Source organism: Akebia trifoliata, chromosome 2, assembly GCF_017979445.1.
Source record: "Akebia trifoliata isolate Shusen 1 chromosome 2, ASM1797944v1, whole genome shotgun sequence".
Taxonomy (NCBI): Eukaryota; Viridiplantae; Streptophyta; class Magnoliopsida; order Ranunculales; family Lardizabalaceae; genus Akebia; species Akebia trifoliata.
Window position 1 is genome coordinate 32,947,414 of NC_141376.1, and position 72,089 is coordinate 33,019,502.

Consider the following 72,089-nt stretch of genomic DNA (forward strand, 5'->3'; position numbering starts at 1 on the left):
AATAAAACTGAAGAAATGGATTAAAAATGATCAAATTCAAAATAAAAAATGTCGAACGTGACATTAAAATGTTGAACTTGATAATAAAAGGTCGTGAGCTCAACAATAAAAATGTTGAATTCGACATTGTAAACACGATCCAAATTTTTTCATTTTTTTCAATTTCAATGCAAAATAGATCTTCTTGAAATACTCAAAATGCATATATTGTAGTTGTGAAATGGACTGAGGAATCAAAAGTTACCATGAAATCTTTATAAAAAAAAATAGAATCTCAATTTCATTCTTCATCTTTTGGTATAAATGGCCGAAATAAATTGAAAATTTAATTTAATTATTCAAAATTAGGAGTACATCATTCTCTACTTGTCATTCAAGGCAAAAAAATATTGTCAGAAATGATTGCTATTGCAGTTGATAAACCTAAGTGTTTGAAGAAGATGAAAAAATGATAGTTAAGGTATTCCAAAGAAATTATGTTAAGCTACCACTAAGAAATATTTTTTTTATTTATTAAATAGACTATCAAACTACCGCCCAAAAGTTAGGGACTATTTAAAAAGATAAAAACCTCCCACTCTATTAAGTAATTTTCCTTTTTTTTTTGGCATTTGATACCAAATGTAAGATAACTATACATAGACCTAAGTGTCAGGTTTGGCACACCAAAGTTGAGTACGATTGAAGCAACTAGGCCATTGTGAAATTATGTTTCCGAAATGATCTAATGATGTCCTTTCAAGTTTTCATGAATAATGATTCATCCTTATTTTTGTTCAAATTGATGGTATAACCCCCATTGACCTTGGTCTTCGTTTATAGACTAATAAAAATGACCTCAATCTGATCCCCACCACTACCATCATTACCGTACGCATCATCATAATCATAATCATGACCATCTCACCCCCATTTTCGTCGTTGTCAACATCATCATTGTCATATCAAGATATTGAAGATGATTGGTTTTTGGATGGAAAGGCATAGATTTTATTATGTAGTTTTTAATTAGTTGATAAGAAAGACCTAGGTCAAGGGTATATCATTGATTTGAAAACATAAAAGCTTTCCCATTTTTCAATTACATCTTCTTCTCCGTTTGAAATCTTCTATTTTTTTTTTTTTAATCTTTGTTTTCAATCTTCTTCTAAAACCTCTTCTCCATCTAAAAATCTTCTTCTTTTTCATCTGAAATCGTCTTCATCATCTTCTTCAACTATTCCAATGAAAATGACGGAGATGTGAGAGAAATATATTATATTATATTATATAAAAAAAAGTATAATAATTACACCTGCAAAAAATGGCAATGGCAGGTTTAGCATCAGATCAGGATAAATGACATTTTGGATATGAAAATATACTTTTTATTGATATGACAGTTTTTTAGGGTAAAATCCCAATTCAGAGGAGATAAGATCTGAAGTCCTAACTTAGGAATCCGAATTACTAAAAACCCTTTTCTTTTTAAATGATCTCAAAGATTTGGGCAATATATTGATAATCCATTTAGTAAACTTTTATTTCTTAATGATCTCTCAATCTCATGTCACGTTATAATATTTTTGAAAATTTCCAAATTACTATTTTTTCATCTTCTTGACATACACTTATGTTTTTAATTGTGGTTGCAATTATTTTCTATGATTTTTTTATCATGAATAACAAATGGAAATGAAGAACGGAGTTGGGATTCCAAAATTTTTATAATGTCAAGCTCACTGCTTTTTATTTATTGTCGATTTCAACATTTTTATTGTTGACCTCATCACTTTTTATTCATTGTTGATCTCACCACTTTTTATTGTCGAGTTCAACATTTTTTTATTGTTGAATTTGATTTTATTTAAAAAAAAGTATTGAACTCAACAATAAAAAGTGGTGAACTCTACATTGTAAATGTGATTAAGATTTATTTGAATATGATATTGGATAAAAAATGTTGAAATATCTAAAATGCATATGTTATAGTTGTGAAATGGACAATCAGAACAAAAGTTACAATGAAATTTTCAAAAAATTTAGAATTTCAACTTTGTTCTTCATTTTATGTTATAAATCGTTGAAATAACTCAAAAATTATATTTAACTATTTAAGATTAGAAGTACATCATTTTAGACTCGTCATTTATGACAAAAAATCATTGGAATTGATCTCAATCCCCATTGAAAAACCCAAGTATGTTAAGATGATGAGAAAAGTGTAGTTTGAGTATTTCAAGAACATTATAACTCAAAAATCGTTGAAATAACTCAAAAATTACATTTAACTATTCAAGATTAGAAGTACATCATTCTAGACTCGTCATTTACGACGAAAAAATCATTGTAATTGATCTCAATCTCCATTGAAAAATCCAAGTATGTTAAAAAGACGCAAAAAGTGTAGTTTAAATATTTTGTTCGAACTGTAGATGATGATAAAATAAAGAACAAAGAAAAACCTTGGCAAGCAAGGGTCGAACTACAAAAACAATGTTAATCCAAAGTATTTTTACTTATAATCCAATTCAAGTTTATGTAACCAATTAAAAATAGTTTTCGAGAGAGATTTATCTAAAATAAACTACTAAAATAAATACTTAAAAATACGATAAAGAAGTGTAAATCAATTGGATCCACCTTCACAAGTTTTATCAGTGAATTCTGGTTCTCTATTTATCTCGATCCACTAAACAAATCTAATATTTGTGGATCGAAAAATCAAACAGTTATAATATAAACAAGATGAAAAGTATGCAATACATTAAGTCGAGATTATTAGATAAACATTAATTATTTTCTGTAAAGCATAGTTCTTCTTGAACTAATCAAAAAAAGAACCATCAAAACTTTGATAAACATTCAATGTTTAACCTAATAATAAATACATAACACTATCACAATAAAACTATGAAGTTATTACGATAATAGTAAAACACTGACAAATCTTACTCCTACTTCCTCAATCGATCTAACAGAGAAGTTAGTCAATAATCATCACAAGAACAACAAAGTAAAAATAAAATAAAGATAATATATAAGAGAGAAGAGAGTGAAAGAAAGAAAATATCTTTATTGTTTTTTTACTTGAAACCGGCAGTCTCCTTACAAACTTCTGTAAAACTAATAAAAAAATATCTAAAAATCTAAAACTAAAATAATAGAAAAACAAGAAGTTAATCTTCAAGGAGATGAGAGATGATATGCCCTTTAGTCTGGTATCTTATTTATAGAGATCAAATTAGGGTTTATAGGGTAATTAATGTTTCAGAAACATTTCATGTTTACAAAAATATTAAGATCTAGTTTATTACGAATGGTATTCAGCCACCAAGCTCTAATATGATTTTCGAGGCTTGACTTTCTACGTTGACTGCATCGTCGCTATTTTTCATGGCGTCGTAGTATAATTTTGCCTAATTAACTTGAATTTTGTCCCATAGTCTTGTTTTAGATCTTGGATCATAGTGGTAATTTCGAATTTTTCTAAATCGCCTTGAAACTTTGTGAATATTTCCTGTTACACGTAAATAACAATAATTAATTTTGAAATACATAATTAAATTTAAAAATAAGAATTATTATGGACTAACAATGAATTATATGTAATTAGAAGGTTTAGTGTATAATTTACTGATAAAGTCTATGTAATTAGGGCTTTAGAAACCACTTTCTAGACCCTAATTATATTTCAAAAACATTATAACGTGAAATGAAGTTGATGGATCATTAAGAAAAAGAAAAGTTGACTAAATGGATTATCAAACAACCACCCAAAACTTAGGGATTATTTATAAAGAAATCTCTTAGCCAAGGTCTTTTAGATAATTTTCCCAAAAAACTTTAAATCGACCTTATTAAAATGCATGATGCAAGTATATTAGTTTTGTATCGTAGCGTAATTTATTTGTAACACAACGCATTATTCAATGATATTAAACTTTATAGAGGCGTCATGTGTATATCACCGTGTCATGCTGAGTCATCACACATCTTTTCATATTGAAATAACTTCTTTTGCAAGTGTAGTTATTACATGTTTTCATACTATAATATATTTCTCTCATCCCACTGTCATTTTCGCAAAAATTTTCATCAGAATAGTTGAAGAAGAAGATTTCAAACAGAGAATAAGTTTTAAAATAAGATTGAAAACATAGATACGGAGAAGATTTCAAATGGAAAAGGTGAAATTGAAAAATGGAAAAACGCTTTTGTAACATAGTGTATTACCTTTGTATCCTAACATAATTTATTTGTAACGCAACGTATTATCTAATGATATCATATTTTATATAGTGCGTCATATGTATATAGTCGTGCCATACTGATGCGTCATGTGTATTATAATCTTATTTACTTTTTTTTATAAAGAAGAATAGACATGAATGTAAAGTATGGAGGTTGAAGTTAATATCAGAAGCTTCGTTACATAAAAATTGATTTTCTTTACTTAATAATGATGGTTAGTTGTTGTTAATCGTGTAAAAATAAGGGGGCGACCAATATACGAATAGCTCAAAGGTTTAAAAATGTAAAAGAAAATAAAATACTTAAAATCAAATTTTCATAAAAAAGGAAGATATGTGTAAAAATGACGAAGTAGGCTTTAATGAGAAGTTATGTGTACTAGATTTCAGGTCTAGGTAAGAACTCCTTAGACAAACCTAACAAGGTTGAAGGGTATTTCGATCTTTTGGTAAGATGTAAGGGTAAACTCCCTATTCAAAATAAATAAGGTTTAAACTCCTAACTTGAAAGTCAGGAGTCTAGATTACTTAAAACTAGGGGTGCAACTTAATTCAATTCAAACCGAGAACCGAACCAAATCGTGAGATTTGGATTGGTTTGGTTCGGTTTAAATTGATTTCGGTTCGGTTTCAGGTTTAAAAAATAAAGAACCAATGAATTCGGTTCGATTCTCGGTTTAGGTAATATAAAAAAATCGAACCAAACCGAAAACCAAATTAATAGTTTTTAAAATAAAATATTAAATTTATTTTTAATCTTTAATTTTTTTATAAAACTTAACCCGTTTCTCTCTTTCTCTCTCGCTCGCTCGTCTCTCTCGTTTCGCTCTGCGACCCGCTACTAATGCCACCGTCTCTCTCTCTCTCTCTCGCTCTCGCTCGTTTGTCTCTCTCGTCTCGTCTTTGCGATCCGCTACCAGTGCCACCGGCTGCTAGTGCCACCATCTCTTTTTCTCTCTCTCTCTCGTCTTTGTGATTTGCTGCCAGCGACTCGACTCTACAACCTACTGCTAGATCCTATCACTGGCTCGTCTCTATGACCTCTCTCTGCAGCTGCGACTTGCGACAGCGTCCGAGGCTGCGACCGACGACATGTTTCCCTCTATCTCTATCTCTCTCTTGGCTGTGATTTATGACCAACCCATGGAATCGAATCGAACCAAACTGAATTAAGATCGATTTGGGTTGGTTTGGTTCTAAAACAATTCGGTTCGGTTTTGGTTCTTATACAATGGAATCAATCTTGATCGGTTCGATTCTGGTTTTGCTCTAACCCGAACAAAGTTGCAACCCTTAAAAAGAAAAACCCTTCACCCTGGTCCTTTAAGTAATTTCCAAAAAAAAAAAAAAAAAAAAAATCATAAAAGTTGTAATCCTATCGGAATTTGGAAATAAAAGGTCCTCAAGAGGAGACCAAGGTCAAGAGATATGCGATCATTATTGTTTTGAAAGTTACTAAGCCCTTTTAAAGGGATTGATACGTAGATACACTCATACGAACAAAATCGATTCTCTGGTGTCTGGTTTGATTGTGGGTGCGAAGGGAGGGAGAACAGCAAGAAGAAGAATAAGGGGGTGAACCACTTACCTCTGCAAATCCAGATCTCTCTCTCTCTCTCTATGGTTTACAGATAAAACCCTAAATCCTTAAGTGGCCTAATTTCTCTCTCTCTCTCTCTATCTCTGAATGTCAGAAAAAAACGAGTCTTGGATTAAGATCGTACAGTAAGGGTTGGTTTTTTGGATTGCTTTTGGGGGGGTTTCATTCTAGTATCTGTTGATACGGAACGAATTCAAAGATGGACGGTTCCGATCGTACATTTAGGGTTAATTTCAGCGCCGAAGGAGCGGCGAGTTTACGGGATAGAGTGAATGATAAACTGAAGGAGTTCATGGGAGATTATACTGACGAAACTCTTGTGGTATGGTTCTCTCTATTATTATTATTATTATTGTAGTTGTGAACTGTTGTTTTGATTCATTCGTTTGCTTGTTTCTCACATTTGGAAATTTCTGGTTTTTCAATGGGTGATTGGTGTGGGGTACGAAAGATTTAATTTTTCTGGAATTAGAAGTGTTTAAATCGATTTTTCTCAGTATATTTATAATAATAATAATAATAATAATTTTTTTTTTGATTATCGAGTGGGCTTGGGTTTAAATTTAATATATGAAAAACCTTAAACTGGATCTAGTGATATGCTTAATTGGAGAGGTTACTGATCTTCATCTCTTCTCAATACAAGATGATCGAATACATAAGGGTGGTTCTCAATGTATAGTTTTGAAGTTCTTCAAGCTGTGAAGCAGTGATGGATATGTGAGATTGAGTCCACCCACCGGGGTGCGATTACACCCGGTACATTAGTTTGTGGTGGGTACCAATTGCACCAAGTTGAAATTCATCTGTGAAATTATAGATTTAGTGTCATAAAATTGGTACTTTTTTTAGGGTAAAAGCTCAAGAAACTTGGTAAGAGATGATGAGATTTTGGAAAGTTGGAGGGTATATTTTCAGAAGAAAAAAAAACATAATTGTGTTATTTGTTTGAACCAAGCCCCATCTTCACCTCATCCATCATCTTATCAACAATCTTTAGTTCCTCGTTTAGGACCGAAGTGGGAATCTCGTACATGGATGAGGGGTTTTAATCCACAACCATATGCACCAACCGGAGCGTAGCGTGATCACAAAAGATGGGCTGTTGGCTATAGTAAGCAATATCTAAGAAAATACTCAAATGTGTAAACGTACCTGATTCCTATGCTTCTCTTCATGGGGTGCTTGAATTATTTTTTCTTGTGTATTCTCCACCATGCCCATGTCCATTCTCAACTACAAACCTATGCATGGGTCCCTTAATTGGTGAGATGCCTTGTGTGCTCCACCTAAGAAGCTTGGAGTTTTGAGAATATTTTTTTCCTCTTAACTTCTTTGAATTGTTAAGAATCCAGTTGCCTTTCCTTCTCTTCTACTTGAACAAGACGAGATCTTGTAAGCTGTTTCTGCCCTCTCAAATCCTCATGCCTATAAAACCCAAATACCCACTTTCATTAGCCCCTGCCGTAACCCTTTCATACTTCATCCACTGCAATCCATTTAACAACTCATTGTACCTGAATAATCTGTGTCTAGTCCCTCATTTTTTCCTATTCAAATTCCCTTAAATTTCAATTAAAACCTAGTCTGTCATCTTAAAATTCATCTGTCCATCTCTGTCCCTTTTACGAAATCCAGCGCCATAGAACATTCATTACAATCCCATAGGTTCCATTGCAAGATGTCAATCAACGGAGCTATAGGTCCCAGCTCTTATCTCTCCTTTTGTTGGAATCTAGTATCAAAATTTTCTAAGGCATTAGAGGCTTGCATAATGGTCCTTATATTTATAAAATTGTTCCCTTTGTAACATTTAATTTACTTAAAGGTTTTTAACCATACAGATTACATTTTGTTTTCTTTTGGCCCTTATCTCTACAAGTCCTAATTGTTTTACAATCCCAACATTTTTTGGTTCTTCTACTTCTTCCATTATGTTTTTCTTTCCTCCCTATTTCTATTTGTCTCTCTTTCCTGAACCTACTCATTCACTTCTTCTTCTAGCCTTGAAGCAATGCCTAGTTTTTTTCAGTCAGAGTGGTTGTCATGCTACTAGTATTACTTTTGTTTGAAAGATCAAAACTTGGAAAGTCTTCCTACCATGGATCAGCTCATCCAAAGAGGTATGGTGCTGCCTACAAAGTGGATGGGGAATCTGCAAGCCATATTCTTCTTCATTGTAGCTTCGCCAAACAAATATGGAATAATCACTTCATTTCCTTGTTTGCGATATACGAGTGTTTCCCTTGCTTGATTAAATCCTTGTTCGAAATTTGGCTGCATTGGGGCTTGTCTTTTAGCAAGGTTAAGAGGATTTTGTGGGGTATCATGTCGTTTGCTATTTGTTGGGCTTTCTGGAAGGGAACAAAATAGAAGGATCTTTGATGGAAAAGAAACTGATGTTAGTGGTATTGTAATTTTTGTTCTAGCTCTTTTGTTCTACAAGGGTAATGATGCATGGCGGTGAGGGGGGCGAAAAGAAAATAAGGGTGTTTTAGTGAATTTAGTTTAGGATTTTGGGTAAGGATTTGAGCGATAATAGGAAAAGGGTTTCCAAAATCTCAATTGGATGTAAAACACAAAGTTTTCTAAGATTTTGAAATTATGATTAGGGGAAGGTTTAGGGATTAGGGTAAGGTTTATGGTATTTAGTTGGAGGGCAGTTTAGGGATTTAGGTTTCAAGAATCAAGAATCAAGAAAGCGGTTTCAAGAATCAAGAACAAGGAACTAAAATAAAATCAAGAAAAATAAAAGAAAAAATAAATATTAGAAAAAAAAAAAACGAAAGAGATAGAAAGATAGAACCTTGGAATCACACCAGGAATAGTGAAGAACTCACTTCACTCCATGAAAGAAACCCATTCTTTATTCATCAAAATCTTCATTTATAAAAAAAAAAAATCCTAATACAAATTATATAAAGAAAATAAATTAAGAATCCTAGTCAAACTAAAATACCAAATAAATAACCTTATATTCGTAACTTTTTTTCTCTTAATTTTCAAACCCTAATAAACTTAAATATAAGACAAAATAAAGTTATTAAATTGCCTTTAAATATTATACCAAGACAATGGACAAATAAACCATGAAAATAAGCCCAAAAAACATAAATTAAAGCCCTAAAATAGAAAGCTAAATAAATAATTAATCTAAAATAATCTCAAACAATGAATCTAGACCCAAATAAGTGAAAATGTAAATAATTACAAATTTTCCATCAGAACCTTGAATGTTGACTTGATTTGCGTTCCGCATTGGGTAAGCTCTTTAAGGTGTTTAGAGGAGTGCTTTTTGAAGATTACCTTGTAAGATGGGATAGGATTTGTAATCTGGAGGAGAAGTAAACTTTGTTGGGTGGGTGTTTTCTATCAATTTTCTTTTATTCTTGTTTCTGTGATGGGCTGGATATGTCATCCTCCCTTTTGTACATTCTCCTTTTCTTCTAATAAATTTTGTTTGACTATCAAAAAAAAGGGAAAGAAAAGATCAAAACTTGGAAAGTTAGAAGTATGAAGCTATGGGCTTTTTGTTTTTTTTTTTTGGTTTTAAATCTGATTGATTTTGAAAGTTTTATTTGGATATTAAATATTGGAAGTGCTAGTTATTGAGGCGTGACTAAAGGGGGGTAAGGTGACCTTGATTAAAGGCGTTCTTTCAAGTATCCATGTACATTCTTTCGTTGTTTCGAATGCCCAGGTCAGTGGAAATGAGATTAGACAAGATCATTAGAGACTTCCTATGGCATGATAAAGAGGGGAATCGGAAACATCATTTGGTGAGTTGGAAGTGCATGACTAAGTTGAAAATCAAGGGGGGTCTTGGGATTAAGAAATTTGGTTTGATTAACTAGGCTCTTTTGGGTAAGTGGATTTGGCGTTTTGGTGTCAAGGGAGATAGCTTGTGGAGGTGAGTTATTGAGGCGCAGTATGAGTCGATTTTGTTTGGTTGGGAGAGTGGGATGTCGAGGGAAGCCAATGGATGCGGGGTGTGGAAAGATATCATGAAGGTGCTGCCGTTGTTCAAGGTTAGGACCAAGGTTGTTAAAAGTTTGAGTGGGGCCTAAGCGGTGGACCCCCTCGGGGCCTAGGCGTGGCTTAAGCGGCAAAAAAATTTAATGTTACAGTTTTTATATGTAGTAAAGGCTATGCAACTAAGAGCAAAAAATAATGTAAATGTCATTACCAAGAAAATACTAAGTTACCAACTACTAAGCAAACTTGTATGTCAACACAACTAAGATGTAAGAAAAATGAAAATAATGTAACCGCAAATATTGAAGTAATTTGATGCTCCTCATCTTTATTGTTATAATAAGATAAGGCTGAATAGGTGTTTGTTGATGCCAAAATTTGGAAGACAAAAAATGCCCCCAAGTTTACATCTAAGTTGTTATTATCAAGGCCATCTTTGTCAAAATGAGTAAAATTACGATCCCACAACCCTATAACCACATTTGTTAGTTTTAATTTTTTAAAATAATAGAAATATGATTTTATTATGTTACCCTTAAAGTAGCCTTAGTTAATACTTTAAATTACAACAAAGACCTTTACAAATATATTAAATGATAAAAGATGGAAATATAAAATTATCTATTTAAAATTAAAAAAAATGGTTTTTTGAAGAAATTTTAATCATTCATAAATCCTAAAGTTTGCAATTTATTTACTTTTGCACATGCCACTTGTTTTTTTAATGTGTGACACCTCACAAATTAGCTAAACATTGGAGGCACCATTTATATTTAAAATTGCGTAAATACCCTTTAAAACACAATTTATACAAAATTATTTCCTAAAATTATCAATTTAACCCCAGTTTTTTGAAACCCCACTTTAAGCGGGTAAGGCCTAGGTGCTTGTATGCTCTAGACAGGGCATAGGCGCAACTTTTGACAATAGAGGTTAGGACCCATTTCAAGGTGGGGAAGGGTAATAGAGTGAGATTCTGGGAGGATGTTTGATGTGAGCATTGGCCACTCATGGAGGAGTTTCCCACTTTGTATTCCTTATCTTTGACGAAAGGCCTCCCAGTCTCAAGTTTAAGTGTTTGACGGATGGCGTTTGGAATTGGGACTTTGGTTTCTGTAGGGTGTTCAATGATTGGGAAGTAACTGAGATTGGGAGGTTTATCTCTTGCATGAATTCCATTAACCATGATCCGAATAGTGAGGATACCAGAGTGTGGTTAGAGAGCAAGGACGGGATTTTCTCCACCAGATCTTTTTACTGCTCTTTCTAGAGCAGGGATACTTCTATATTTCCGGGGGCTTCTATTTGGGGGCCTCGTGTGCCCTCCAAAGTAGCTTTCTTTTCTTGGACATCCGCATTGGGGAGGATCCAGACTATGGACTTGTTGATGCGAAGAGGGTTTTGTGTGGCCAACGTTTGTGTTTTGTGTATGAGGGATGAAGAATCGGCCGAGCACGTCCTTTTACACAGTAATGTAGCAGCGGAGGTTTGGTCCCACTTTTTTAGCCTCTTTGGTATCTCAACTTGCCTCCCTGGGTCGGTGCAAAATCTGTTCAAGTCATGGCTCACCTTAGGGAATTCTTTTTCAGAGATCAAGAGGCTGCTGTGGAGTATTACTCACTGCGCAATATGTTGGGGTCTTTGGCTGGAACGTAATTGGTGAATCTTCGAAGGAAAATCATCAAACTCTCTAGATCTCATTAACTCTATTTTGGGTCTTGTATTTCTGTGGTCTAAGGTCTTCAAAGAACTAAGAGGTGTAAGGTTTCAGGATTTCGTAGCTAATTGGATGGGTGTTTGTTGTATTTCGGGAGATTGATCATATGTACTTGGCTGCACTTGGTTGGTCGTCTCGACCAATCTCGCTTTCTTTCTTCTAATGAAATTTACTTACAAAATATATATATATATTAAATGTTGGAATGTGGAATAGTGGCCTATCAAAAAATTAAAAAAAATTGTGGAATTGTGAATTGTCCAAGTTTTTTTTTTTTTTTTTCTTGAGGATTTTCCCCGATTTTCTCCTTTATTGGATTTTTACTATTTTTTATTTGTATATTTAGAATTTTCATCTATTTAAAATGCATGCATGTGAGGCTTACGCCTTACTATTGCCTTATGAAAGACCTCACCGATTTTAGTGTTTTAAAACACTGGTTTCAATGTTCAGACCGTTTTGTCTGCTCTATTTGGATGTTGCTTCACCCTACAAACTCTCTTACTATTAGTTCTATTTGCCCTTGACTTCAGATTCTTGTTATTAATTTTTATGCATGAATGTGGCATGCATACCAGTTACTGTTTCTTGCAGTGTCCCCATGGTGAACATTGATGTAATTATGTATCTTAGGCTCATAATTTTACTGTATTAGCAAAGGATGGTAAAGATGTGGCCTTAACATGTAGAGATCTGAAGATTGAGAGGCTTATGAAAAAAATGGTTGAATATTTGTTTATAAATTTTTCAAAATTTCAAATTGCATCTGCAGGAATATGTCATTGTCTTACTCAGAAATGGCAGACAGAAAGAAGAGGCAAAGAATGAGCTCAATGTGTTCTTGGGGGATGACAGTGATTCTTTTGTATCTTGGTATGTCATCTCTTCTTTGGATTTTAATTTTATGGTCCAAATTGAGATCCTACAAAATTAATTACTAGCTATAAGTGTGGTTCTCACCTTTCATAGTGCTATCTTCATTCAGGTTGTGGGATCATCTCTCTTCAAATTTGCATTTGTATGTACAACAACTTGAATCTTATCCAGATGAAGAGACCGGGACAAAACCCATGTTGGTGGAACAAGCAGGAAGAAATGACTCACACCAGTTGGATTCTGAATCTGATAGAGAAAAGACTACCAATGAATCTAAAAGTCGGCGCAATAGAGAATGGAAAGGACTTGTGAGGGATGTGGCTGAACCACCTCCTCTTCGAAGCTCTGAGATTGACAATATTCATTCTGAGAGGAAAAGTCATCACAAACGTGGTCATTTGAAACGATCTCGCTCTCCACGACCAACCTCCCAGAACAAACAGGGTCGTCAAGATGTGCGACACCAAATGAAGGTTTGGCTTTAGACTTTATTTCTATTTGATTAAAAATGGACTGTTTATCTTTATTTGATTTAAATTTGGTTACTTATGCTCATCCTTCTCTACTGTCTCATAATGTACAATATATGCTGCTTTAGTTTTCCCTTCAGAACATGGGAGTCCTTATGTGCTTCAATGAACCCTGAATGTATTTGTTTTGGTATTCCTGTTCTTTATATGTAGCAGTTTTTGGATGATTTGTTGGGAGGAGTTCAAGAGGAATTGGACAAAAAGAAGTTAATAGCATATACAAAAAGTCCCTGTAGATCATATACCGCCTTCACTTATCAAAAAGTAAAATAAATAACAATGTAGTCTTATTTAGGAAATAAACAAAATGCCCATCATATTTCAAAACTGAAAGAGAATTTTGTTTTCCCTCCTTTTCGAACATTTTCTATAAAAGGTCACTGTAAAGATAGGAATTCCTCTTTATTCTCTTGTACCTTGTTAGTGTTTTCTGTCATTTTTTGCTGGTAAGTCTTCTTGATCTCCTTATACATCTTTTATATCTTCTGCGTTTTTATTAGTGGAACTTCTATAACAATAAATAAATAAGGAAAATGCTACCAGATCTCATCCTTTTGTTTTAATTAAACAACTAAGCTACCTTACATTTGAGTAGAACCAGTACACTGCTGGTGAATATCTTGTGTCCTTATACGAAATTAAAAGCATTAGTTGTTTTTTTTATTCGTTCATTTCTGGGAGATACGCATCTCATCGTCCAAAAATTAGAATAGCTTAATAGTTTTTATATCCACTAGCATAGAAATAGTATAATGAAGTGCCTTACAATATTTCATTATAGTGGCTCAGATGTAGTTGCATCCATACCATCTAATTAATCTCCCCCCTCCCCCTCGACCTAATGATCCCAGTCATCCGAGAAATGGAATTTTCTGTACAATCCATAATGATTATGGTTTTTATTCAATGGTTTAAGAACTTAAGATATCCAATTAGAGGTGTTTTTGGGTTTATGATGTATCCTTAATTGGATGGTCTGGACATGCCCGTAGATGTGCCGCATGGGCCGTATATGAGGATCAAGCTTTTTGTCCTGTGTAATGTGCAAGTATATGATATTTTTTCATATCCTGAGATAAACTAGAAAAAATACTAATGAATCTTAAAAAACTAAGTTAGTATCTTGTACAACAGGTGCTGTTCAGATTTTCTTGCAAACTGTAATTGCCTTATATCTGAAGGGTTTTGTTAACATGTGCCCTAAGGGCACACTTGCATCTGATGCACTTGGGAAATTGAATTTTGTACCGAAAATACCCTCAATTTTTTTTTACCAAAATACCCCAAGAAGCTTATTCCCAAGGTGTATTTATTGCACCACACGTTAACAAGACCCATATCTAAATGCCTAGGATTCTGACATTCCTCTTGCTGCTTAAAGTAATCGTGCATCTCCACTGTTCTGTACATTTTTCTGATTCATTTATGAACGTCTGGCAGAGAGAAGTAACCTCCCATCGAGCCATCGATGTTCCATGTCGTCTGCTTCAATCTGCTGTGAGAGAAGCAGTAGGGACTGTGAGGTCACCGAGTTTGAGAATGGAGCCCACATTAAAGCGTCTTCGTTCTGTGGTTTCTACATCTACTGGGGATTCATCATTGGGCGATCAACCTCAGCGGATACGATCGGTTGCAAGATTGCCAAGTGCTGTGGCAACTGCATTCAAAGCTGCAGCTGAAGCTGCTGAGGATGTAACCAAGGCTAGATTTTCTGGAAATGTGTTTGATCGATTAGGTCATGGTCTGGATCTATCAGGGATGACTGACCAATCATCAGAGTTTAAAAAACCAATCCATATGGGAGATGAAGTGTATGAAGATTTTGAAAGAAATGAATACAGTGGAGAAGTTGGTGGGAATACGGCGATATTGGACAAGGACGACACTGGCATCATGGCATATGATTATGCTTCTGATAATGAAGGGTATGATGATTTTAACGTCTTAGAGGACAGAGGGGTTATGATGGATGCTTCTCAGACAGGAACATCTTCTGTAAACAAAGATGAGGATTCACTGATGGTGCGATACAGTGTGGCTAAGAACACAAACGAAGTTGTGAGGAGAACAAGGGTAAAAGATCAGAATCATCCACCTTCTGATGTAGCAAACACTTCCCGGAAGATTGTGAATATTTCTGTGAATGTAAATACATGGAAACCACCACATTACCAGGCACCACCACGGGAGGTAAGGGAAGTGGAGAATCTGGAAGCTGTTCAGGTGAGCGAGGCAGTTGCAAGCAAACCTGGTGCCCGGCTCATTAAGGACAACAGCAACACCGTACTGGCTGTTGATGAAAATGTGAGTGCCTTGTTGTCCTTACAGTGGTTGATTAAATGTATGTAATTCTTGTTCCCCCACTTCATAATGGAAACCTGATTAAAATGTTATTAAATTCATGGTTCAAAGTTTTGTTCCATTTTGGAATGTTTGGTGGAACATTCTGGTTTCAGCCAAGTCCGGAAAAAAACATTAACCTTTAAGCATTGAATATTTTGGAAATGCTTTGTATTGTCTCGGGATGTTTTGGAATGTCTCCGACTGTTTAGGTTGAGACCTCAGTTTGTCTCCTGCTGAAACATTCCCTTGACATGAGATTTTAAACCTTGATTTCCCTTTTTCGGTGATCTTCAATCCATGATTTTATTCTGTCTTGGTTCTTATTTGTACTGAATGTCTGAAGGGCCTTTTTTTGTCCATTTTAACAGGAAAAACCCGATGTGGATACGCAGAAGGATTCTCAAAAGTCCCTGCCGTTTACTCCTGGTAAATGCATATGTTGTCCACTTTGTTGATTGGAAATTGGTTTACATAGGAAAATCCCTTCTTGTTATTGTTGATTTCTTAGTGGTGTAGTCGTCTTCTTCATTTGGATTTTTATTCTCTTCATTTTTGTATCTATATTAATTGGTTGGAGTGTTCTTTCTTCTTATAAATCGCAGGCTCATATTCTGGGGGTCGTCCTTCAGAAGATGCTGATTCTCGGACCATCTTTGTTAGCAATGTAAGTAGATGGATCTGTTCCTTACAACTGGAAAGGAAGGCTATATATCATCTTCAATTCCTGACACGTTTTGGTATTGTTATTGATTTTTACAGGTTCATTTTGCTGCCACCAAGGACACACTTTCTCGGCATTTCAATAAGTTCGGGGAAGTGCTGAAAGTTGTTATAATGACTGATGCAGCAACTGGGCAGCCAATAGGGTGAGTTGTTTCAGACATTTTTGGGTATCTTTCCCTCCTTTCTGAATCTACCTTCTCTTTAAAATTAATCAAAAAAATCCTCTCTTCTTATGCAGGTCAGCATATGTAGAGTTCATGCGCAAGGAGGCAGCAGAACTTGCGCTATCTCTGAATGGCACCTCCTTCTTGTCTCGCATTCTCAAGGTATAAATTAACAAGATGTATGTTGTATGAATCTTGTAGAAACACAAGTAGATTCACTAAAACTTGTGTGTTCTTTCATGAATGTTTGTGAATGTGTTTCCTTTTCAGTGTGAAATCTTCCCTGGTGTTGGTCATGTTAAAAGTAATTAATGCCCACCTTTTGAATTGACCATTTTCAAAATTACTTGATTTATTATGACCAACTCCGTGTAGATAAGAGTGAAAGGCGCACTAAGGCCCAAAGGCCTCTTGGTGCCTGAGGTGCAAAGGCAAGGCATACACCTGAGTGAAGGCATAATAAAATTTAAAATTAAAAAAAATAGTGAAAGATGGGTTCTAGACATTTTTCATTTATAGCATGTATGAATATGAGTTTTATGAACAATTTATAGTATTTAGCACTACAAAAAGTAGAGCGATCAGCAGTACCAGAAAAATTAGAAAGGAAGAAGTATAAACAGGTTAGCAATAAGGTGTTGTTGCTGCTACAACATGACAACAATTAGGGCGGTCAATGGGTGGGTCGGCGCTGGGCTTGGTTGAGCCCTAACCCGGCCCTAAAGAAGCTCACTCAACCATAGACTAGCCCTGTACCCCTTGGGGTATGTCAACTAAGCTGTAACCCAGGCATAATGGGATTGGGCTGGAAAAAAATGACCATGTAAAATTAAAAATATCTAGTGATAAAAGATTGTACATTCCTTGTATATCTTTTTGTATGTAATAGATTATATAATCAAATTTAAAATTGGTGTTTAAATTTCTTATTTAAACAAAATCTATCTGTTTTATTTTGTTCGACCTATAGTATGTAGACATTTTTGTATTTCAGAAGCAAATTGTATGGTAGAAGTTGTTTAATTATTCCACGCTAGATGCTTACCAAAATATTAAAGCATAATTGTTGTTTCTAGTTACACATAAACAACACTTTCTTCAATTATGTTTGATTCGATTTTTTATTCCTTCCCATGTTCGCCATCTTTGTTTTGAAGCCTTGTTCATTTTGGTTCTTGCGTATGGCTTTTGTGCAGGTCACTAAGAAAAGCTTAGGCTATCAGGAAGCCTCTTCTAATAATATGAGTAGGCCTCCTCCTCGTGTAGCCACCAGGGGCTCTCCATTTGCTGCTGCTAGGTTTTCCAGAGTTCCTTTCCCAAGAGGCATGCCGGGTGCATTTAGGGCTCGCCTTCCAATAAAACCTGGTGCTCGGAGTTTGCAGTGGAAGCGAGATGCTCCAGTCACTCCAGCCATTGAGAGCACTGTGAGCATTCAAAATGGTGCCCCACTCTCCAACAACAACAATAGTGTTCCGTCTCCTACTACTGCACGGAGTCTTACTTATGTTCGAAAATAGCCCAAGCTGGATGGAATTTCGACTCTTGCTTTTAACTGAGCAGAATCATATTTTGGTTTTCTTATGATATATGATATAAGGTTGGTCCCAACTCCAACTTTGTGTACAGAAGTGGGCTGTTGACAGGAAAATCAACTCTTTAAAAAAAAAAAAAAAAAAAAAATGAAATTGAGAAGGGAATATGGAGGAATAGATTTTGGATTTTTCCCCCCTTTTTCTTTCGGTTCAATTGCAATGTGAGTATTTATTTTCTTCCAGGCTTATTAGTAATGATAAACTATGTCGGGAAAAAAATGTGGATGGGAAGGATGTAAAGAACACTTGGGCATTGAAGAGCAACTTAGATGCATAAATGGAACATGTGATGCTTATAATCCTCTATGCTTGTGTGGAGACTTTGCTAGCTAATTAATAATGGCTTGGGTGGAGATTGAACGTCCAGGTATCATCTCACTGGCGTTATGATACCTTAGAATTCCTCTTTGCAGTCTTTGATCGCATTTACAACTCTTTAACAACAATCTAAGGAGGAGCATTTAATTCTACCTTGCATTCAAACACATTATGCCCACCTTGGTGGAGCAGACATCTTCTTCTAATGTCTTCATGGAAGAGGACGGATTGACTCCTTGTTGCGCTGTCTTCAGCCACACAACAACCTGCCTCAAGACTCTGTTTAAGATAGTGGATTGGAGCAAAGTTATTCATGCAGAGAAGAGCGTAGAGCGTTTGGAAGAATTCTGGATTGATTTTTATGCAGGACTCTTAATTTCTAACACTAGTCAAGAATTACAGTGTCTTCCTACCTAATGCACTCCCTAGCGATCATCTTGTTAACATCACTAGGGACGATGCACCAGGAACAAGGTATATGCGGTTATACTTTTTTTTTCATTCTGGTTGGGGTTCTGCCCATAGTTAGCAATCCAGTTTAACGGAAAAAAAAAAAAAATTAACGTTATGAGATTAATTTAAATATGATTCAGGATATATATTAGTAGCACTTTGTTTAAAAATTTGGTCATACAACAATGGTTGGAGTATAAATCGACTTGGACATTCTCAAAAATTTTCAGAAATTTGTGTCTATACATATTAAAATTTTCACATTAGTCATATCCAAATATTTAGAGAAACCCCTAGACCTTTTAAGATTTACTATTTTTATATCTCAAGAGAAGAAATATTAAATGAGTGAAAAAACTAACTTGTTGATCAATAATTTTTGAGATTCGAAAATAAACAATTGCCAGTGATTGCCTAATGGTGAAACCTTTAAATGTAAAAAGAGAATAATGAAAGTTTTTTAATTCGGAAAAAGAATAAATTGTGAATAATTCAAAGAAGATAAAAAATTCTCAAATTTTTACAAGGAGTTGAATTTTTTTTTTGAAAGGTACAAGGAGTTGAATTAGATGGAAGTTTTAATTGCTTAAGGTATAACTCGCAAATTACTCAGAGAATTACTAACTATGGATCTGCCTAACCCCTAGATTACCTTTTCAAGAAGGAAGAAAAACAACCATGAGTGAGTGGAACCTGATCCCATACTTATTTTAGGTAATATCAACCAAGAATGATTGGATGAACTTTTAAGCCCAACAACACTAGATGCTATAATTAACCCCAATTGTAACATAAGACCAGCTCAAAACACTTTCCTTCCTCCACAAACTAAAGTTTTCGTAACATATCAAAAATTAAATTAATCTTTTAAATATAAAAATCAAAATCCTAACTTTTGTATTACAAAAATAGCCTTAAATCCTGCTTATAAATTCCTCCCACCGCCCACATTCCACCTTAGGCATGCATGTAGAAAAGGAGAAAAAGAAAAATAATCTCCAAAGCGGATTTATTTTGGAGATTATTCTCTTTTTCAAAGTTTTCACTAATATATATACACACACAACCATGGACATGAAAAAGATCTCCTTGGCAATCCTCATCATTGCCGCCACCACGATGAATGCAGCCTTGGCTGTGGATGACACAGTGGCATCTGCACCTGCTCCACACAGCGGCTCAACCACAACCATGGCTGTTATCGGTTCTACTATCGGGGTTTCGCTTATTTCCTTCTTCGCCTTTTAGTTGGAAGTAGGACCTCTAGAAGGAGAATGAGAATGAGAAGATAAATGATAGTAATTGGTGTTTGTCAATCAATGCTTCTGTTGTTGTTTGTCTATTTTACTTCTTTTTCCTCCTTTGTTTCAATAAAATTATGATATTTGTGTCATTTTGAAAATTTTAGTGGTGGAGGTGTAACTATATATATTTGATGAAATTTTAGATTGGGCTGATTTTTGGTGAAAGTGATTTCCTCACCATAGACATCACCCTTACAAAAAATCAGCTCAATCCGAAACTTTTAAACCACATAGAACAAACGTGTTGGCTCCCTAACGTTGGCTGCCAAACGCCACCCTATATATATAAATGTCACCTAATTTAAATAAAAGGTAATTTGGAGATTTAAACGTGCCCCTCCATGCTGAATGTTTGAGATATCTCTTGTGTTTTCAAACTAATGAAATGGCCCCAAGACTCAGGTCTTCTCTTATAGATTAATGAAAAATGACATAAATGCCCTCATTTATAACTTGTAATTAAAAATTTAAAAAAAAAAAAAACCTTAGATTTTTCTTTCCAAAACCAATCATCTTCAAGCTTGTTAACTGCATTGAAGGTGCTAACTTAGCTAAGTTGATAAGGCTTGTGGAGTGTGACAATGATACCATGATCTGGGTTCAAAATCAGACCCCATTGTCACCTCAAGTCAATTGACTACTAACTCCTTGCTTGCCTAGTAAAAAAAGAAAAAAAACGCAATATTAACTATTTTTAACATATTGAATCCATCTTCATTCCCCCAGTTTGCAACCTTAATTTCTCTAATCCCTTGTTGGAAACCCTTGATTTTTCTATCCAAAATTCCATCATCATTTACTTAAAAATCCTATCCTATTCTCGAGGATTGAAAACTAAAGTACATAGATCTTAAGATTGAAGAGGATAGCAAAGTGCTTTTTAAGGTTGAAAAAGATAAAATCATTTTACCTAAGAGGTTAGAGATGATTGATTTTGAGAAGAAAAATTAAGGATTTTTAGTTGCAGATTGAAGAGGAGGTCATTTTTATCATTTATTTTTGGAATAGGGTATCTCTGAGTCTAGAGGGCTGGCCATGATCCATTTGGCTTTGCCAAACCCATGTGACAACCTTATCCATTAGAACTAATCACTGAGTGTCACGCCCCATCCAACACCCTATCACATGATACTATTTAAGTTGCCACATTACTGTGAAGGGACATATAAAGATTCAAAGTCAGGAGCTGGGAAGCATGCCCAGTCTCTCTTTAGAATCTCAGCTAACCCTCGGTGAGTCATTCATATCATTTGATTAGTCAACAAGAGAAGATCAAGATCAAGATTAAGGGGGTATGTCATGTCAGTAGTTTGAAAACATGGGAATCTGAAATATTCACCAAAACATGAGAGGATCTAAATCATCGTAATCTTAAAATTTGTTGAGTCAAATCAATTGAATTCCAAATTGGCTCCAAAAAGAGTCAACTTTTTTCATTTTTTGTTATTCTCAAAGGAGAAGATTTTTCTTTTTACCAAACATATGTGAATTCAATCACGATTTGAAACTTATAAATCAATCAATTAACCCTTTTTTCTTTAAGAATCAGAAAGATATTTTTTGAGTTAGAATTTAAGAATTTGAAAATAGTGATTTTTTGGATAAGATCCTAAACAATACATATCAATTTAATAAATTTCTTATTGGATGAAAAATCAATTCGATCCTAATCTAATCTGTGGAAGGTATTTCTCGGAGCGACTGACACGTGGCAATCTTGGAGAATCATAACTAGCTCGTCGAGTCGAGTGGTGAATGCACCGAGCTACATTAAAATTGACCTTCTCAAGCACTCTAAGTACATAAGTCGGGTGTGCCTGTGAGACCTGACAGGTCAGGTGTGACAATTCCTGCACTAACATATCAGTTGTAACAACTCCTGCAATGATAGATCAGGTGTAACAACTCATGTGATTGACAGATCAAGGAGTAGGCACAACTACTCTGACAAATCACTAAGGGAATCCCAGGAAATCCACGAGCAAGGAATTCTATAAATACCAAGCAACAACTCACACGAGATGTTAGAACAAATCTTCTTAGAGAGCACTTTATTAGCTTGGCACTAAAGTCTAACTTGATCGTTGGAGTGATATTCTTGCAGGCTATCCACCGTGCTAGGAATTCTCAAGGGGGATCTCGAGATAGAGTGAAATTTTGTATCTACAATTTGGCACCATTCGTGGGAAACATTACAAGGACAAAAATGACTAGTATGGTAAGGACAAGAGGTGAAGGACGTGGATAGCCATCAAACCCCTTACCAGTAGACCCACCGCAAGATCCAATGCTTACAATGTATCATTTGTTAACGGAGATGATAGAAGAGATGCGTAGAGGGTTAGAGAAGCAGAACGACAAGATCACAACGATAAGGAGAGAAAACGAGGAGCTCAGACAGAGATTGGGGGAGGAAACTGAGACAGGAGGAGGTCTAGAGGGAGAGGGTAGCCAGGGGCACACGTTCCGCGTGGCAGAGCGAAGTGAGAATGATTGAACTGTGGATTCAGCAGCAGTACGAACACAATAGGGAAGTTCTGAAGCTTGGAATCCAATGACAAGGAGAGAAGTCGAAGAGATGTTGGGAATGAGGGATGAAGAACTCGCTCGAGGAAGGGACCCGAGACAGAGAGCTCGAAATGCCAATCGGGAGCTTAGGGGGACATCATTCTCACCAGCGATAATGAGCTCCAACCCCCCAAGAGTATTTCACCTGCCAAAATTCGAAATATACGACGGAATGAGGGATCCTATGGACCATATCCTCAACTACAGGAGTCAAATGGTCTTGTACCAAAACAATAACTCTTTACTCTACAAACTCTTCCCGTCAACTCTGAGGCATGAGGCTATGTCATGGTTCCAAGGACTGCCTGCTGGGTCGATAGCAAATTTTTCTGAACTAGAAGAAATATTTGTTGGACAGTTCGTCCACTTACGTAAGAAAAAGGTTGGAGTGAACGCGTTTTTCAACCTACGATAGGAGGTCGGTGAGAGTATATGTTCCTTTATGACTCGATTCCTAATGAGGAGTCTAGTTGTCGAGAGTATGGACGAGGCAACCACTTGCGTACCTATGTAACTACTATCATCCCTATAACTCGGTTGCATGAGTCACTAATCAAGTTTGACCCCTTACGACTCGAAGATCTCTATGCAAAAGTCGAAAAGTACATTTTGGTAAAGGAGTCGATGAAAAGCAAAGGGCGAGCAACACAAATAGTTGCTAACAGTATGGCAGATCTGGAGGCCCTGAAAGTCACCACCTAGCCAGGTGTTGGGGGTAGTAAGAAGAGACGATGGGAACCAAAGGAGTAGTCGAGGTGGAAGAGAGGACGGGTATACACATCGCTCAACGAGAAGCTGTCTGTGATATTGAGGTACATACGCGACGACTACGGCTTCTTGCAACCACCTCAGGATTATTAAGGAAAGCTAGGAAAACCATACTATGAATATCACAGAGCAGAAGATCACCCGACCAAAGATTGCTACAGGTTGCGGCATATCGTGCAAGATATGATCGAGGACGGAAAAATCAGGAGATATGTAGCCTCCACAGCCAGAGAAAGACGGGGGAACAGGGGGAAGAGATTCAGAAACCACGACTGCGACTACCCAGGGGAGAGAGACAACACGAACTTGAGGGGCAAAGGGTAGTACACACTATCTCGGGGGTGTATGAGTCGGAAAGATAGTCGAAGCATCTGGCCAGAGCAAAGGTAATGAAGATACGTCACAAAATCAGTGTTAACCAAATGTCCTCGGGGGTCGATAAAGCACGAAGATCGAGTCCCACTACGGGAAAACAAGCGATAGTATTCACAAAGGACGGGCTTAGAGGTACAACTACGCCTCACCAAGACGCGCTGGTAATAGCATTGCCGATCAAAAATGTATACCTCAAAAGAATTCTGGTGGACGCCAACAGTATGGTGGACATCCACTTCTTGGAAGCAACAAAGAAGATAAGGATCTCAAAAAGCCTTGCACCAACTTAGACCATTGTGTTCATAGTCAACGAAACCTTGAATACCTCAGTTGGATAAATCAAGCTTCCAGTAGCAACTGGATCCAGGGTAGTCATGACAAGATTCATAATGATCGATGCATATTGAGCATACAATGCCATCCTTGGAAGGAGGTGGATACACGAGATGAAGGTCGTCCCATCGACCTACCATCAGGTAATATGATTCTTGAGCCCGGATGGAATGATGAAGATTAAAGGGGACCAAGAGATGTCCCAGAGGTGTTTACCATGGCCATGAAGCCTGGAAGGTGCATTGGAACCGAGCCTCTAAAGAAGAAAAAAAGAGCCACCTATCGAAGATGGGCAGTTATAGAATTACAGAAAGAATCGTGGATGGAGCGAGCAACAACGGTTGAAGAAGTAAAACAAGTAGACCTCGGTACTAACGGTGAGCAGCTAGTTAGCATTAGGACAACGTTGCCAGAGAAAGAATGGGATATGCTGGTACAATTTTTGAGAGCCAGTAAAAATGTGTTCATATGGTCTTTCGAAGATATGTTGGGGATAAATCCCCTCGTCGCTTGCCACCAATTAAATGGCGATGAGGGATTCCGACCAATTCGACATAAACCAAGGAGATTGTCACCCTGTTTAAAGCAAGGGGTAAACGAAGAGGTCATCAAATTATTGCAAGCAAGGTTCATCCGAGAGGTCGAGTACCCTGAGTGGATAGCGAATATAGTAGTAGTACCTAAGAAAGATGGGAGAGTTAGAGTGTGCATAGACTTCACCAACCTCAATAAAGCCTGTCCGAAAGATAACTTTCCTTTGTCGAGAATAAACAGGTTGGTAAATTCAACCTCGGGACACGAGAGGGTGTCTTTCATGGATAGATATTCGGGGTATAACTAGATTCCCCTAACAGCAGAGGACTAGGAAAAGATGTCGTTCATAACTGAACAAGGGTTGTTTTACTACAAAGTCATGCCTTTCAGACTAAAAAATGTAGGGGCAACCTATCAAATATTGGTTACTAGAATGTTCAAGGACATAATCGGCGGGACGGTAGAAGTATACATTAACGACCTAATGGTAAAAAGTAAGCAAGCGGGGGACCATTTAAGATATCTTGGGGAGACGTTTGAGCGCTTGAGGGAGCATCGAATGAAACTGAACCCAAAGAAGTGTGTATTCGGGGTACTATCCAAAAAATTCCTCGGTTACATCGTCACAAAGAGAGGAATCGAGGCAAACCTAGACCAAATATGATCTTTAATTGAGATGCCGAGTCTGAGGAACTTAAAGCAGATGCAAGCTTTAACTGGAAGGATAACGGTCCTTAACAAGTTCATTTCGCGAGTTTTGGACAGGTGTCGACCGTTCTTCAGCTTGTTGAAGAAGGGAAAAGAGTTTTGTAGACACCCCATTTTTTTACTCTCCTAATTAATTAACTCGTCAATCCGATTGTGACGGTTCCTAATGGTGGATGAATATTCTAATATTTTTTATTCGTTACTAGATATGTTTAAGAAATTCGGATGAGGTATTTCAAGTAAGCAAAACTTTAGATACCACGCTACATTAGGAAAATATAACTCAAAACATAGAAATCATCATTTTTCAGATAAAAAGAAGTTTTACGAGAAAAATCATCAAAAAATAATCAAATTATCAAAATACCCCTGACATCAAAATATCCCTAGAGCCTACATTCTGCTTAAGAAAATCCTTTCGAACACATAAAATAACAAATTAAAACAAAATAAACTATTTCACCAATTTTCACAAAATTTGATAAAATTATGAAAAAACCCTCATATGGCACACAATCATTTCATGCCAAAAACCCATAAGTGACACAAACTCCCATCAAATTCTTACTAAAAATTAATTTTAAAACAGCTTCTCAACCAAAAATCCTCTTTGAGAGAAAAACAATAATTTTCTAGCCCTAAAAATTTAAAATTTCAAAAGTAATAATTAAAATATTAATTAACGTAAAGTGAAATCTTAATAAATTGAATTAAAAATTTGAACAAATAAAATCAATAAATCAAGCCCTCGGGTCAAATTTTAAGTGGTGACTCATTTATTTAAATGGGGCCCATATGATATTTATAAAAGACCCCTCCATCTAGGGTCCCAAAGAATTAAAAATATAATTAGGAGATTCTCAAAAAACTTAAAAATCTTCATTGTACGTAAGAATTAAAACTTTAATTAAACAACTTAACTTTATCTTTAAGAAACCTAATTAAACATTAACTCTTCCAAAAAGCTCTATAAAAAGGAGCCTCCACAGCCTAAACTCGCAGGTCAAGAAAAATCCTAGGAAAGAGAGGCCAAAAACTCTCCCAAACCTTCCTAAAATCTTAAATCTGAAGTCCCAAGTCCCTACCTAACACTTAAACCCTATTTTTTTACTTAAAAAACACCTAGAAAAAGTCATAAAACATTTAGATCTAGAAGGAAAATACCTTATCTCGGAGATCAAAAGTGAATCTAGTGACAGAGACAAAAACAGGAAAACTCATACGAGTAACGCTCTCCACCACTTTTGAGGGAATCAACTGTTGCAATCACCCAGGTAAAAAGAAATGTATTTTTTTATTTATTTTAATTTTTAGGTCATTTTTGCAATGTAAATTTTTTGAAAAAAGTAAAGACCAACATTCGTCGGGCGGGATTGGTACCTAACACCTTCCAATCCCATAATGTAATTTCCAAACCCATTTTTTTTAGATCAGTATGTTTTATCTGTTTACAATCATGTTTTGGTTCTTAGATCGTAAAACTAGGTGGCGACTCCCAAAACTACAAAAAGCGGATCCATACATACGGATCAAGGGTGCTTTCAGGTTCGAATGGAGTGAAAAATGTGAAACAACCTTCCACAACCTGAAGAAGTACCTTGGATAGTCACCCATACTTAGCGCTTCCAAGGAAGGAGAGGAGTTGGGACTCTACTTGGCGGGCCACAACATTGTCTATAAGCTCGGTACTATTCAAAATGGACCTCGGACGAGAATATCCCATATGTTACATCAGCAAAATGCTCAGCCCATCAGAGGTCAAGTATATTAAAACTGAGAAGATCGGCCTATCCTTAGTTTATGTAACCCAGAAACTCTGACCTTACTTTTTGTCTCATCGCATCAGAGTAATAAATGACCACCCTCTTAAAGAGAAGTTGTATAGGTCAGAGAAGTCTAGACGAATGGCGAGGTGGGCAGTGATTCTTGGAGAACACGACCTACTATTCAAAGAACGGACAATACTAAAGGGACAAGTGTTAGCAGATTTCCTGGTGGGTTTTCCAGTCGAATATCCCAATTGAGAAGATGAAAAAGACGAGGCAATAAATACATGGAGCAGTCAGTCAGGATGGATGATGTTCGTGGATGGGTCATCCAATTACACTGGGTCAGGGGTTGGCATTGTATTAGTTACTCCGAGCAATGAAAAGTTCGAGAATTATTGAAACTTGGGTACAACGCTTCAAACAACGAGGCAGAATACGAAACCATCATAAACGAGCTTAAGATGACAAAAAACCTCAAGATCAGCAGACTTATGGTGTTTACAGACTCGCAGCTTATTACAAGACAATGTAATGGGGAGTACGAGGCTAAGGATGAGCGAATGGCGAGATATTTGGCAGTAATAAAAGGAGAGTTTAGCGGGTTCACCAAGGTAAAGATGAACAAAATTCCAAGGGAAAAGAACATGCACGTCGACTCATTGGCTTTCATTGCTTCGATGCTTGGAGATTCAGAAACCTGTGAGATACTCGTGGAATACCAACTGAAGGCAAGCATTGACTATTAGCCAGAAAAATGTCTACAAATCAACCAGATACTAGGGTGGATACACGACTACGTAGAATACTTCCGATCAAGAACCTTCCCTCAGGACAAGAGGGAAGCCAAGAATCTCCTCTACAAAATCGAAAGGTATGCACTAATTGACGGAGAGTTGTACAGAATGTTGTTTGGAGGACCCTTCTTAAAATTCCTAAGTACAGAAGAGTCCAAGCTAGAGATGACAGAAATACATGAAGGAACATGCGGTAATCATTTACAAGGACGATCTTTGGCAAATAAAATGGTAACTTAGGGCAATTTTTGGCCAAGGATGCGGGAGGATTATAAAAGATATGTCAAGATGTGCGACAAGTGTTAGAGGTATGCTCATCTGAACCTCCAACCCTCTAACGAGCTTCATCCGATGACAGCCCCCTAGTCATTCGCAATCTGGGGAATGGATATCGTTGGACCCCTACCTAGGGGACAAGGGGGTAAAACGTTCATATTGGTGGAAACAGACTATTTCACCAAGTGGGTAGAGGTTGTCCCTCTCACTAGTTTACATGGGAACACATCATAACGCACTTCAGAATCCCCTATGCACTAATCTCAGACAATGAGACACAATTTAAAAGGGGTCGAGTGTAGTCATATTATAAAGTGCATGAAATCAACTCACTCTAATTGTTTCCGAGGTATCCGCAAGGAAATAGACAGGCAAAAGCTTCAAACAAGACTATTCTTGATAACTTGAAGAAAAGACTGTCCAATCACAAATGAAGGTGGGTGGAAGAATTGCACAATGTATTATGGGCATATTGAACAACACCCCGACAAGCCACGGGGCTGACGTTGTTCTCATGGCTTATGGAATAGATGTCGTCATCCCTACTAAGATACAAGTACCTACAGCCAGAACGCAAGTCGTTAAGGCATGCATGAACGAGGAAATGATAGCTCGAAATCTGGATTAGCTAGAAGAAACTCGAGAGAGAGAGTGATGGAAAGGCTTGCATCGTACTAACAACAGTTGAAGAGGTCTTACGACATGCAAGTGTGGAAGAGAGAGTTCAAGGTCGGGGATATGGAATTAAAGAAGATATTCGCCAATACAAAAGAACTTAATAGTAGGAAGCTCGGAGCTAATTGGGAGGGGCCATACATCGTTTATAAATTCGGAGAAGCAGGGGTGTATTATTTGAAAATAATATTAGGAGATGTAATCACGGCATCATGAAACGCTTTCAATCTCAAAAGATACTATCAATAAGTACCTTATCTCGAAGCTCTATGCATTTTGATATTTTAGTGAAAAGCCTTGGTCCCTCACTGGTGCTGAGCCCAACTAAGGAGTTGGTCTAGCTAAAAGCCTTGGCCATTTGCTGGTGCCGAGCCCAATTGAGGAGTTGGCCTAACCAAAAGACTTTAGTATGTTTTGTGATCTAAGCCCGACCCAGGGTTTTAGATAGTTTTTGTAAAGGTTTGGCCAGCCACAGAAGGAATTTGACCGTATAAAATTAGACACCTACTCATGTCGTAAAAGTTTTCGGTCAACCTAAAAATATTATTGAGTTGGTGACCCGGATGGATCTGATTAACTTAACAAATAAATAGCGAAAAATTCTTAGGGTTACTTGTTTCATAAGCAAATACTACAAGGTAAAACAAGCAAACTTCTCATTGATAAAGAAAATGTTAGTCATTACACATAACAACAGTTGTTTTGTACATGGAAAATGCAAAGAAAAACTAAACGCCGACGAAACGATCAGCATCATCAAAGGCTTGATTATGAGATTGCTTGGGAGGGGCAAAAATGTTTTTCTTAGATAACTTGGCCTTAAGTTTATTGTACGCGTTTCCCATGCCAATTCGGAGGCATCAAGCTGAGTTTGAAGATAGGCGAGTTGTTTTTCGAGCGTTTTCTCTTTCTCGGCCTCTAGTTGCCTTTTCAGCAAGGCAATCTCCCCCTTCGTCAAGGCAAGGTTATTCTTCGTCTGCTCCAGCTCGGACCGAGCGTCATCTAAGCTAGCCTAGATCTTTAGAGAATGAGACTCGACAACATCCCTTTTGCCTTGGAACTTCTTTGCAAGCCCATCGGTCTTGTCATAGTCGGTCAGCGTTGTGTCTCGTGATTGATTGAGCTTAGCCACAACATGCTACACTTAGAAAATTATTAAAACAAGTGTTAAAGCTTAGCGTAAAACAATAAAAAGAAGTAGAGAAAAGGTTAAGAGTTCCACCGTGATTAGAGCTTGGAAGGTATCATTGAAGAACTTCGTCGGATCCTCGACAAAGTGCCTGTTGGTGATTGCCAGGTTTCCTAAGAGAACTGACGATTCAAAGAAAACACGCCCAACCCAAGAATTGGTTAGCATGGAATCTTGGTCTATCACAACTTGGCCACCCACGATCAGGTTGACCACCCATGGGGAGGCTAGGGAGCTGGCTTCCTTGTGCCTCGACCCAATTGTCGAGGTCGAAGCCTGTGATGGCTTGGCAGGTAGAGGAGTAACAGTGGTAGCAAGTGGGGGAGGAGGTTGGTTAGCAACATCTCTAGCTTTGGAAGGCTGAGGGTCGGTACCCCTTATTAGCCTTTTGAGAAGCTGTTGGTCGTCCTCTTCGTCTTCAGCGTTAAAACTGGAATGAGGTACTTCCATCACCTCGTCCTCGGATCATTTGAGTCAAAGGTGGGAGCTGGACGGTTGGAACGAAGAGACATGTCTTCGTTATCAAGAGGCTGGGTATTGGGAGCTGGTCATCTCGAACGATCACCCCCTCCACAGGAGTCAGTAGGAAGAAATGACTCGGTGGCATGGTTATATAGCTCTGGGTTGGAGAGCAAATGGGTTTTCACCACCGAGTCCCCGATGCCTTTGTCTTTGCTCTAGCCTACAATTAGGGGAGAAATGATTCAGAATCCCAAGAAACCTCGTGAAGAATTGCATGAGGGAGAAGAGTAAAACTTACCATGACCGTTAAAAGACTTGTACACGAGGGAGGGAAGTTTGTCCCCAAGTGCGCTTTCCCACTGACTGGTTAACTTTATTGGGAATAAAAACCATTCCTTGTTCGAGTCGAGGAACTCAAACAAGGACGGCTTCCCTGCTCTCTTAGTTAGGTAGAAGAATCCTTATTTTTTGGGGCACCTCTTCAAGGAGAATTGGGTCCGAATGTCGAGGAGTCCGAGCTTCAACCCCTCATCTAGCCGAGCATTCATTTGCTCGAAGGTGTGAATTACGTGAAAGAAATTCCCGCTCATTTGGCCAGTGGCCCTCTGATAGAAGTTCAACACCTCCCAAGTTAGCCTGCTTAAAGAGACTCGAAAGCCATCATTGAATTGCCCTGGGGAAAATTCTTGAGAAGACGGGGGTTCATCCGTGAAGGATGTACCCACATCATCAGGGACAACATAGGCTTCCCTAATCTTAGCCAACGGAGGGCATGTAGGGGGAATAAGCTTTTCCTTAGCCATGGAAAGACTAAGAAGTAAAAAAGAAAAATATTTTTGAGGAGAGGGGTGGGGTCACGTTCTCTAACCTTTAAAAAGAAAACCGGCAGGGAGAGCTTGAGGAGCTTGCTGGTGCCGCACAAGAGCAAAAAACGCTAAAGGGCAAAAAAAAAAAGAACACTGAGAGAAGAAGATAACAGAGAGCAAAGAGTAAAAACGAAAAGGAATGAGGTATTTATAGGAAAGGGAAACTTCAAGATGCTCAATATGATGGAGGGTCTGGATGCCTTCGAAGAATGAGACAACAGTAAGGAAGACGCCGCATTAAGTGGTGTCAAAAACGAAGTAAAAGGTACAGACACGCGTGTGTAACTAACCATTTACAACACGCCACGTGTATACAGCCCATAAATGTGCTGCATAACAGTAAAGTCAAGAGTAAGAATTACGAAGGCAATAATTGCGTGCGCCATCTTTGAAATTCGAACAGCCAGACATCAGGAGTTAATGCAATTAATGAGCCAAGTCAGACTAACACCCAACTAAAGATCACCACGTGTTGATAATTTATTTTATCTCGAGGTCTTGGATCAAGATCCAAAACCTCGAGAGTGTGGAGGGTATTTCTCGGAGCAATTGACACGTAGCAACCTTGGATAATCATAACTGGCTCGTCGAGTCAAGTGGTGAATGCACTGAGCTACATTAAAACCAACTTTCCCAAGCACTCTAAGTACATAGGTCGGGTGTGCCTGTGAGACCTGACATATCAGGTGTAATGACTCCTGCACTGACAGATCAGATGTAACAACTCCTGCGACTGACAGATCAGGGAAGAGGCACAAGTACTCCAGCAAAAATCATTGAGGGAATACCAGGAAATCCATGAGAAGAACTCTATAAATACCAGGCAGCAACTTACACGAGAGGTTAGAACAAATCTTCCTAGAGAGCACTTTATTAGCTCGGCATTAAAGTCTAACTTGATCGTCGGAGTGGTATTATTGCAGGTCACCCACTGAGTTAGGAATTCTCAAGGAAGAGCGAAAATCTATATCTACATAATTCATTCATGACCCTAGCTACTCTTTAGTAGTTTTTAAAAGCAATTGAAAATTAAGATTTCTCGAGTTTTCTTTGCCAAATCGAAAAAAATCAAATAGAGGTAAAGGACAACGAATATTGAGAGCATCTCCAACAATTCTTTGCTAAATTAAAGATCGTCTCTTTTTTTTATTATAAAAAAATAACAAAAGTTACGTTAACTGATGTAGATTTTGGTCTTACTCCAAGAGACTCAAGGTCTGTTTCTTTATTCTTAATATTTTATATTATTTTATTTTTATCAAAATTAAAAGAAAAGAAAGTTACTTTTTTAACTTTGAAAATCCCAGATTATATAATATGTATTTTTACAATATACATGTTTGCCACATCAGATATCCTTTTTCTACTCTTAAAATAAAAATATTATTATATTTTCTTTACAATAGCTAGGGTACATGTTTGCCACATAATATAGTGGCCATGTTATTTTAAAATTTCAGGAGTTAGTTCTCACACATTTTCACTGTCGGAGATGCTCTTACAATTTATCAAAACAAAGATCAAGTGGGTGGTCCAATGGAAACTAATTGGGATTTTGTGTAAAAGATGGTTGAATAATTATTTGAAAAAAGACTATAATTTTATTATAATAAGATTTTTCACTAATAAGAAAATATTAATCACACATAATTAATAATTAGTATCTTTTTACGGAAAAATAAAAAATGTTAAAATGACTTGAAATAACACTCTGATAGTGTACTTGAGTGTAAAATCATGAATGATTTCTCTCGAGATATGAGTTTATATACTCGAGGAAAATAGATTGTTCTTTAACATGTATGAAAACTTAAACAAACAAGTCCTATAGAAACTTTCAACCGCTGCAACCTCGAGCACCAAATTCCTAGTCATGGCATGAATCTTTCCGATTTTCTGACCTGACTTGACACATTTTTGTGCTGACTCAGCCAAGCTAATGAGTTGGTTCTATTGAGTTTTGGAGGTCAACTAACCTCGTATTCCAATCAATTCAAGCCACCAAAGCAAATTTTTGAGTTCAAACAGTTCTAGAACTAAACTTCAAAGTCGATTTTCCAGAATGAGAAAAGATACCAACCTTCTGCTACTGTTTTTAACCATCCACAATTTTCTTTTTTTTGATGAATAACTTTATCTCCAATTCATCTTTTAAGCTTCAATGCAAAGGGAGAATTTTATGTCCTATTTAGAATCAAGTAAGCAAAATCACATTGGGTTGATGAAAGGAACAAATGGCAAGTTGTCTTTTTTTTAAGCTCTCCTGCTTTGTTTTTTTGACTCGGATCAACTACCTAGCAAAATGACTAATAAACCGTAAAGCTCTATTATGACATTTTGGAAGAGCTGAAAGATGATGAAATGTAGATGGGTAAAATTGTCATTTTACATGTCCAGCCTCCTGAACCCTAGCTTTGCTGCTAGTTGCCTAGAATAGTTTTCATTATCATTGCATGAAACATTGCTTGCAATTCTTAAAATCAATCCACACAATGAGAAACCAAAATGTCCAAGTAAAGAAGCTCCATAACAAGAAATGTCTTTGATACCTCAAAAAACAAAAAACGATTCAATAACACTAGAAAATATCCAGCAAGTACTGTTCTCAAAATTCATGGAGAAAAGAAAGGGGGAACAACAGTGGCGGTTGTTTGAACTTGAAATGAAGTCAAACTACTAATTTAAAAAAATATATATAAACTTTCCAAGGAGAAAATTAAGCAAGTAAACATTGCTAATCTTCACCCAATAGGTCGGTCACACCACTTGGTAGTTCTCTGTGATCAGTTGCGTTCGTTGAGAGAACTTAGGAGATGGCCCACCTCTCAGTGGCAAGATGGTTACAACCTGTGCAACAATTTTGCAATATCAATCAATCACTTTATTATGACCAAAAGCAAAAACCAGATTCACAAATTTGCTATTACAATCAACATCGGAATGTGTTTCAACCTAGAGGAGGCAAGCCGGAAACCTTACTGGAGATTTTAAGAATCAAGTATGACCAAATTAGAAACAAGTTAAGATCAAGCTAAAGACGGATTCTTAGGCATTTCAAAGTGAGGGTTTTAGTCAGAAAGCATAGGCACAAACATCTAAATGGATGATGAGAATCATCACTGCGAAACAGATTCAAAAGGTGAGATGGAGGTGGCACAGGAGAAACATGTACTATCCACGCTCAGAAATCTAGTAAGAAACAATATACTACAAAGTGGAATATAAACTGCACACAACTGTTCACTGAATATTCAAACTTCACAAACCTTCAAGTCACTGAATGTCTTTGCGGCAGTAAATCTGATAGAAATGGGAAAGAACACTGAAGAATCTACTGGAGGTACAACAAACTCCATCGATCCACTGCAATGATTTAACGTTGGCAAAATTACTAGTTATATTGATTAGTTCACAATTTATAGGAAAAAAAAAACAAATTTTACACGTCATCACTCACTGACCTGCGGTTAGAGCTGTCGACAAGAAGAATTGACCACTCCAACACGGAACTCCTTGAGTCATACCTGCAATTCAAATAGCCGGCTTTTTACGTTTCAAGCTTTTGTTGAGTAGCAAGTCTTTCTTCATCTAAGGCTTAAAGTTCAGCCAGATGGAGTTTGAGTCTTTGCTCTTCTGTCATTTCTAGTTGCACAATTCATTAAAGATAAAAATGGAACCATTTCCTGATCATACTAAACTTCGAAAAATGAAATCATGAGAGACTGTTCTTATTTATGTATTATGTTCTCAATAGTAAAGGTCTGCTTACGGATATTGCACACCCCGGTACTTGATTTCCTCTAATTACACAAATACCCTTTTTCTAGACGTCGACATGGTTAACATTTTATTGTTCTTATTCTCAATGAAAAACAGATCATTAAGCATCCCACATGTTGCACCATTCTGTTTCATTACAGCTCATGGATGGCGCATGCAGACCGTGTTGGGCAAACGTAAACAGTACTTTTAGTTCTGTTATTATTCTGCTATGAAAGATTGAAATTACGTGTTATGTTGCAAATAAACTAAGAGAAATCGCCAAAGGAAGATTTTGGGTATGCTACTGGAACTCCAAGAAAGATTGACATCCATGCCAATAAGAAAACCTTCCCAAAAAAAAAATTATAATCAGGCATTAAGAACCAGATACGCTTTATCGGGCAACATGTGCAATCAAGAACATTTTTATGAAAGAGTTAAACAAAGATGAGGATCTTGAGATGAATAAGTGGAAAACTATGACAGGTAAAATTAGAAATGTTTATATATGAAGATAGCTAGGTGCAACCCCAATAAGGGGTAAATTGTTGTACTGAAGACATCAATCAGAAGTCCTTAGTGCAGTTCAAAGGCTCTAAAAGAGCTAGAGGAAAGCCAGAAGAAGAAAAAAAGATCTGGATTGAAGAGGTAAAAGCATGTTTGAAGACATATCTTGAGAGAAGATATAACTCTATATAGAATTCATTGTTGTCAACATCACCAACAATCCCACAGAGTCGGCAGCTCTTTATAGAATTGAATGGGGAAATAGATGTGTTGGCAACTTCAAATAGTTAGTGTCACGAATGTAAGGCATGATGATTATGGAATACCAAAATTGTTCGCTCCAAAACTAAGTCAGAAATAAAAGTATAAATTGGAATCACTCACCTCCATTCCCCATCAACCTGTTTGACATTTGGTGCCTCCCGAAGTGCAGGAAGAGGTACAGAGATTATAACATTTCGTAGGTCAAACATAGCTGAGGCTTCATACTCAATGCTGACATAAGTTTCATTCCCAGAGACAGAAGGCCAGCAGTTGACTACAAAAGAATAGATAGCCGGATTAGTAAGCAACGACAAAAAAAAAGGAAAACAGAATCAAATACCAGATTATGAAATTGTCCAAAGAATCAAAACCCACTGGTCAATGGCACAATAGACTCATCCACACTCTGCATTCTCCACTTCAAGAGACCAACGCCTGCTGCATCACCAGCTTGACCAGTTGGAAAAGGCCTGTTAGGATCCTTCAGTCCTAGAATATTTTCGCTAGAAAACAGCTCCTTGTTGATGTTAGGGTGTGTTTTGAAGAGGATGCCTGAATTCTCCCCTGTTTCAATCTGAAAATAAAGAATAGTAACACAGTGAGACATGCATTAGCAGTTGACATCAAGATTGCAAGGCAAATTGAGCCACTAAGTGATCTTAGTGGTACATAATATACCATAGGCCCATCGAACTCACAAAATAAAAATAAAAAAACAAGAAAAGAGAAAAAGTAGATCTCCAATTTATGAGCAGAAAAACGGTAAACAATGTCCCTGCCAAATGATTAGTTTATTTGATTGATAAAGAACCCTCAATTTCCCCAAGTATTTAAAAAAACAGCTTTTCAGTAATAAATAATTATAAGTTGATCTAAAAACTACACAAAGGCAACTCATTTTGTACAGAATTTGGGGAACGCTTGTCAACATCAGATCTTCATAATGGTTTAAAAATCGAATTTGGTAAATAGAAAGCTACCAGATTGCATCTGCAACTGACCAATAGTACTAGAACTCTTATGACCTGATATGTGAATGGAAGACCCATTTCATTTCTTTTTTTCGTTTTTTTTTTTTCTTTTTGAAGGGGTGGGTGAGTGAGTGAGTGAGGAAAGCAGGGGTGGGGGGGAAGCAGGGAACACTGTCCCCTATGTGCAAAATAAGCATTAATCATATTTAGTCAACCAGTATATCCTCAATAAGATCGGTGCTACAAGGACCCTTTCAACTTGTCCTTCATATGGTATATGGTTTTCACAAATATCTAAGCCCTCGAAGATTGACAAGTGGGCCATAAGATGACACTTGATATCACCTTCTATCTCCCTTGTATCTAGGGAGGTCTTCCCAACCACCTTTTATCTAACAACTTTCTAGTTATAAAAAAGTCACCTTCCAACATAAAAGGGCCCAATACATATACACCTTGGATTTACATTTGCGCTCTAGGAACAATACTACTGAATTCAACAGACATGATATGGACTTAGTACATCCAAAGTCAAGGGCTTTGACAGATCTCAGCTAGACATGAAAATTTGATGATTTAGTTTACCCTCAACAATCTCTCTCAGACAGTAGAACCTAGAAATTAATTCTCTAGATTAGATCTCCGTTTTTTGGTAGGCAAATCGGCTCTCAGGGTAGGTGTCGCAGCCAGGGTTCAATCTAATAAGATTTTTAAGGGGCCAGTGCATATTGCATTTAATTTGGATGTGACTTTTTAAACAAGAAAGACATTTGATAGCTCTCCGAGAAATTAAAATAGAGTTCATGGATAAAGGATAGTTAGAGAGCAGTGTACTGTGGATTTTGGGTGGAGAGCCTCCAGACCAGCAAGGGACACAAAATAGGGAGATTGTGATTATCTGGGCCACAACAATTACTTTTTTTTTTTTTCATACCTTGGGTATCCATGCCTCTTAGAGCACCCGACTAATCCCACGAGGCCAAAACAGTTACTGTGCAAGATGTTTTGCAAAGACCCTTTCCCCTATCAATCATGTGTAAAATCGTGGTAGGTCAGTTGAATTCGGTCGGTCTTCGCTGGCGAACAGCCCTAATTATAGTCAGTACATGATCAACAATCACAACATTCCAAGTCTCCAACATTATGCAGGTTAGACAGTTTTTTGGTGTCAGATTCTCAGAAGGAACATTTTTCCACATCTATTTCAATCTACCAGACCCGCATCAATTTACTCCTATCATCATGTATATAGGGGCCATTTTGGGTAGACCAACACCCTTCAGATTTGAGAATATGTAGCATTCACATCCAGTATTGATCTAAATTTTAAGGGGAGAACTGAGCTAGTGTTTCTTAAAGGCCTCAGAGAAAAGATCGACCAACCTACAACAGAAAATTACAAAAACAAGAAAGAAAAAAACCAAGAAATTAAAAAAAAAAAAAAAGATGCATAAGTAACTAATCAAGATGCCATGCCCTAATGGATCCTACCACACATTCCATCCCCCTTAAACATAAAATCCTCAAAGAAAATTCCTTGAAGGTCTTGCTCCAAAAGAAAAGATACCCCATAGCATCAATGATTGCTTCCTGAACTAAGCTCTTTCCCTTCAAAGGTCTGATTGTTCCTTTCGCTCCATATAGCCCAACAAAATGCAAAATAAATCATACTCCACACAATGTTTTTCTTTAGAGAAGAATGTCAGTGAATGCCATGAATGGAAAAGGGACAGAATAGCCTGTGAAAACCCCAAGGAATTTTGATCAAGGATAGAAAATGGTGCCAAATTCCCAATGAGAAGGGGCAATGCATAAGTATGTGTTGCACATCTTCCTGCCTGGCATATAAAAACAAAATTTATAGCAACAATGCCCCTCAACTGAATTCCAAGACATAGTGATACAGAACGCTGAGGGAAGAAGTAAAATTTGGGAGTTAAGGAAAATCTAGTTGGGGATTGGGTTAAGGATTAAGGATTAAGAATTTCATATTGGATTTGCGATTTGGGTTAGGATAGGGTAAACCCAAAAGGTAAAATGAAAATTTTATTGCAATTAGTGTAGGATAGAGAAAATGGTTAAAGGTTAAGGTTTGTACGGTACGGAAATGATTAAATGTTAAGGTTTATAGAGTAATAATTAAATGTTAAGAGAATGGATAAAAGATAAAGTGTTGAGGTTTGTAGGTTTCAAGAATTAAGAATTCAGGAAAAAAAAAAAAAAAAAAACAAGGATTAAAAGAAAATCAAGACAAGAGGATTCTTGATGGATTAAAGAATTCAAGATTTCAAGAAAATCAAGAAACAATATAAAAAAAAAATGAAAAGATAAGAAGATGATAGAAAAGATAGAATCTTGGAAGAACACCAAGGGTTTTTCGGAATCACACCAATAATGATGGAAAACTCATTTCACTCCATGAAAGAAACTCATTCTTTATTCATCAAATTCTTTAAAAAAAAAAAAAATCCTAATACAATCTATATATAAAGAAAATAAAGCTAAGAATCTTTAATCAAACTAAATACCAAATAAATAACCTAATTTCATAACTTTCTCCCCTAATTTTTTAATCCTAATAAACTTAAATAAAAAACAAACTAAAGTTATTAAATTGCTCTTAAATATTATACTAAGACTATAGACCAATAAAACAACAAAATAAGCCTAAAAAAACATAAAATTAAAGCCCTAAAATAGAAAACTAAATAGATAATTAATCTAAAATAATCTCGAACAATAAAACGATAAATCTAGAACCAAATAAATGAAAACCTAAATAATTACAATTTTTATGTCGGAACCCTTGACCATTGACTTGATTTGCGTTCCGCATTACATAGTCCATATCCTCTGATCTTCTTCCATCAGGATTATACGAGTGAGAGATAAGCAAATAATGAGATTAATGATTCGATCAACCTACCAATCATTAAAGTTTCATCTAAAATCCAAGTTCCTTGATAGAGCTGATCCTTTCCAAATCATAAAATTCTCAACCGAAAGCATATATATCTTATGATATTGCATATAAGTATGGGAATGTTTTCTTTAAAGGGATGCAGCACACCATGTATCCTCCCACAATCTATCCTTATTGCCCTTCCCCACCGTAAGTCTAATCCTCTCAGCTACTCCACTTCATGTGATCGGAACCACATTTCGCTACAATCACCATCTTCTACAAAGAGTTCCTTTCCAAGCCAAACCTTCACAACCACTTTCCAAGAAGACTTCCCACTTCACCAGGTGAAACTTCCTCACATCCCTCTCGTGCCTGAGAAAATCTCTTAATAGCCTCTCCAGCTTTAATTCCACTGGTCTGGGAATTGAGAATAAGGATAGAGAGTAAACTAGAATACTATGTGTGCACAATTGCATGAAAGAGGGGGGTACCTGAACTTGGATGAGACCGTCTTCCTGATTAAGAATTTGGAGCAACAGAGTACCTTGAACGTCAAAGTTACTGACACCACCATCTCGCTTGAGTATCACATTAAGCTTCTCTTCAACAGTCAATGTAATGGGATCAGTTGGTGGAGGAGCAGCTGATCTGGACTGGCTAGCACTTGGTTGCACATCCTCAATAATCACTTCACCTTCGGCTTTCAAAGATTCCAGGAACTGGTTTGCCCGTTTTGTTTTGCCAAGCTGCATACCAAGTCCTTTCGGAGGAGCAGCAGCAGATGCAGATGGACGACCTGATATGCAAATTATAAATAAATACTCAAAAAGATTTCCTACGCTCAAACATGAACAAACAAGTATTCTGAAAAAATTGGATAAAAGTAATGAAAAGGCTGTTATATTATATATAATTATATATGAAGAGCCATCCATTGAGTTCCACGAAATAAGATAAGTGGCAAAGAATCAATCTCAACAGTTAAATGTTCATCATTTTTACGTATCTAGCTCTCATATTGGCATTAATTATGTCTTTAACCATGATTTTCCTTTTTTTCTTTTTTGGTCATAATCAATTTAGAACTCAAGGGGAAACCAATTAAAAAAAATCAGAATAATTTGCAATGAAAATATTAACAGCTTCATTGTTTCTAAGAAACATTTTCAATGGTATTTCATCGAGAAAGAGTGTGTCGAGCTATGTAGTAAATTGTGGTGACATTCCAGTAATTATATAAAAGTTATGCTGTGGATCAAGAATGTATGATTAGAGAACTTATCTGCAAGGGAACTGAGAATAGAACTAGTGCTTTGCCACACGAAGATTTACATGATGAACAAGAAAGAAAAAGCGATTTGTATTTTTTTCTTTTTTCCTTTTTTGATAAGTAAACTTTATTATTCATAAGAAACAAATCCAGTCGAGATGACCAGCCAAGCCGCAAATGGATTACAAGCCGAGCAAATTGCTATTAATACAACAGACACAATTTGTATTTTTCTTTAGACATAAATTCGATATACTTCTGTTTTTGAACAGCTCCATCAAGACCAAATTACAAGGCATCATGCAGGTGGAATGATAGCCAGCTATTGGAACAAACTGGATATGAGAGTTCCTAACTATAGTATAATGGATCTACTCTGAGTACTACTAATCTATTATGACAATGAAGTTAAAACTTTACAAACTGAGCAATTACTTGCCTACCCTGATCAGTGGCATAACGATATCAAAATCTAATCTTTTAAATAGAAAACAACAACTTGATCATGTTATACATTGGATATTTCAAAAAAAAAAAAAAAAATCGCGTGTTTCAGCTGTGGGCTAAGGCAATACCATTTACATAGTTCACAAATAGTTTAGCCACCTTGAACGAGAATTAGGTAACATAGATCATTCAGAAATTATAAAAAGATAAAAAGTTTCGATGTGGTATTAATGAAGAAGAACAGATACAAACCTTTAGATTTGCTGGAAAAGGTCTCTACATCAGTGCTCAAACCAAAACCAGAACCACTTCCAAAACCACCTCCACCACTAGATATGCTCATATCGTTAAAGCTACTCTCAATTCTTCCTGAACCCATGGATTGCATAGACATAAACCCTCCTTTCTCACCTCTATTCTTGTCAATCTGCAAATTATATACGTAATTGTATAAGAAGAGGTTTATAATTGAGAGAACTAAGAGTAGGAGAGAAAAATAAATCGACGAGAATTATTACAAACAGACAAACAACCTAAGAACACTGCAGCTTTGTAATTGTGCATGAATAAATACCTTGCTCTTGTCAATCTCACTAGCTTTACGCTTCATAACATCCTTTGTTTCATTGATCTTGCTCTGCATTACCAGCTTATGCAGTTTTTCTTCATGACTCTCCATCTCACAATACTGCTTAACCTGTGAGACAGACAAGCTCTCTTTGTGCCCAAGGGAGATGACTTCATCAAATGCAAAAATTAGCTCAAAAGCTGACTTACAAATGCCCTCTTCATCTAGAGAGGGAGAATACTCGGGGACCTGAATAAAATTAAGGAATCGCCGTAGTAACTTTATGTACTTGGCTTTTATAAAATAATATTTATATAAATAGATGCAGATAGGAAGAAAGTTTTGCATTTCTTAAATATATTTGAACAATTAAAAGTTTACATTCTACATAAATCTGAATGACAACCCTGAATTTCTTAAAACTCGAATATTGACATACCAATGGATGAAATAACTACTTTAAAGATGCTGTAAAAAATTAATTCCCCCTCCCCACCCTCCAAAAAGAAAAAAACAGAGTGACAGCTGATGCCCACAAACTCGATAATCCCAACACATATGTTTAGTTTACTCCATATGTTGAGAGTTTTCTAAGCACTTAACTTCATACTAACTCCTTAGTGTATTAAAAAAATGTTTTACATAAGTAGACATGCATTAATATCATATAACAACAACATATAGATACTTGTATCATCTTAGACAATTAAGAAATCAGTGTATGCACCCCATAACTCATTCAAGAAAAGTTGGATGCTAACATCCAAAAAGACCTTTGGAAAAAAAGAAGATATAAGGTTTCGACACGACCACAAGTATAACCACTTCAGTCAACAGAAAGGATACGAGTTTGGAGAGCAGCCTCAGGGTCTCCAAATCTTCAAGAATGTTGCTTTGTTTGTTCGTAACTACTAGCAAGTACAGAGCTTCTATTGGCTGGTAAACATAACGAACATTTTCAGTCTCAACATATGTATGTTGTTTTCCTATGCCAACCAACTTGGGAAATGCTGCAAGTAATCCTTCAATCCTGATACGAGACATATCCACAAACTGCCTCGAAACAAGTGCTGCGATGAAATACAATATAAACCAATCATTAAGCAGTGTAATTCTAATGGTGTCAGCTTGTTATGATACAGTATGAATGAATACAAAAGAGTTTCAAAGGGGACAAGCGAGGAAGCAACCCAAAAAGCATATCCTTGAAGGGAAAACTCATTCTACGACTATGTCAACTTTAGGAGACAAAAGGCAAATTTTCTTTATTTCTAGATAAATCTTGACACCCTGAAATTAATTGAAGTAATAGTTTTTGCTAAAATATAAATGCAAGTTTCTGTACGGATCAAGAGAAAATAGAAAATCAACTTCCATAAATGGCACAAAGTGATGAAAAAACTAACAAAATGCATATGAACTGCAAGTATCGCATGCAATGTAGCCAAAAAAGTGGTCATCAGAAGGCAATCAAACTACAAGAAAAAAAATTCATGATGCACATTTGGTATGAATGTTAAAAGCTAAACCGAATATGTGTGTGTGTGTGTGTGTGTGTGAGAGAGAGAGAGAGAGAGAGACTCTACAGCAAGTGGAAGACGGATAAGTGCATGCACCTGTAAAATTGAAATTGCACTAGAGGCAGCAAACTCACCTTTACCAGATTTACTTATGATGGAAGCTGCAAGAACCACCTAACCACACACAAAACAAAAGGAATAAGTGGCAACACAAAAAAACAATAAAAAATAAAAAATTGATGTGCTATTATCTACTTGTCGGAGGCTTTTTCATGATCAATCATCCACTTGTAGGGTTAGAAGCAACCAGGCTTCCCGGGCAACACATCTTGGGTTCAAAATTCATTAGCAAATTTTTTTACTGACCACAAGTTTGATCCTAGCAACCCATGAAAACAATTAAAGATGAAAATAACAAAAAAAAAAACGCATTGTAGAAATATTTTATTTTATTTTTAACTTGACTACTAAAAGTGTTTCAAGAGGGAGAAAGGCAGTCAATAGGTGATGTAGGACAATGGGGGAAGAAGAAGAAAAAAGGGGCGGACAGAGGATCTGATTTGGTATTTGGTATTTGGAATTAAGTTAAGGATTTTGGTGACAATAGGGAAAGGGTTTCCAAAATCTCAATTGTCGATTGAGATGTAAAATGCAAAGTTTTGTAAATTATGATATTTTGGTTGGGGTTGGATAAGAGTTAAAGGAAAGGGGAAATGATAAGGATTGAGGAAAAGGTTAAAGGTTGCGGAAAATGTTTTCAAGAATTCAAGAAAGGGATTTCAAGAATCAAGAATTCAAGTAAATCATGAACAAAGAACTAAAAGAAAATAAATAAATAAAAAAGATTAAACAGAAAAAAAAGAAGGGAAAGAATTCAAGGCCCCAGCAAGCCCTTTCTTATCACGAAGACCGAATTGTATGCAATCCCATTTTCAAAAGTAAACTACAAGGGGAGATTGAGGAATGCATCCGTCTCTCTACCTTGATAGCTTAGTTGTTCTATCATTAGTTCAAATGAAGAATAAAAGCAGGTATAATCTAGAGATCTCGAAGGAATATTTCAATGAAGTCATTCTATTGTAGAAGTGTAAGGAATAAGGGGGATTTTGCTCCATTGGTTTTTATTTAGGGTAAAAACAGATCTTTCATGGAGGATAGTTGTAAAAAAAATCCTCAAACATTTGCAATCTACTTGGAGTTCATGGAAGGAGAGAGATGGTAGACTTAAGCATGGAAAGAAAGAAGAGAAACAACTATTATTCTTAATGTGAAAGCTCTAAACTTTTTAAAAAGTGTAAAGGGATTTCTTTGTACAAGGGCGGGAAGTTGACTCTTATTAAGAGTTCTTTGGCTAGCAACCCTAATTATTTTATTTTTTTGTTTTCTATGCCAAAGAGTGTTGAAGACAAGCTTGATATAATTTGTCAAGATTTCTTTCGGCACCACAATAAAGGCAAGAGGAAATAGAATATGGTAAGTTAGAAGAAGATTTGCATTCCCAAGAAATTGGGGGGTTGGGTGTAAGAAGATTTGGTTTGATGAAATCGGCCTTGTTGGGCAAGTGGTTGTGGAGGTTTGGCAAGGAGAAAAATATTCTTTCGATAAGAGTAACTGTGGAGAAGTGCAGGACAAAGAAAGATGTGTAGGAGATTGGAGATGTCAAAGGATCCTATGGCTATGAGGTATGGAAAGGCATCTTGAGTCAACTTCCATTGTTTCAAAAGAAAGTAAAGTTAAGGTGGGTAGAGGTGATAGGATTTTCTTTTGGGAAGATAGGTGGGGATTGACCTTTGAAGGATCAATTTCCTAATCTTTTTAAGATTTCTTAGAAAGGTCAGCTTATTGTATCTTTCTGAAGGGGGTGGAGGAGCAAGCTGGGACTTTGGTTTCAAAAGGGCTTTTAATGATTAAGAGATGAGGAGTTTGGGGAGGGGATCGCAAGATTTGGGATGACACAAGGAGGACCAATTCTCTATGAGTCCGTTGTATGATGCAAGGTTTGTAGGATTATGTGTTAGATTTTTCGTACTCATTCATATAGGTAGGAATGTGCCATTGAAGATCTCCGTCTTCGTTTGGTCAATTGCTCTAGGTAGTATTCCAACTTTGGACTAGATCATCAGAAGAGGTTAGATTTTTCGTACTCGTTAATAACATGTAAGGCGTGTGGAGGAGGGTTAAACCACCTATTTCTCCACTATGACACCGCATGGAAAGTACGGAGCTTCTTCTCTTTGTTCCGTATAACTAGGGTAGTTCAAAAACGAAATTGAGGATATTTTCGCTTCTTGGCTGAAAAGGTCCTTCATGTAGAAAGGAAGAAGTCTTTGGACTTTGTTGTTGTTTGCCATTTGCTATGGGATATGGAAGGAAAGAGACAAAAGAATATTTGAAGATTTAAAAACCAGTTTTGTTAGCAGATCCCTAGGGCAATAGCTAATTTTAAGAGAGTATATATTTTGAAATATTTGTGTCCATTAGCCACAATGTCTTCCCTTGGAATTGTAGCTCTCTCTTCTAGAATCCATGATCTTATCAGCCTCAGCCAATAGCTCTTCTAAAAAATAGGGGATGAGGCTCATCTTTCCCCTTCTTTAATACGTAAGACTGTTGGGGACTACTATCTACCCATTTCTCATGTACATTTTTTTTTTTTCCTTATTTTATAAAATTTCGTTGTTATTGATTGATTAAAAAAACAATTGGGCAACAACGATATTCAAATAATAGAAAAGAATAATACATAAGTAAACATGGAGGGGGGCAAATTAGGTTTTCAAGCACGGCAAATTAGGTGATGGGACCAAAATGACCCATAATTGGGTATTTGGGCGTGGAGCATAACAAGAGAAGATATCGATGGTAATCTGGATTTCTCATTCTAGATCTAAAACTTCAATGACTCATAATTCAAACACACATCATCTGGATTCAAAAAAAAATTACCATTTTGACACACTGTTCCAATCCAAAAATAACCGATGCTAAGCGAACAAGAAATTATCAGATCAGATACACCTGAAAAGTAAACATCAAGAGTCTTCATCTTCAGAATCAGATCTACCATTAAATTAAAGGGTATTAAGGAATAAAAAATCTCTGAGCATATATCAAATTAAGAGCAATTGTAATGCATAAATAAATGGATTTTTTTTTCTGCGTAAATGAAATTCCGGATCCGAACAAGATCTTAATTTTCAGAATTGTTCATCTAAGCTATGGTTGAATTGAATTTGGTGGGAAAGAAAAGAAAAAAAACACAGCAAAAATTTGAAGGAAAGACGATGAATCTATAAACGATTATTGAGATAGAAACAATGATGAATAGAGGCACAAAATGGAAAACCTCACCTGCGTTACTTTCGAGCAAAGAGCTTCGAAATCAAAAACCCCTGTTCAGTTGTTCCACCCTACTGAGATCAGATCTAAAAGGAGAGAAATATTAGGTACTTCGGATTCTAAAAATTTAGGGGTGTCAAATGGGTCGGTTCCGGTTCGGTTCCTTTGAAAATTAGAGCCAAAACCACTATATTTTTTTCAGTTTCGGATCCGATTCTAAAATAAGTGGAATCAGAATGAGAATTGCCAAGAATCACGGGTACCCATTAGTTATGATTCTCAAGAGTCAAATGGTAAATGTTTTCTCAAAATCACTATAACAAAATTTCTTCCAAAAAAAATAACATATTATCTACAAAGTATTAAGTTATTAATAATTTATTCCACTAAAAATATGATTTTAATGATTTTAAATTAAAATTCATCTTGCTTACAAGTAATGAACTTTAAGAAGAGATGACCCATTTTATGCTCTAATATTTAGTTTATATGAATAAATTAAAGAACTATATATATAATATATGTTAATTTTAAAATATAGAAAAAAAGTTTAAATAATGAATAACATAAAAATAAATGACAAAATATATCAGTTCCAAATACTCGTAGGTACCCATCGGCTAGAATCTAATGATTTTGAATCCTATCGGTTCGGTTTTATATTAAATCCAACTCTAATTGATTCCAATAAAAAGAGAATCGGAATCAAGGTTTTCGATTTCTGTTCAGTTTCGAGTAAATGGGTACCCATTGACACCCCTAGATACTCTCATTGCATCTGCTCTATAATCTATATCTATTGCGTTAATTTTTCGACCATGTCCGGTCTTGTCCCTATTTGTCTAGGCCAAAAATCGGCCCACCTGCTACACCAGCAACCCTTTATAGTCACTGGCTCAAGTCACTCAAACCACAAAAAATTACTTAATGCACCTAGGGAGAGCAATGTCTTTCTAATACACCCTGAGTTTTGTTACGGTGCCTTAAGTTTAACAACCCAATTTGTAAAATCTTTCTTTCTCAATGCCCCTCACCCCATAACAGTATAAGAGTATTAATGGATAGATTCCAATTTGATTCCTAAAGTATTTAGAATCATAACTATTATATTTTTTCGATTTATCAAAATTAGAACTACCAAGAAATGCGGGTACCCATCAGTTCTTAAGAATCAAATAAAAATAAATAAAAATATTTCAAATCATTATAAAATATTTTTCTTTAATTAATATATGTATTAGAGTTCGCTCGTGCTTAAAACACAAGCATCCTCTTTGAGGGTTAATGTGGGGTAAAAATGAAAAATAATAAAATTAGAGGGGTATTATTAAAAAAATTGGGATCGAAGGGGTAAGAGAAGAAAAATAGTAAAATTATGAGAATTATTGAAAGAGGGAAAGGGGTGAGGGAAAATGAAAGACAATAAAGTTGAAGGGGGGAGAAAAGCAATAAAGTGTTTTTGAATGGATATCATTAAAAAAAATTGAGATTGAGAAGGTAAAAGATGTAAAACAATAAAATGGGCTAAATGAGTAAAAAGAAGATATATACTAAAGTAAAATGAGGTGAAGAGTAAAGAAAATAAAATAAGTCCCATAAAATTGAAGTTTTGATGGAATGTTTGTCCCACACAAAATTGTAGCGGATGAAACGTTTATTCCCCCACACAACTATAGTAAAGTGGGCCCTAAAATTGTGTTTTACTATACTAGTGAAATGCACGTGCGTTGCACATGAATTATAGTATGACTCGACATTTTTATTTTATTATATTTTAAATTTTTGTAAGAATGTAATTACGAATATAAAAATTAATTTTTATTATATTGAATTTAATAAATTTTCAATTATTTTTTTGAACACTAAACAAATAAATTAATTTGTAAGAAATCTCATTTAACCAATGTTCGCATCTCAAATAGAAGAATAGTGATAAATCGAAGATGAAATGAAGACAGAAAAGGAAGGACAATGGTGACAACAAGATGTCATCCCAAGTAAGATGAAGTAAAAAAAGTAAACCAAAAAAACCAATTTATACCTTGCGTTAGAAGAAAAAGTAAGATAAAAATAGTTTATACCTCAAATAACTCCTAGTATTTAAATAGAAAAAAACAAAAAGGTAGACAACTAAAAGACTCCTTTTCCATTGCAATTTACTATTGTTATAGAGAAATTAAAAAAATATATATATGTATATATATATGTTTCAAGTGTAAATATTGATCTTAGTTTGAGATGAAAAAAAATCAATAGTTGGTAACATTGATGAATGATTGTACAATCACTTGAACTTCTGAGTTTTCAATCACAACAGTGAAGTTACCACCAAGAAAGCAACCTAATGATGATACGAAGGTCAATATCTTATTGGACAAAAATTATGTTTCATCATTATTGTAGTTTTACATCTAACAGTTCTAGATCAAAATATGAACAAAAGACTTTATAAGATGCATTTCTTCATCCTACCTAAAGGTGTTTGTTACATGTAATTGAATGCACAAGAATACACCACTATTAGGATTAATGCTTGGCTCAACAAAAGTTAAACTGTAAAAAAATCTTTTTATATTTTACCGAAATTATAAAGAACATAAAAAAAATCATGTGAGTTTTGTGAACAAAAAAATCTCTTTATTTTTTTCTATTGGGGCAAATTTTGTGATTTTTTTTTTAATATGTAAAACCTAAAAAAAGGAATAAATAAACAATTTTCCCCCTTTTACCTATGGGAATGAGTAAAAGAAAAATAAAAACACTTAGGACTATACACTTGCCTTCATGGGCTTTACAATTTTGCCTTCGTAGGCTTTCAAAATTACACAACATAGGCATGGGATTGATACGCGTTTGATTTGAAAATCTTAGTATCTTACGTCTTTAGTCATGCTTCAATGCATGCGAGCTCATGAGTAGTTTTTGAAAACCCATTCGACATATCTTGATGAACATCAAAGTGTCCACATCTTAAGTTGGTGAGTGGGGTGTTTGTTTTCCACTAACCAAAATAACGATCTCGAGGCTTGAGCGTATCGGTATCCGGGGCTAATTTTGAACAAGGGAAGGAGGTGGTTGTGTAATAAGTTGTCAAGTGTGTGTGTACATGCATTTTGAAAAGTGTATCAATTCTCACATATTTCATCAAAAGAAAAAAAAAAAACAAGAATGAGTAACTAACTATTACAAACATTCTCCTACAAAAAAATAGAAAAATAAATCATGAAACTGACAAGTGCATTAGTAGATAAAAAAACACACAAAAATATATATATATATATATATATTATATATATATATATATATTAAAATGGCCAAGTCGAACAAATGATTGGGTCTTCTAGTTTCTCCAATGGAGTCGTCAGTTGTAGCTATGCAATTTTTGAGTTCGAATATCGACACTACGTGAATTTGGAGTCGTCACCGTTCATCTTTAGAAAATGGCATGCATGGGTACTTGAAAGATAATTTTGAAAATCAATTTTGTAGTGACTATTATATGGATTTGGAACTAATCTATCTAAGATTTAGCTAAACAGTCCATTTAGAAAACAGGAAAGGTATTAGGCACCTTACTTTATCAACTTTAAGTAGTAACATTATAATTAATTATTTTTAAAAAATAAAAGAAAATAAGAGATCAATGAAATTTGGTTTTGTACCCTCGAGTGAGAGGGATCTTAATTTTGACCTAGATCATGAGGGCTTCATTATTTAAGAAGGAGTCCTATTACTGTCAATGACTTTGAAAACACACAATTTGAAAATATGTGAGCTTGGTGGTTATGAGTCATTTTTCATATAGAAAGGGTTATAATGCCTTTAGCCTTGAATTCTTTTTTTTTTTTTTTTTTTTTTGAGTGTGTGCAAATTGTGTAGGGTGCTTTTTAAAAGATTTTTTTAAAAAAATGGATTTCAATCCCTACCCTTTCGATCAAGCCAAAGCCCAAGCTATCGATATAAGGAAAGGTGTCCAATATATCTTAGAAATGATCTAAACCAAAAAATAAAGGAGAGAGATGAGAGATAAATGAGGGAGGATGGAAGGAGAGAATGGGGATTAGTATTTTTTTTTTTATCTTCACCCCACATTTTTCTTGTCTTTCTTCTTTGTCTTTAAAAGAGGTATTTTGATATTGACTTTAATGTAGAGAAAACGAAGGTGAGATGTTTGTAATGTAGAGATTTGAGATGGATGAATTTTAAGTTAAGAGTTTTTTGAGATTGAGAGTGTGACTTGAGAGATTTTTTAGAGGGACTGAGAGAGATTAAAGGGTTTGAAGTTTGAAAGAGGAGGTTCAAACATGAGGGATTTTGTGAGAAATGAATGGATTTTTATAGTTTTTTGAAGTTACTTTTTAGGGTAAAAAATGTCAAAAGTAGGAAAATGTGGACAATGGACATGAGGTTTGTAAGTGAAGTATAGGGAACGAGATTAGTGGAAGGCAAGCTTAGTAAAAGAGTTAAAATGCGTTGTTTTTTTATATATACCCATGGATAAGTTCAAAATGGATTGGTCAGACAACCCATACTTGGATTGAGTGGGAGTTAAGGTAGGGGTGTAGGTGTTGGATTAAAAGTGTGGTCAATGTAAGGAGGTAGGTGATGGATTTTTGGGAGGTGGATTGTGGTGGTGACATGTGGCAAAAATGGAAATATGTGTTTGCTTTGGTGGGTTAAGTGAGTTGATTAAGGGGGATGGGGTATGGCGAAGCATGGAAATGGCTTGTGAAGTGATTTTTAGAGGAAATGATGGTGTTAGGTGTTGGCATATGACATGGTGTAGGGATGGTGGTGGTGATGATACGATTGACCTTTTAAGAAGTTGATTGTGGTGGTGATATGTGGCAAGTGATTAGGGGAGGCTTTGACCTTGGTCAATGGGCTTTGAAACTCAAAACAATTGTGGATTTGAGCATTGGACTTTGATTTTGATGATTTTAACTAAGGTGGTGGATTTTAGAAATTGAATTTGGAAGTGGGTTAGAATTGGTTATAGTGGTTCTTATGATGGAACCTTAGGTCAATTGAGGCCCTACGAATCCTTTATGTGGAATGAAAAATAACTTTTTGAGGACTTGGGCCCTTATGCCTCCTTAATTTTAAAATACATTTTTTTTTTGCTTTTTGCATGGGCCTGAAAGCGCCTTCGATCCGCGGGGTGCGCGGATCCGCTTTTGACCCTTGAGGTTTGGGAGTCGCCACCTAGTTATTGTGGTCTAGGAACCAAACTGACTCTAACATGGATAAAAAGAACTAATCTACCACAAAAAATCTAAATTCGGAGATCATGTTACGGGGTTGGAAGGTGTTAGGCACCAACCCCGCCCGGCCAAAGCCGGTCTCTACTAACTTCCCAAATATATCACATTGCTAAAAACCTAGATAAAAATAAAAAAATTACATACCTTTCCGATAGCAAGGATTTTGTTCCCTCAGATCTGACAAAAAGAACTCCTTGTACTGTACTCCCTTGCTTCGTTCTGTCTCCGGATTTGACTTCGGATCTCCTAGATCCAGGTATCTCCTTGTTTTTGGATCTGAACTCTCCAAGTTTATTGTGGATTTGGGGGTGTTTTTGGAGGGATTTTAGGTGTTTTCTAGACTAAAATTGAAGGAGGGATGTTAAGTAAGAAGTTGGGGCTCCAAAACTAGGGTTTATGGGGGGCTAGGGGAGCTTCTAGACCTACTTCTCTTAGGGTTTATGATTTGATACGAAAATAGGGTGTGAGCACCTCTATTTATAGATTTTTTTTAGGATTGATTTGGATAGAATTAATATTCAATTAGAGTTCTTTTAATTAGAGTTGTGTTTTAGTTAAAATTGTTTTAGGTAGAATTGTGTTTTAATTAGAATTGTTTTAGGTAGAATTGTTTTTAAGTTATAACTCTATTAGATAGAGTTATTATTTAATTAGAACTCTATTATGACTTTTGGTCTTATTTGATTGACTTTTAATGTTTTGACTTTAGTCTTAATTGATTGACTTTTAATATCTTGACTTCAGTCTTGCTTAATTGACTTTAATTTTGACTTCAGTCTCACTTGATTGACTTTAATACCTTAGTCTTGCTTGATTTACTTTTAATTTTTGGAGAACCCCCCTCTATTATATTTTTAATTCTTTGGACCCCCAAATGGAGGGGTCCTTAAAGAAATATCCCACGAACCCTCAACAATTTTACCCGAAAGTCCGATTGATCGATTTTTTAGGTTCAAATTTTTAAATTAATTTCATCAATGTTTCACTTTAATTATTTAATATTTTATTTATTAATTTCAAATTTTTTAATTACGAAAATTGTGAAATTACCGTTTTGCCCCCGGAGAGGACTTTTCACGTTTCAAGTCGGTTTTTAATGTTCTATGATGTTTTAGAATCGGTTTTTCATAAAGAATTCAATGAGAATGTTGGTTTGTGTCATTTATGAAAATTTTTATGTGAAATGATTGTGAACTTTATGAGGGGCATTTTCGTAATTTTGTCAAATTCTGTTAAAATTGGTGAAATGCTTTATTTGGTTCCGATTTGTTATTTTATGTGTTCGAGAGAGTTTTCCTAAGCGTAACGTAGGCTCTAGGATTGTTTTGAGGTTAGGGGTATTTTGGTAATTTGGTAATTTTTTAGTGATTTTTATCGTGAAATTTCTTTTTGGTCTGTAAGATGATGATTTCTATGTTTCTGGGGTCGTATTTTCCTAGCTTAGCGTGGTTTCTAAAGTTTTGTCAATTCGAGATACCTCATCCGGATTTCTAAAACACATTTGGTAACAAAATAAAGCAATGGAATACACATCCATCATTGGGAATCATTGCAATCGGATTGACGAGTTGATTAATCAGGCGAGTGCAAAAATGGGGTCTCTACAGATGCCCCTCTTTGGCAGAGGGTTGAAACAAATTAGATAGCAAATCTATTTTGGTAGATAGTGCGATATCTGAATGCCAAAGCTAGTGACAGTTCATTTTGCAGCCTGATTTAGCAATTCGTCGGGGTGTTCGGATCCTTGAGGGTAAAGCTCTCCCCGAATTAAAAGATTGTCAGGTCCTTGAGCGAGAGCTCTCACTGACAGTGTCAGATCCTTGAATTTTAGAGAATTCTCCCTGACTAAAAAGTGCAAGTGTGTGCACTGTGTGAAATTGAGTAAAATCTGAGTAAAACAAAACTCGAGAAAATTTGAATGATATTTGAGACAAATCTGAGCAAAAGTTGGGAGAAAGTTAAATGTCCTACTCTACCTACTCTAGGTGAAAGAGTAATAAATTTATATTTTTTTGAGAGTCTTATTCTACCTACTCAGAGTGAAAGAGTAATGCACTAAATTTTTTTTGGGAAGTTCTACTCTACCTACCTGGAGTGAAAGAGTAATGAACTATTTTATTTTATTTTTTTTTTTTTTTGGAAATTCTACTCTACCTACTCGGAGTGAAAGAGTAATGAACTAAGCTTTTTAGAAGTCCTACTCTACTTGCCCAGGGTGAAAGAGTAATTAACTAATTTTTTTGGGAAGTTCTACTCTACCTACTCGGAGTGAAAGAGTAATGAACTAATTTTTTAGGAGTCCTACTCTACCTGCCCAGGTGAAAGAGTAATAGACTAATTTTTTTTTGGAAGTTCTACTCTACCTACTCGGAGTGAAAGAGTAATGAACCAAGATTTTTGAGAGTCCTACTCTACCTGCCCAGGGTGAAAGAGTAATTAACTAATTTTTTTGGAAGTTCTACTCTACCTACTCGGAGTGAAAGAGTAATGAACTAATTGTTTTGAGAATCCTACTCTACCTGCCTAGGGTGAAAGAGTAATGAATTAATTATTTTGGGAAGTTCTACTCTACCTACTCGGAGTGAAAGAGTAATGAACTAATTATTTTGGGAGTCCTACTCTACCTGCCCAGGGTGAAAGAGTAATGAACTAATTTTTTTTTTGGAAATTCTACTCTACCTACTCGGAGTGAAAGAGTAATGAACTAATTTTTTTTTTGGAAGTTCTACTCTACCTACTTGAAGTGAAAGAGTAATGAACTAATTTTTTCTGGGAAGTTCTACTCTACCTACTCGGAGTGAAAGAGTATTGAACTAATTTTTTTCTTTTTTAGGAAGTTCTATTCTACCTGCCCAGGGTGCAAGAATAATGAACTAAGCTTTGAGGGAACAAACGGGGGATTAACCTCGCATTTGACTTTTTTTTTTTTTAATAAAAAGTTGGATTTTATGAAGGTCTGGTAAATATTTTAACTCTCTTTGAATCTGAGGAGTTTTCAAAATTGCTATCAAGAGGGTAACCTTTAATGTAAAGTTAACCTTATCCTTTGGGGTTGAAATTGACCAGGCATCAGAACAAAAATGCCCCTAGTTTGACAAGGAACATTGCACTAGGGATAATTGAATATAATTTGAAAATAAATGCCCCTAGTGTAAGGGGGGAAACTGTACTCTTTAGAAAAAGGAAGTGCCCTTGTTATGAAAGTTTGAAATCCTTGATTACCGCAAGCGCAATAAAGGTTTAACTTTTAATTTTGACTTTTTATATTGAAGATTTTGAGTCAGGCTCAAAGACATTGGAACAAAATATTTCTTTCTGAAATTCATCATAGAATTTGTTCTTTCTCCCCGTCGGTTCGCTTAGGGACATGAAACCCTTCAGATCAATCATAGACGAGATACTTGTATCCACTGAGTCTATATTTGGTTCAAACTGGGTGAAACTTGATCATTCGGACTTCTGATATTTCGGCTCGAGCTACCTTTTCAGCTTCTCAACTCAACGGAGATTTTCTTTTATTTTTTGATAGCTCTAAGTTTTGCCTAGATTGCCTATCCAGGTTTTCAATCTAGCGAGCATGCTCTAGCCTTTGCCTAGATCGCCCTTTTAGGTTTTCGATCTAGCGAGCTTACAATTTTTTCTTTTTTCCTTGCTTTGATTGTTGCCAAGGTCATCCTTTCAGATCTTCAACCTTGCGAGCTTACCTTAATTTTTGCCTAAGCCGCCCTTTTTGGGTTTTCAACTTAGCAGATTTTTTTCTTCTTCTTCCCTTCTGAACTTCTGGAGTTGCTGTCTGATCATGCTTTGCTATCTTCCTTGACTTCTCGCACGGTACTTAGGAGGACTTTCATGGGTAAGCTTAGGACTAGGTATAAAAAGAAAGGGATTTTGAGGCTCAAAAACCCAAATGCCCCTTGTGTGACATTTCCTTTTAAATTATTTTCTTTTTCCTTGAATTTTCTTCCCCACTTTGACAATTTTTTCTTTTGAATTTTTTTTTTAGATTTTTTCTTTGTCGGGAATCTATTTTTATTTTTTTTGATATGGTCGGGCCTGAAGTAACTTCTCAGGTTGCCTACGTACCCCAGAATTTTGGGATCAGACCAAAATGTAGTTCGAATATTTTTCCCTCCCTTAGGTTAGGTGATCGGGCTAAGAAAGAAGAAGGCATAATTTTTTTCTTTTTGAAAAGACTGCGAAAGAGTTGAGAAAGGATATATTGAACTGGGTAATAAGAGAATTGATTCGGCCAAAGATGGCCTCCTTAAATGTAGTACCGTTTGATTTGGTCAAGGTTGGTTGATTCTGGTAATTCGATTCCATCATGATCTTGAAGTCTAACAGTTTTTCCGGATAATATTTCCTTGATGATTGAATATCTCCAATTGAGTTCAAACTTTCTATGATCGAGAAGAATACTCAAAAAAAATTTTGGGTAGTCTGATGCTTAGATCTTTGACTTATAAGTGATGAACTTTGACTTTCTTGTCAAACATGCAAGTGACTCCTCTCCATTGACAGACCCAATCTGTTTATAATAATTAACTTCTATCAAGACCTTGAGATACAGGATTTTGCCTTTTAACCGGTAAGATTGCTTCCATATCATACTAGAGTGACTCTAGTAGAAGACTGTATTGAAGTGTAATATGTCCATAATGAGAATGGTAACTTTTCTGGCCAATCCCGGTGTAATATGTGATTGACACATTTTCACGATGATTGTCTTGAGATTTTTACTGGCTGCTTCAACTATTCCATCGATTTTAAAATTACAGCACTGATACATTTTATAATCCCTCCTCTGACTATGTTAGTCAATTCTGGTTTGTATATGTGGTGTTCTCATAAGATGGGTATATATTTCATGTTGAACAACACTCCAAATTTAACTGACATATCCTCATAGGACCATGTAAGCAAGTCTTTTGAATTTTCTGAATAAATTCATCATCTTTTTGTGATCCTCTGGGGATAAATTAGTTCCAATATGAATTTCTTGGGAATTATTTTTGTTCCGAGGTCAATGACCTTTAGTTCCTCGAGCAAGACATTTATCTTCTCATTCAAGAGGAGGTTCCTTATTAGAGGAATTTCTTTTTGAAGCCAGTTATTAGTTAACTCGTTAATGCGCTCAAGGTATTCAAAAATTTTCTTTATTTAATTAAATTTAGATGGGGCAACTGACACCATTGCAAACTCGACGAACTAACTTGACTTAATAGGAAAAAATAGACTCAATCTAAGGAAGACATGACCTTGTTGGAAAAAAGGCCTCGATTTAATACAAATGACTCATGAAAACTCAATACAAGTACCCACATGAGTTTGATTAGGACTGAGGACTGAGATATTGCTTACAACAGCTAGGATTGAAGTACTATGATCTTTAAAGAGGAACTGGACGATGTTGAGAAATTTTGAAGTCATTTCTGACTGTTGACTTGATATTGATGTTTACTTTAACTGACCGGATTTACAACCCTAGCTAGACGATGGACGATTGAGCTTAGATACAATGATAACCCTTAACCCTCTTTGAAGGTGAATTTAACCAATTTCAGTGTCACCCCCTTGATAACATTTTAAATGAACCCTGAGATTTTATTGAATATATCATTTGTAAATCATTTTTCCTTCATTCTCTTTTCTTCTAGAAAACATTTTTTTTTTGAAAAATCTTGTTCTTATGGAAAACACTTTTTCTGAAAAATATATATATATTTTTTAGAGAACATTTCTTCTAGAAAATACTTTCCTTTTGTAAACCATTTCTCTTCTTTAAAAATGGGTTGAAACCCGAATTTAGAAAAGAATTTGATTTCCATTTTAATCTAAATGGCCCGACCCATCATGATTATTGGATCGAGATGGACTGGGTCATTATAAATTATTGCAAAAAATGGATTCTTTATTGGGTCGGTGCACCCATTTTAATTTTCAAAAAGAAAATTTTTTATCCTTGAGGACAACCATACATTCTTGATCTCATCATTCACATCACTCACATACATTCATCAATCACATGCATTCATTCAATAAACAACTCGGGAACACCCACGATAAGTTCGAGTCGTGACCTACTGGGAAGGTTTCTAGACTCTAAGCTTACTACGTGCAATGCATTTTTATCTGGCCACCCTTGCCCAAGCACACCTATATACCTTTCGATACGTGGTGACTTGGTTTGATATACCGTACAGGTGATAATCTAAAACCTCAATTCACTTCTCTGAAGCCAAAAACAGCCAGTTTGATCTCCAGTTGAGAGGTGGCGCACAATGCTGAGCAAGGGCCCACTTAAATACCTCTCGTCTAGAATAGACGTAGTCTATCCCCCTCGTACAGTAGGGTACAGCGGGGCAAGATCTTGCTTAGGCACCGGTTTTGACCAAGAAGTGCAATTGATATACTTAGACTATCTTTTATACCTACGGGTACGAGTCAAGAGTTGTAGCTTTCATAAATGGTTTGGCATCCCACGAGGGGACCGACCACGTACTAGTACTACGTTGGCAATCGGGACATGTGACTGTGTGGCTTACAATAGGTCAAAGGCTCAGGTCGCTCCAGCCTAGGTGCATCAACATACTTCTCAGAATCACCAGATCAGATGGTATTGATGCCCCCAGTTTGATATACCCTAAGGTACGTGACTGGAGTTGTGGGTTTCATGAATGACGTCGCATCTCCGAAGAGACCGGGCCACGCACTAGTGTCACGTTGGCTAAATGGGACGTGTAAGTGAGTAAAACAGTAAACGTGCATGTGGTGTGTGCAAAACAAGGTGGGTGTGCCCGGGACCTTTTCCAAACAAGTGGGCCCATGGATCCAATCAAACCAATCATACATTTAATCAAAACAAAAATCATTCAAATCATATGAATATTCAATTAAGATCACATTATTCCCATCACATAAGCACATTAACATTACGATCAACATCAATCATGTATTTCAAACAAGATCATGGTAAATTAATCAATAAATATGACATATGATAATGATCAAACAAACATTGCAATAGGCATAATTTTTATAATTTTTAAGGTCCAATCAATGATCACTTTTGGGTGATCCAAAATAAATCGAGATTCCACTAGGTATTACATTGATGATAGAATGACAATGGTTGAGATGAGCTCACTCTCAAGAACATTAATTGTGCCAACATTAGATAAATTCAGATTTTCTGTGAATTAGGAAAATACAATCTGAACTTGCAACGATGATATCTAAGGCTCCCGATAATGAAATCGAGTGAACTCAAGTTCTAAATTAATCTAGTCGATGAGATCTACATTTTATTAATAGGTGTCCAGACTTAGTTCTCACCAGAATGTTCTGTAAAAACGTTTTAACGTTGCTGTCCCAACTTTCATTCAGAAATAATTCCAGATTTACAGATTGAACTTGCATCGATGATATCTAAGGCTTTCGATAACAAAATTGAGTGAACTCAAGTTCTAAATTAATCTATTCGATGAGATCTACGTTTTATTAAGAGGTTCCCAGACTTAATTCTCACTAAAATGTTCTGTAAAAAAGTTTTAACATTGCTGTCCCAACTTTCATTCAGACATAATTCCAGATTTACAGATTGAACTTGCATCGATGATATCTAAGGCTTCCAATAACGAAATTGAGTGAACTCAGATTCTAAATTAATCTACTCGACGAGATCTATGTTTTATTAAAGGCTCGCAGACTTAATTCTCACTAGAATATTCTGTAAAAAAGTTTTAACATTGCTGTCCCAACTTTCATTCAGAAATAATTCCAGATTTACAGATTGAACTTGCATCGATGATATCTAAGGCTTCCGATAACGAAATTGAGTGAACTCAAGTTCTAAATTAATCTATTCGATGAGATCTACGTTTTATTAATAGGTTCCCAGACTTAATTCTCACTAGAATGTTCTATAAAAAATTTTTAACATTGCTGTCCCAACTTTCATTCAGAAACAATTCCAGATTTACAGATTGAACTTGCATCGATGATATCTAAGGCTTCCGATAACGAAATTGAGTGAACTCAGATTCTAAATTAATCTAATCGACGAGATTTATGTTTTATTAAAGGCTCCCAGACTTAATTCTCACTAGAATATTCTCTAAAACGTTTTAATATTTCTGTCCAACCTTCATCATTCCATCATTTTCATAGGTCAATTTGAATCTTTCATTATTTAGGGGTCATCAAAAAGTGATCCTTAATTGGAAAAAAAATGCAATACCCAAAATCATCTGCAATTAAGACAAAAAATAAATAAACAGAAAAAATAAATAAAATAAATCCAACTAAATAAAGAAAACTAGGTCATCTTGGCAATGCTCCCATACTTGGGGTTTTTCAAGTTTGATCCTCAATAGTCCCCAGTGGAGTCGCCACTGAAAGCGCCCTCGATCCGCGGGGTGCGCGGATCCGCTTTTGACCCTTGAGGTTTGGGAATCGCCACCTAGTTATTGTGGTCTAGGAACTAAACTGACTCTAACATGGATAAAAAGAACTAATCTACCACAAAAAATCTAAATTCGGGGATCATGTTACGGGGTTGGAAGGTGTTAGGCACCAACCCCGCCCGGCCAAAGCCGGTCTCTACTAACTTCCCAAATATATCACATTGCTAAAAACCTAGATAAAAATAAAAAATTACATACCTTTCCGATAGCAAGGATTTTGTTCCTTTAGATCTAACAAAAATAGCTCCTTGTACTGTACTCCCTTGCTTCGTTCTGTCTCTGGATTTGACTTCGGATCTTCTAGATCCAGGTATCTCCTTGTTTTTGGATCTGAACTCTTCAAATTTGTTGCGGATTTGGGGGTGTTTTTGGAGGGATTTTAGGTGTTTTTTAGACTAAAATTGAAGGAGGGATGTTAGGTAAGGAGTTGGGGCTCCAAAACTAGGGTTTATGGGGGGGCTAGGAGAGCTTCTAGACCTACTTCTCTTAGGATTTATGATTTGATACGAAAATAGGGTGTGAGCACCTCTATTTATAGATTTTTTTTAGGATTGATTTGGATAGAATTAGTATTCAATTAGAGTTCTTTTAATTAGAGTTGTGTTTTAGTTAAAATTGTTTTAGGTAGAATTGTGTTTTAATTAGAATTATTTTAGGTAGAATTGTTTTTAAGTTATAACTCTATTAGATAGAGTTATTATTTAATTAGAACTCTATTATGACTTTTGGTCTTATTTGATTGACTTTTAATGTTTTGACTTTAGTCTTAATTGATTGACTTTTAATATCTTGACTTCAGTCTTGCTTAATTGACTTTAATTTTGACTTCAGTCTCACTTGATTGACTTTAATACCTTAGTCTTGCTTAATTTACTTTTAATTTTTGGAGAACCCCCCTCTATTATATTTTTAATTCTTTGGACCCCCAAATGGAGGGGTCCTTAAAGAAATATCCCACGAACCCTCAACAATTTTATCCGAAAGTCCGATTGATCGATTTTTTAGGTTCAAATTTTTAAATTAATTTCATCAATGTTTCACTTTAATTATTTAATATTTTATTTATTAATTTCGAATTTTTTAATTACGAAAATTGTGAAATTACCGTTTTGCCCCCGGAGAGGACTTTTCACGTTTCAAGTCGGTTTTTAATGTTCTAAGATGGTTTAGAATCGGTTTTTCATAAGGAATTCAATGAGAATGTTGGTTTGTGTCATTTATGAAAAATTTTATGTGAAATGATTGTGAACTTTATGAGGGGCATTTTTGTAATTTTGTCAAATTCTGTTAAAATTGGTGAAATGATTTATTTGATTCCGATTTGTTATTTTATGTGTTTGAGAGAGTTCTCCTAAGCGTAACGTAGGCTCTAGGATTATTTTGAGGTTAGGGGTATTTTGGTAATTTGGTAATTTTTTAGTGATTTTTATCGTGAAGTTTCTTTTTGGTCTGTAAGATGATGATTTCTATGTTTCTGGGGTCGTATTTTTCTAGCGTAGCGTGGTTTCTAAAGTTTTGTCAATTCGAGATACCTCATCCGGATTTCTGAAACACATCTGGTAACAAAATAAAGCAATGGAATACACATCCATCATTGGGAATCATTGCAATCGGATTAACAAGTTGATTAATCAGGCGAGTGCAAAAATGGGGTGTCTATAGGGCCCTGTTCACATTGGGGTGTCTACAATTTCGATTCTAACTATCTTAGGAATCGAACAATTGACACCTGGTACCCATAATCACAAAATTGGAGTACAGGTTTAAATTGGCAAGGGAAAACTTCGAAAAAACTAATGAAAATAAAAATATAAAAATATATATATATTTAATGAAAATTCATATAATCAAATTATTATCATCAAATCCCATATTTTTTTACATTTATGAATTACCAAATGCATGTTAAGTAAAGTTCTTCAATTTTTCATATAAATATCGATTTGAGTTTCAAATGAACTATATCTTCTAAAAATTTATTACTTTTAACTAAAATAAAATTTATATTTTTGAAAAAAATCATTAATTTATATCCTTAATATACGAAATTATAAATAAGTTAATAATTTTATAGTTAATATATTAATATTTTTAAAAGAATTTTATTTTTTTATTTATAATGATTTAAAATATTTTTTTCTCATTTAATTCCTGAAAATTGGAATCGATGTATACCCATGTTTGTTGGTGCTTCCGGATCCGATTCCATTTAATGTTGGAGCCAGACCTGAAATAAATATAGTGGTTGTGGTTGAAAGTCCCATAAGAACCGAACCGGGACCGACTCATTGACATATGAAGGTGTGGGTCTGGTTTTAGAAGGTAGTGGCAGAAACAAACAACTCTTGTTCGTTCGACCATAAGTATATAAGATCTCTGGTTGGGTATTGTTTGCCGCAATCGAAGGAACGGATTATACTTAGATTATCGATTATTTAATGAAGAGGAAGAGGAAGAGGAAACCAAGAGAGATGGAGATACAAAAGGAAGCCTTATCTTTACCCTTAATCGATGAAGACATATTGTTGCTTGAGGAGATCCTTCCTCGATTACGGGTAAAGTCCCTCTTCCGTTTCAAATCTGTATGTAAGAAGTGGCGCAATTTTATCTCAGAAGATCCCAACTTCGTCAAGTTAGGTACCAATACCAGTAGTGTTCTTCTTATTCTTCGGCTATTATACACAAAGCACTTCATCAGAGCTATCTAGTAGTAACCCCCCTGGTTGAAACGAACATTTTTGGTCGGCTCAACTCAAGCAATGGTCTAGCACTCCCTTACCAAATAAATAAATTTTGAACATCATATGTATCTTAAATTATACGTTTGCAATCCAGTTACCCAAGATTTTGTATATATCAGTAACCCAAAGGATATAGGAACTGCGGGATTATGAGCTTATCTGCCCAGATGAGATGAGATGAGATTTTTCTTAGTCAAATTTATAATGGCATTCCAAGGGAGGTCGAATTTACAGTCTACTCTTCTAAAACCAGTGTTTGGCGTGAATCAAGGGCTAAATTTGTTCTCTCAAATGTAATTTTTTTCTCACTGGTGGCATATTGTATTTGAGAGTTGCTGAAGATATCGTCTGGTTTGATCCTATTCAAGATCCTGCTGGTCTTGTGCTTTCTCCTCCCGGTGGTGGTGGCGGTGATGGTGAGAATGTGGTGATTGGAGAATGCGATGGTGGTGGGTTTAGTTATACTAGGATCACAAGTACATGTATAGAGATGTGGATCGTGAGAGAAGGATGAGGACAATATAGTAATGGAAGATTACAATTTTAATGGACCAAGAGATATTGTGTGAATTGGGGGAAAATCTTTCAACACAACCAAAAGGCCATGGCTTCTTTCTACCATCATATGAAGTTAAGAAGTCGAGAGGCTCTGGATATTCTGGTGCGTCTTCATGGAGCAAAACCATTACCCTTCGCAGGTGGAGAGGTAAAAGAGTAGGGGCTGAGAAAGGGAATGTTTTCAAATACAACTTGAGGACTGGGGAATTAGAAATAAGCCATAGATTAGAGAGGGGGGATTGGTTTCTTTACAAAACTAGTCTTTTCCCATTGCCTAAGTAGAGCGATTTTCATGTTGAATCATAAAATGCCGATGAGATTCATTTTCACTTTATTTTTATTTTGTTTTTGTTTCCCTCTTCCTCTGAAGATTCTGTAAATTAAACTTAACATGCACTTTTTAGTCATTTGAGTTAATAAAATGAATGTTAGGTTACCAGTCAAAAAATAAAAAATAAAAAATGAATGTTAGGTTTATTTTTTATTTTTTGGGGGGGAGGGAAATAAATTTTTGTGTAGTAGTGTGCGAAATCAGGGGGGTTCGCTTTAAATTTAAACTAATTCAGACCTTAGTAGGCTGTGTTTGGAAAAACAGTTAAAAACAGTTTGAGGAGACTGAATCTGCCAAACCTGTTTGTCCAACGTGGCCAACATGTTTGGTGCTTCAAACTTTACACCTGGTCTTGTTTCCCAACATAAAACAGTGTAAGAGGAAAAACCTTGTAGAAATGACGTCCTTACTCTGTTCCTAGAGCTCAATCTCTAAGCTTTGCTAGTGACTTTGGTTTTATCCCATTTTATGATTTATGATGATGTGTTGAAATTTCTTGTTAATAGGTGATTGTAATATAATTGTATAAGAGGATCCCTGTTGAACTGTGTGGCAAGGAGATAAATATCCTAGTGTATCTTTGTTCAGCTCAATAATAACAATTGGTACAATAGGAAATTGGGAAAATTTGAAATTTGTTATTGTAGAAGTATCTATTCAGTATCTAGTACCAACATCTGTGTTTGAAATATAGTACCAACATCAGTGTCTTAAAAGTTATTATTAGTAGTATTTACGGTAGCTTATTTTATGGTTTAAGACTGTAAGGTGTTCAATGAGTTTAAAGGGGTGGATTTTGTTCGAGAATTAAGTTTACTTTTAAATGGGACTCTATTTTAGCATTTGATGCCTCAGATTGTATCTCAATTGCTAGTTGGATTTGTTGGATCTTATACTACTGCTTTCATCTTCTGACTTGTCATCCATGTTATATATTTTAAAGATAGCCTTGATGCAAAGACTTGTCAAGAAAATTATAGCAGATTGAGATATTGAGTTATGGAGGAATAGACATTTTTATTTTGGCTCTCTTTACTTAGCAGGGCACGCTATGAGAATGTTCCCTAGAACGTACAAGTTTAGCTAGTTCTCCTAGCAATAGGACATATCGAAAGTAAACCACTAAAAACTTTTCAAAATATTGTAAGAAACTTCCTAAATAACCGCATAAGTTTATATTTTCAAAAACATGATTGTGTTTGGTTGTAATTGTGTTATGTTCATGGGTTATGCTATCATCAACCAAAACATGACAAAAGCCACCTTGTTTATTAAACAGGTTACACAGGTCGTGTGGTGTTACATGTTTAATAAACGGTTTGAGTTCGGGTCTAAGGATTTGACACGATTATAAATGGGTTGGATTCGGGTTGGGACATTTTATAAACACCCTTGTCTCAACATGACACAACCCATCGCCACCCTAATTATCTATGCATCCCTTGAAAATATTTTAAATTACTAAAACAATCTGCTTATACAAAAAACTTGAGATTCAGTAAAATGATCCATGCTCAGTTGATCATCGCCATCCAAACCAATTCTTTGATCAATCTATATGTCAATTGTGGAGAAATTTCAGTAACTTGTCAAATATTTGATGGAATGCCTGAAAGAATAGTTTCTTGGAGCTATTTCCACAGTGGGTTACTTCTGAAGCTGTCAAATTGTTTAAAACTATGAATTTTGGGAATTTAGAATCCTAATGAATATATATTTGCTACCATCGTCTCTTCTTATTCTGACATTGGAGCTTTTGAAGAGGGCAAGTAATGTCTTGGTTACATGTTGAAATCTTGATTGATATTCTTTCTTATAATTCTGTTGTTAATGGGTTTATGGAACATGGGCATTTAAGCGAGGTGTTTTGTAAGATGATGGATGAATTTGTGGAATAAGATGTTACTCTTGGTCCTTGTGCTCGTTTCAAAGATTTGAAATTTGGTTTGCAAGTCCACAATTGAATCTTTGGGAGAAAAATTGAGGTTGATGTCTTATTTGGTAGTGCGATCATAGACATGGATGGGAAATTTGGTAAGATCTTCAGTGCAAGGAATGCTTTTGATTCGTTGCACGACCAGAATGTGGTCTACTCAATAGTGACTAGGGCTGCTTATGCCCAAAAACAAGTACTTTGAGGAAGGCACTTGATCAAACCGGAACTTGAGGGAGTTCGACCAAATGAGTACATATATGCTCTTATGGTGAAATCCTGTGCTAGGTTCTTTGCATTCGAGGAATTGGGATTTGTTGAATGTTTGTGCAGTTAAGTCTGGATTTAAGGATTATTTGATTGTTGGGGGGTTCTTTTCAACATAAAAAGTGGTAGTATTGAAGATGCGCAAGTGTTCTCGGATATGATCCATCGGAGCATTATAACATGGAATCCAATGATATCTGGAAACTCCCATCACGGGCTTGGTAAGGAAGTCCTTATTACAAGTTACAAACAAATGTCATCTACTGTCAAGCGTACTTTGGAGCCTGTCAAGTTGGGTGTCGGTTGAACTCTGCTTAAGGTATTGCTCCCTTCACCCATTCTACCAAAATACTCAACTCTACAACTCAACTCAACTCTGTGTTGTCAGCACCTGTGAGGTTCTTTGCTTTATCGAACTCAAATTTGGTCCCAGGGAAATATGAAGGTGTTGTAAGAATAACAAATTCTATTTATTTTCTAGAATAAGAGATATTTGAAACGAATCAATTCTATGTTTTTCATGTATCAAGATAATCAAGTGCAAATGTACATGGGGGGCTGAAGCTATGGGAAGGTTCAATGGATTTGGTGAAGACACTCCACTCTGATATTGAAGATGGACGGTTATCTCTTACAGGGAAGTGAGTTTTAGAGGTGGGCTGCTCATGCTCAAGTGATAGCATGCTAAAATCTCTGATTAATATGCACCACTTGATTTATTTAATTTAATTTTTTTGCTGACGTGTAAGGATCATAGTTTCGTATCATGCTCAGTAGAATAGTGATAAATAGTAATGGATGCAAAGCATGATATGAAAAATTATGATTCCATTCATGGTATTATGTTCTAAAGTGAGTTTTAGAGTCCATGAAATGCATGAAAACATCCTGCTAGTAGCACTAAACTTGCATCATTGAGCTTTTGGGTACGGCTAGACTACTCGATGAAGCTGAGAGTCCTTGAGTATGTAACCTTTGTTGGTGGTCTATTCCAATCAAATTTGACATTGTTGCCTGCCGTACCTTGCTGCTTGCTCACTGCTTCCCATGTCCATCGGAATTTTGTTTTGGGGAAGCGAGCAGCAGAGATCATCTTAAACTTGTGGGAACATATATCCTTCTATCTAATATGTATGCCGAGGCCAAGACATGGGACGGAGTTGTAAGCAATCATAAGTTGATGAGGGGAAGAGACATCAAGAAAGAACCTGGGGTGAGCTGGATATAATACCCATATCTTTGTTTCCGTGGGCAAAAAACATCCAGAAGAGTTTGAAAAGGTAGGGGAACTTTTATCACAGATAAAACTGTCGGGGTATGTGCCTGACATTGCAACAGTTATTGCATTACGTGAAATATGAACACAAGGAATACCTTTTTCTTTTTTTGATTGATCAATGAAGAGTATCTTAGTTAACACAGTAAGCACACCTTTAGGATCACCAATCCATGTAATTAAGAACATAATGATGTGTGATAATTGCCAAAAGGATGTGAAACTCATTGAGAATGTCACGAAAAGGAAGATATGGTTAGAGATGCCATTCGTTTCAATTGTTTTGAGAGTGGGATCTGTTCTTGTAGGGATTATTGGTGATGATAGTGAATGACATATCACTTAGTGAACAAGATTTGCGCAAATCATTTGTCTCAAGTGGAAGTCACTTATGCTTTTTTAGACTAAAACTACATTTTTTTCATTATTTTGAACTTGTCTTGAGTGGCCTTGTCACTTGGATGCCATGCAAGTAGTTTGAATAACCTTTGTTTCGAGCTATTTCTGCCTTACTGGGTTTCTTTAAGGTCTACTTCCGTTTTTAATTTCGTGTCGGAATTTTATCAAAAGTAGCTTCAGTTCAGATGGTATGGATGCAAGAGCCAATCCTAAATGGGTAATGAGTATTCTATCTTTATTTTTTTCCATAAAGATATATCTATATCTCATGCTGAATTTCCAATATTTATTATTTCCATTGTGTTAAGAGTTGTGAAGAAATCCATGGAAATCATTTCGGAGGAAATAGGTAATACAAGATCATGGGAGGTAGTATTTTCTACCTTATCCAGCTTGTTAGCCTATACAGCTTGGTTCATAAATATATGTTCTTTTGCTTTTTCAGTCTTGTAGTTGAGGTTTAAGCTTGGTAGGGTTCAGATTGGTTAACATAAGAGCACATTTCAAGTGGTTTGCCTTCTAATATGAAAAATATAGAAGCCTAATATGGTTATTATCTCCTTGACTCATGGTTTGCACTGTGTGCAAGATAAAGATAGCCATAGAAAAGCTTCCTAAAAGCACTCTGCCCATGATATGCTTATGAAATGTTAGTCACTCTTATGGATGCTTCAAGCACTTGTTTAAAAGACTTAGGTAAACATACCTCAATACCTACTTTTAAACATCTTCATCATGCATCATATTTGAATCAATTTTGCAAATATTTGCCAAGCATTTAGATTTGTTATGATAAATTGTAAGTTTACATCTCTTGTAAAGCTTCTTATCCATCTAGAAAGTTATCAAGATCAAATTCTTCATTTTTATCTCACTAAAATTCTTATTTACATCTACATTCATCTTTAGGCCCATGTTCATGCATCATACCCATAATCATGTGCATGTATTTTGAAGCATTCTAAGAGCAAGCAGCATTTGAAGAAAATTCAGTGCTATTTAATTATGCATTGGCTGTTTTCAGAGAAGGATAGTCAACCATCCTCAAGGGTGATCACTTTGTTAATAAATGATATCTAATGCATTTTCTCTCTCTCTCTCTGAAAAGTATTTTCTGTTCTGATAGTATTAATGCCCCATTCCATTACAGTCTCATGGAGAATTATTTTTATGCACACATTTGTTTGCAGGGATGCTCAAAACGTAGTTTTCCTTTTATTTGAGAGCTTTAAAATGATGTAGCATAGCAAATTGTGCTATTGCTGGTGAAATGTTTGAAGATCATGGAGAATGCTACATTCTAATGATAATTAGGTACTCATGAAATATGTTATTTGTGTTTTTGTGCACATATGGATTTAGCATGTACTAGATGATTTATGCAAAGTGTGTAGTAAGAAGAACCAATGTAACATGCTCTCCCACATAATCAATTTCGTGCAATGCTCCAAGGATACTTCTGTAGTGAGATGGATCAGAATAAGCTTCATTAAGTTGTGCAGGCTGATATGAGCAGCAACTAGATGGGTCTTCAGAGATTGTTGGTTAGGTTTGACCAGCAACGGGAACATTTAAAATTTGAACAACCTGAATGTAATCACCCTCGTTATGTAAGTGATTGGTATAAGAAGAGGACAAGTTTATGTTATCCACATCCTCCCTTGGTACGATCGGAATCTAGTATCTCCCCTCTCCCCTGTTTATTTACTGTCTCATACAACATTGGAGGACTCTTGGAAGGCAATTTTTTTTTAACCAAACACTACATCTCTGGACACAAAGAAAAGCTAGTTGGAAGATAAAGGCATCTATATCCTTTATGATGTTCACTGTATCCAAAGGATGACACATGGAAGGGATATTGGATCAAACTTGTTTGATAATCCCATAACTATGGAAAACACTTGCAATCGAACACCCTAAAGGATGTATAATCTGTTAACCAACCAACTACTCCAAAAGACTGATCTGTTAGATAAGGGGAGAACCATGAATATAAGAGGGTAATGGGGCTTAAGTGGGTATGACACACCATGGGGGAAAATATACACTTAACACTCTCCCTCACCCATCAGGATGCAAATAATCGAACCCGTGACCTATACGAACTTAACGCTTTGATACCATGTTAACCAACCAACTACTCCAATAAACCGATCTATTAAAGAAGGGGAGAACTAGGAATATAAGTGAGTCATGGGGCTTAAGTTGATATGACTCACCCGAGAGTGGAGGAAAATATACACTCAACATAATCAAGGTTTTTTCGAAATAGTTCTTCAAATGGTGAAATCATTCCCAAAGGAAAGGATGGGAGACGATTAATTAAAAAATACGGTGGATAAATATGATTCAACCCGATATTTCTTAAGAATTTCTCTGTGAAAAAGCATTGTTATTCTAAATTCTCTTTTATTTCTATGCTTGTGGTTGGTACTCCATTTTGTTTGGGTGTGCCTGGGCAACGTTGCAGATGTCTCATCTGAAATTATTGTAAATGGTTTTGGAATTCTCTTTTCTCAAATAATCCTTTCAGGTCAAACTAATTTTTTTTATTAAAATACTTCTCAACATACAGTTCAAAGAAAAAAAAATGGATTTCTTTCTTGGCAGGAAGACCCATGTAAACCTTGTATAGTCATCAACAAACAAGAATAATAAATAGGAGCCTCCACACCCTATTTTCGTATCAAAGAAAAAATCCTAGAAAAAGTAGGTGAAGAAGCCTCCACAACCTCCCCAAAACCCTAATTTTGAAGTCCCAACTCCTTACCTAGCACCCATGCTTTGATTTTAGCCTAAAAAACACCTAAAAATCTTTCAAAAACATCCTAGAATCCGTAACAAATTCAAAGAATCCAGATTCAAGAAGGAGATACCTTGCCTCGGAGATCAGAAATCAGATCCGAAGATAGAACGAAGCAAGGAGTACGGTATAAGGAGTAGTTTCACCAGATCTGAGGGAATAGAACCTTTGCGTATCGAAGGTAACGTTTCTGTTATATTTTTATCTAGGTTTTTTCATTAGCAATGTAGTCTTATTTGAGATAAGTAGAGACTGGCATTGGCCGGGCGGGGTTGGTGCCTAACACCTTCCAACCCCGTAATGTGATCCCCGGATTCAGTTTTTCTGTAGTAGATTAGTTTTTTATCCATTTTAGAGTCAGTTTGGTTCCTATATCGTTATAACTAGGTGGCGACTCCCAAACCTCAAGGGTCAAAAGTGGATCCGCTTACCCCGCGGATCGATGACGCTTTTAGTGACGACTCCACTGGGGACTATTGAGGATCAAACTTGAAAAACCCCAAGTATGGGAGCATTGCCAAGATGACCTAGTTTTTTATTATTATTTAGTTCGATTTATTTTATTTATTTTTTCTGTTTATTTATTTTTGTGACTTGATTGTAGATGATTTTGGGTATTGTATTTTTTTTTCCAATTAAGGATCACTTTTTGATGACCTCTAAATAATGAAAGATTCAAATTGACATATGAAAATGATAGAATGATGAAGGTTGGGACAGTAATGTTAAAATATTTTTACAAAACATTCTACTGAGAATTAAGTTTGGAAACCTTTTAATAAAATGTAGATCTCATCGAGTAGATTAATTTAGAATCTGAGTTCACTCAATTTCGTTATCAGAAGCCTTAGATATCATCGATGCAAGTTCAATCTGTAAATCTGGAATTGTTGTTGAATGAAGGTTGGGACAACAATGTTAAAACGTTTTTACAAAATATTCTAGTGAGAATTAAGTCTAGGAACCTCTTAATAAAACGTAGATGTCATTGAGTAGATTAATTTAGAACTTGAGTTCACTCATTTTCGTTATTGGAAGCCTTAGATATCATCGATGCAAGTTCAATCTGTAAATCTGGAATTATTTCTGAATGAAGGTTGGGACAGCAATGTTAAAACGTTTTTATAAAACATTCTAGTGAGAACTAAATCTAGGCACCTATTAATAAATTATAGATCTCATCGAGTAGATTAATTTAGAACCTGAGTTCACTCGATTTCGTTATCGAGAGCCTTAGATATCATCTATGCAAGTTCGGATTGTATTTTCCTAATTCACAGAAAATCCGAATTTATCTAATGTTAGCACAATTAATGTTCCTGAGAGTGAACTCATCTCAACCATTGTCATTT

General features: G+C 35.8%; 2 protein-coding genes across 2 annotated transcripts; one reads left to right on the top strand and one right to left on the bottom strand.

The window, feature by feature from the left end:
- Positions 1–5,717: 5,717 nt before the first annotated feature.
- LOC147410189 (RNA binding (RRM/RBD/RNP motifs) family protein) lies at positions 5,718–19,916 on the top strand. The gene is made up of 9 exons (XM_086432434.1): positions 5,718–6,154; positions 12,297–12,397; positions 12,510–12,873; positions 14,371–15,234; positions 15,642–15,699; positions 15,876–15,937; positions 16,033–16,139; positions 16,235–16,322; positions 17,357–19,916. Exons 1-9 carry the CDS (start codon positions 6,032–6,034, stop codon positions 17,675–17,677), a joined length of 2,088 nt encoding a protein of 695 aa, XP_086288560.1. The 5' UTR covers positions 5,718–6,031; the 3' UTR covers positions 17,678–19,916.
- A 13,755-nt stretch (positions 19,917–33,671) lies between these two features.
- On the bottom strand, positions 33,672–46,826 carry LOC147410190 (coatomer subunit delta-like). Its single transcript, XM_086432435.1, has 12 exons — positions 46,710–46,826; positions 46,305–46,376; positions 43,493–43,532; positions 42,685–42,908; positions 41,845–42,087; positions 41,523–41,697; positions 40,045–40,349; positions 36,053–36,251; positions 35,798–35,951; positions 34,606–34,668; positions 34,411–34,507; positions 33,672–33,991 (listed from the first exon to the last, which is right to left on the bottom strand). The coding sequence occupies exons 2-12, from the start codon at positions 46,305–46,307 to the stop codon at positions 33,902–33,904; spliced, it is 1,593 nt and encodes a 530-aa protein (XP_086288561.1). The 5' UTR covers positions 46,308–46,376; positions 46,710–46,826; the 3' UTR covers positions 33,672–33,901.
- Positions 46,827–72,089: the final 25,263 nt, after the last annotated feature.

Coding starts and splice junctions, on each gene's coding strand:
- LOC147410189 (XM_086432434.1), top strand. CDS start 6,032: ATGGACGGTTCCGATCGTACATTTAGGGTTAATTTCAGCGCCGAAGGA. Junction 6,155..12,296: donor ATACTGACGAAACTCTTGTG/GTATGGTTCTCT, acceptor TTGCATCTGCAG/GAATATGTCATTGTCTTACT. Junction 12,398..12,509: donor AGTGATTCTTTTGTATCTTG/GTATGTCATCTC, acceptor ATCTTCATTCAG/GTTGTGGGATCATCTCTCTT.
- LOC147410190 (XM_086432435.1), bottom strand. Junction 36,252..40,044: donor ACGGTCTCATCCAAGTTCAG/GTACCCCCCTCT, acceptor CTTTATTTTCAG/ATTGAAACAGGGGAGAATTC. Junction 35,952..36,052: donor GTCTATTGTGCCATTGACCA/GTGGGTTTTGAT, acceptor ATTCTTTTGTAG/TCAACTGCTGGCCTTCTGTC.